General features: G+C 36.8%; 1 pseudogene; it reads left to right on the plus strand.

Annotated features, from left to right (window-relative positions):
• Positions 1-32,695: 32,695 nt before the first annotated feature.
• LOC134372788 (transforming protein RhoA-like) lies at positions 32,696-55,910 on the plus strand (annotated as a pseudogene).
• Positions 55,911-72,089: the final 16,179 nt, after the last annotated feature.

A 72,089-nucleotide genomic window follows, 5' to 3' on the forward strand; every position in this document is an offset into this window, starting at 1 on the left:
CAAACTGCTTATTAGTTGGATTGGGATTTTTCTTTCTCTTTTTCTTTTCTTTCTTTTTTTTTCAGATTGTGGCCTGGGGGCAAATATATAACGTTCCAAAACAGGTCCAAAGCCTTGCTCTACATTAAGGGTAGCAGAAGACAAGTTATCTTGATCGCTAAATTGATTGAAAATGTAATAGCTTTGTAAATGAAAACCAGAAACAGAGTCTGGGAATCAAGGGGATAAATCACAATAGCAAAATATCACAACCTAGAAGCCTGTGTATCTCTGACACATGGAACACAGTTCATAGCCTTTGAAAACAGCACTGTCCAGTAGAAGTATGTGAGTCAGAAATGCAAGCTATATATATCATTTTACATTTTCTAGCAGCCACAATTTTAAGAAGAATAGAAATCATCATGTTGAAGGGATTTCTGAACTCCCATGTTTATTGCGACTCTGTTTACGATAGCCAATATATGGAACAAACCTAATTGTCCATTGACAGATGACTGGATAAGGAAAATGTGGTATATATACACCATGGAATGCTACTCTGCCATAAAAAAAAAAGAATGAAATTCTGTCATTTGCAGTAACGTGGAGGAACTTAGAGAAAATTATGTTAAGTGAAATATTCCAGGCACAAAAAGAGAAATTCCGCATGTCTTCACTCATAAGTGAGGGCAGAAAGAAAGAAAGAAGGAAGGAAGGAAGGAAGGAAGGAAGGAAGGAAGGAAGGAAGGAAGGAAGGAAGGAAGGAAGGAAGGAAGGAAGGAAGGAAGGAAGGAAGGAAAGAAAGAAAGAAAGAAAGAAAGATTAAAAAATAAAATTCAAAACCAGTCCTTCTTGGGGCCTTCTTGATGCCAGATGTACAATCATTTCTTCCCCATGGATTTTTGCTGTGTGTTTATAACACCAAATAGTTAAATAGAATGTGTAAAATTGTCCCAGTAACCCAGACGTTTAGAAATATAATGCAACCTCATTTATCACCATGTGTTAGTATGATAAGACTGTATAGACTTTCTGTCTTAGATGAATTGTTTGATGCACTATGCACAATTATGTATAAAGGAATTGAATTGCTGAAAAAAATAAATAAAAAGTGAAAAGAAACATAGGAAATTAATTACAATAATAAATGTTGTTTAACCCAATATATTCAAAATGCTATCCTTTCAATGTATAGTCAATATAAAACAATTACTAACAAAATATTTATGTCTTATGTCATATCAGGTCTTTGAAATCCAGTGCATACTCTAGACTTATAGCATATGTCAATTCAGTCTAACTGATTCTGGGCACACTGGTCCAGCTGCCTGCCCCCTTTCAAAAACAAACCACTCAAAAGTCAAATGTTGGTGAAAATGGAAGGCAGCTTCTATTCAGGAATACAGGTGATCTGAGGAGAAATCTTAAGCTAACCCATCTCTCTGGTAAGCGTGAAGAAAAATGACCAGACTAAAGCCATTTCAAAGACTCAGATTTACTGAGGGGTTTTTAAAGAGGGGGCTGAGGGAATGGAATGTGGGAAATGAAAAGCAGGAGGGAAGGGAATGTGAGCAGTGAGGGCTTCATGCAAGGTCTCAGGTGCAAAGTTTCACCAAGACTCCATCTGGTTTTTGCTCCCCTCTTTGCTGTTATCTCAGCTTCTGAGAAGTACATGCAAGTCTGCAACTTCAGGTTGGCTGGAAAACAATGTTACATTTATATAAATAATGTCATCTTGCCTCATAACGAACGTTCAAAATATCAAAAATCACCATGGAAAAAGACAAAACTTAGGGAAATGCATGCCAAGAAAAAACTATGTTTTTTTAGAATTTGCCTACAGCCCATGCATCTTTAGGTACCAACAGGCTTTAGTCCTGCTCATTCCAGCACAGCCTTGTTTCAAGTTCTCAGTGACTACCCATGACTGGGGTCTACCATATTGCACAGTGTGCCTCTAGATATCCTGTTCAGTGTGGGTTGCCAAAATGCTAAAGTAGAGCAATATTTTGTTGGGATTTTTTAGTATTTTAGAAAGGTTTTCAAATAAACATATGTTGCTTCAGTAATAATAAAAAAAAAAGGTCAAGATATATTAGTTTCCTTCTAGCTTTAGTCAGATAGAGAAATTCATTCATTTTTACAGTCAATAAGCCATTGCCAGGCATTGAGCTAGGATGTCCTAAAGGATGTTATAGTCTGGTAAGGAGAACAGGAGACAAAGTGTGGTAAGTCAGAACATATAAGTCAGGTATGTTACTTCTTGCTCAGAACTAAGACCCAAAGTTCTTAATGTGGCCTTGCCCCTGTGCAACTCTCTGACTTCATCTTCCCCCACCCACACTTAAGCTTACTCTGATTTGTCACATTACTCCCTCACCTGGACATCATCCACCTAGAGAGCCAAATGGTGTTTTCCTTCAAGTGTCTGCTCAGATGCTATTTATTAAAGAGTCCACCCCATTTCCCCCTAGTTAAACTTGCAACTGTCATCAAGTCTCACTTTTTTACGCTGTCCAATGTTTCTCCATTGCACTCAAGACTACTGTGGTGCTTGATTTTATATATCAACTTGGTTGGGCCATGATATTTGGTCTAACATTATTCTAGATGTTTCTGTGAAGATGTTGTATGGATAAGATTAACATTTATATCAGTGGATTTTGAGTAAAGCAGAGAGCCCTCCCTGGTAGGAGTGGGCCTCATCCAATCAGTTGAAGGCTGTAATTGAACAAATGCTGAGCTTCCCCAAGCAAGAAGGAACTCTGCCAGCAATCTGCCTTTGGACTCAGACTGCACCTCTTTTCTGTGTCTCCAGCCTGCTGATGGGGTGCATATTCTGAACCTGCATCTTCACAATTGCATGAGCCCATTCCTTAAAATAAATCTCTCTCTCTCTCTCTCTCTCCCTCTCTCTCTCTCTGTATATGCACCACACACACACACACACACACACACACACTCACACACACACACACTCATATACAGACACATCCTGTTGGTTCTGTTCCTCCGGAGAACCTTGACTAATATGATCTAATACATTTTCTTTATTTATGTGTGTGCATATGTTTCTCCAATTAGAATGTAAACCTCCGAGGTGAGATATTGTGTTTTGTTCACTACTATATTCCCAGTGTGCAGGATCTGAAGGAGCTCAATAAATATATGAGTCATTTACTATATGAATGGATAAATTCTGCTCATGTTGACTGCTTTGAGTGGAATGATTCTGAGCAAGCAGCAATGGACAGGATTAGCTACACTGTAATGATAGATACTACAAAACCTGATGCCATGGGTCAAAGGTGTCCTCCAAAAGTTCACACATTAGAAGCTTGACCCCCATTGTAACAGTGCTAAGAGGGTAGAAAATCCAATTATGATATTTGAAAGGTGGGGCTGTTAAGAGGTGATTAGATTCCAAGGACCATGTCATACTGAATGGATTGATTCATTCTTGGAGCAATGGGTTGATGGTTTAATGAATAGTCATGGGCATGGTCGTGGGCATGACTTTAAAAAGAGAACAAGTGAGCATGTTAACTCTCTTGTTCAGCCCCTTCTTGTCATGTGGAATCCTGGTCACCATGGGACCCTGTAGATAGTCCCACCCACTAGAAGGACCTCACCAGATGTGTTCTCTGGACCTTGGACTTCCCAGCCTCGAAAACTGTATGAAACAAATTTTATTCCTCATAAATCACTCAGTTTCAGGTATACTGTTAAATGTGGTAACTTTACTTAATAACTAAATCTCTTAAATCAATGATAAGGTAATATGTACTAAGTACCATGTTCCAATGAAGAGATTCCAGAAACTCATGTCCAGACTTGGATGACCATGTCCCTCTGAAATCTCAAAGAGAGGTAGCATTTCAGTACATGCGTGCTCAGTCAATCTACTTAACAATCCCATAACCTGCTGGGCTAAGCAAGAAAGACAAGGCATCAGATCTTCTGATAACTTTGATACCAAAATTTATTTTGCTGATTTAATCCCAAAGAAATAAAACTTGACTAACGTGGAGTCTGTGTGAACCGTGCCCATATGAGAGGTTCAAAAAAGAGGCAGGGTTCAGGAAGGGACACACATGAAGATTCATTTGGTTGTTAATGTTATTTCTTTTTTCTTTTTTCTCTGTCACTGAGACCGAGTTATTACATCTCACACCTACTTCAAAAGCTGATGGCATAAACTTATCTCTCAATAGGCAAAAGGGCAAATAGACACATTCACACAGGGCTTTATAGTACAGTTGTTTTTGTTTGTTTGTTTGTTTACAGTCATTTGCATATGGCATCAGGAGATGTTAACACACACACACATGCACAGATCACTAAGGGTTAACATTCTCATTTCACTTGTCTAGTGCAGTAGACTGGATGCCCCCTCAATCTCTTTGAAGTTTAATCCTCACTGTAACTGTTGAGGGTGGGAAATCCTATTACAGTAATTGAAAGGTAGAGCCTTGAAGAGGTGAGTGGATTGTAGGTCCATGCTGTAGTGAATGGATTAATCATGGTGGTCAGGGGCGTGGTTCTGAGGGCTTTAAAAGGAGAGTGAATGAGGTTAGTCTTTCTATGCTTCCATCGTCTTGCAATGTGAGATACCTGGGTCACTGTCGCCACCACCAGATGGACTTTGGACTTCTCATCCTTAAAAACTGTAAGCAATAAATTTTGTTTTCTTTATAAATCTACCATTGCAGGTATTTTGTTACAAGCAACAGAAACGGACAAATACAAGTAGTCAGAATGAAGGGCATGAGGCTTGTTAAAAGAAAGATACAGATCATTAGTATCGGAGAGCCCTGAAGCTGCAATGAATAGGACCCAGTCTGAGGACCAATATAACCGCTCTAGGACTCAGTTTCCTCGAAAAGTAAATGAAAGATAGCCTTCCAGCTCTTTATTTTCCTGAAACAAATTATGCAAGTACGCTGTACCGAGGAGCTGCTCCTTTTTAAAGAACATCCTAAATATCAAAACCACAATGGTTCAAATATAAAGAAACCATCCAGAGCACTTTGCCCAAATCCTTCTTTTTGAAAAGGAGGAATTTCAAAAAAAGAAAAGTTTAGTATTTGTCCAAAATCACATATTGGCAGGAGAGCTAAAGTTCCTAGGGCCCTTGGCTTATAAACCAGAGCTTCTCACATATGTACTCTTTTTCTAGAAATAAATCTTCATCTACTTATTTCATTCTTCCTAAACTGTTTTTGAATAGCAAAAGCATTATTGCAAGACCTTCAAAATCTTTTTAGACAATTTATTTTACAGAGAATCTTGAATTTTAAACTCTTGGTTGTCAGACTGTGACAGCTGACATAGAACGCAGTTAAGAGTCACTTACCAAAGTGTCAAATCAAATCCAGGTAAAGACAAGGCTATCAATTCCCACTTGCATATGAACCTATATCCTAAAAATAGGTATGCAGGAAACATTGTTTTTATGTTGAGACTTCTTCTGTGCCATTTGCAACTTAAAAATCTATTAAGTTAGCCATTAGTTATCTAAAGTCCTTTAAAAAAATTAAACTTCAAAGGCCTGGCTTGAGGTTTAACCTAGCTAGTTCAGATACACTGAAGCACTTGAGAGGTTATTTTGTCCAATGGGATATAAAAAAAACATAATATAGAGTTCATATGTTTTACTCTTTAGTACAATAAAATCTCCTAAACTTGCTACTATTCATTTATTACAGACTTTTATTACAAGAGAAATATAATATCCCAGGATGTTAGATGGCCTTATCCATCTGTCTACCTTACAAGACTAGTTTGTCATGTTTTGTTGCCTGTGTCTTTGAATAATTACTGGAAGGCAACCAAATAAGAGTTTACATATTATAAGGAAGTGCTACGCAATAGAATCTAAACCCCACAGCAGCGCTCATGTACGCATTTAATTACTTGCCTGCTTTCCCCATTATATCTCCAAACACCATGACAGGAGGGTGATAACATGAAGAGAACCTGCAAAAATACTGTGTAGAAGGTAAAGTAAGAGACAGGATGAAAGACAGATACAGACACAGAAGCAAAACTTTACGGAAAGACTACAAGAGAAAGTTAAAAAGAACATATTCATTTATTTATCAAATATTTATTCACTAATAGAGGAAGAGTAGTACACAAAAATGAGAGCTCAGGAATTAAAAAATATAGCTCCTTCCTACAAGAAGGTATGATGGAAATAGAAAATTGGAGCTTAGTAGGAGAAAACATCCTAGTCACCTAGACAGGCTAGTGCAGACCTCTTGAAAGGGATTATATGTGGACACTGTTTGGGTGGCATACATCATTACTTGTTTAAGGATGAATGTCCAGCATTGGGACAAGAGGGACAAGGGTCACAGTCCGAGGCTGTGGAGAGTCCACAGCAGTAATTGAGCACAGAAATGACACGATCAGATTCATTTTTTTAGAGTGGAAGACCCAGTATGGGAAAGACAGGCAACGTAGAGACAAGACAAAAAGGTTTTGCAATCATTCAGTAAGGAGTTAGTGAAGATAGTGAAGATGTCGACAAAGCTATTGGTAGTGAAGATGGGGAGGAGGTAAAGATTTGGGCAGCAGAGTGCGCTCTCCCTCAAGTGTCATAGACTGCCACCATGCTGTCTTTATGCCACACTGTGCAGGTTGTGCCATAATTGACATTATGCATGGCTCACACTTCACTGAGGGCCATGGTTTATTTTTATGAAGTGTGGGGTCTGATATTATAGAACCAATGTCTGAGTCCCAGTACTTCCCTTAACTATCAGAATGATGCTAGCTCAGTCACCATTGTGTGGTTCAGTGTTTCTTTTCTTTTAATCTTTAAATATGCCTAATGCTTTGTGCTTAGCCTTCTTCACTTGGCCATTGTGAGTTTTAAATGAAATTCTGAAAGGAAAGTGTCTTAGGCCTCATTCCCTGTAAAATGTACTTCCTAACCTCTAGGATCCCCCGGCACAACAGGATTAACCCTCTGAGCTGTTATTACCCACAACACTTCTGACACAAAATGAGGATTTTTTGTTTGTTTTTCCAATAAACCAAATATGTAATGTCTTTTCCAGCTTCACTTTTCCAATTCTCTGACACCAACTGGGTGTCCTACAGTTTAATTCAATTCTGATACTAACTACCTGGAGTTAGTTGGATTAAAGGGCTTGGTCCCACATAGCTGTCCCCACTTCAGATGACAGTTGCAAGTCCCAGGTCTCCTATATTTTTGACCAACTGGCTATTAATCAGTGGTTCCCATAGCCTCCTCCTTGGGTTAAAAAATTTGCTAGAATGGCTCACAGGACTTAGGAAAACATGATACTTCCTATTAACAGTTTATTATAAAGAATATAACTCAGGAACAGCCAGATAAAAGATACATAGGGCAAGGCATGGGGGAAGGAGTCTGGATCGTCCATGCCCTCTCTGCGTGCACCACCTTGATGTGTTTCACCAACTTGGAAGCTCTCTGAACCCCATCATTAAGGAGTTTCTACGGAGGTTTTGTTTAGGCCTGATTGGTTAAACCACTGGCCGTTGGCATTTAACTCAAGCTCCAGCCTCTCCGGGAAGGTCAGGGAGGGTGGGGCTGAAAGTTCCAACTCTAATTTTGCTTTGGCCTTTCAGGCAACCAATCAGTGCCCTCCTGAAGATATCTAGGGGACCTCAGCCACCAGGTATTCATTAGCATACAAAAGACACTTATCAGTAAGAGAGTCCAAAGGTTTTAGGAGTTTTGTGCCAGGAACCAGAAACGAATACCAAATATTTTTTATAATAGCGTGCCCTCTCACAGCAGTTGTAACTCATTGTTTTAATTGCCTGTTTTCTTGTTTGCTTTTTTCTCTAGACAGTAATCCTGGCTGACAGGAATAGTATTGTATTCATCAACAATTAGTAAAATTCTGACTTTTTTTTTTTTTTTATGGTTGGCTGGTACAGGGATCAAACCCTGGACTTTGGTGTTATCAGCACCATGCTTTATTTAACCAGCTGAGCTAGCCAGCCAGCTCTCAATTCTGGTTCTTAATGGGAATAAATAACGATATGCTGAAGTTGTAACATATCTAAAATTGTGCCAGGTATTATAAACAATTTAGATGAGGTAGAATAAAATAATATCTGATCCTGAGTGGTTCAGAGTCTACCTGGAATTTTGGCCTTTCTTTTATATCATGAAAAGTACCAAATACTGAACTATTGAGAACTTTTCTTTTCTTTCTCTTTCCTTCCTTAACTGGGCTAAGGGATGTTCAGACAGCTGGTAAAACATTATTTTTGGTGTGTCTGTGACAGTGCCTCCAGAAGGGATCAGCATTTGATTCAGTAAACTGAGTGAAGATCCACCCTCACCCATCCGATTTTTGAAAGCCTGAATAAAACAAAAAGGTGAAAAGAGATCAAATTCTTTCTTCTTGAGCTGAGACATCATCTTATCCTACCCTAGGACATCAGGGATCTCCTTCAGACTCTGATTCTCGGGCCTTCAGACTCTGGGACTTACACTTTATACTCCTACGGACTCTCAGACCTTTTCCCTCAGACCAGTAGTTACAGAATTGGCTGCCCTAATTTCTAGAATTTTCAGACTGAGACTGAACTACATCACTGAGTTTCCTGGTTTTTCAGGTTGTAGACTGCATAGGACTTAGCCTTCATAATAATGGGAGTCAATTTCAATAATCTCTCTCTCTCTCTCTCTCTCTCTCTCTATATATATATATATATATGTATATATATATATAAATACACAGTCTATTAAATCTGTTTCTCTGGAAAACCCTGACTGAGACAATGCCTTCCCTTCCTTTCATTTTTCTTCCTGAAAATCTTTGTCCTAAAGTAATTTCATAGGTTAGAGTGAGTTAAGCACCCAGACTTACTGGGAGGGAGGTTGCTAGGGAGGCCCAGTGCTTGGGTATTGGAACCAGAGCCACTTGAGAAAGGATGAGGAAAGTGTTCATGTGGATGGTTGGTGACACAGTGTGGGGAGTCAGCACCAGTGCAAAGTGAAGAGGACACCCAACTGGGGGTGGAGGGTTAGCTGTATGCCCATTAAAAATTGTCAGAAAAAACAAACAAAAAAAAGAAATAGAGCAAAAAATAAATAAATGCAAGGTGCTATTTTTACCGAGTACTGGCTTCCTATCCTCCAGGCTACCCGAACCATGCTGCTTTCTGCCTGTCTATTAAACTCACCAACTTCACATCTAGGGAGCTTCTGTACTACTAGCAGAACTGTCTTCTCTTTATACTAACAAAGCTATCATTTCCACTGGCCACTGGAGGATTTAGCAAATTTTTAGAAGAAAAATATCTGATTGCTTTGAGTCAGCATCTTTTAAATGGTACAGTAGCACCATGCTGTACAACCCTCTCAGCACCTTTCACATTTTAAAAGAAGAGCGTGTTTGCTCCAACAAATGCCTGTCAAGTGAGATCCACCTCGAATAAAGGTGTTTCTGGCAAACTTTCAAATACAGTGGGAATTTTAGACATGACACCTAGTTCTAAAACACAATCTCTACTTAGATCTCAGGGTATCATACAGAAAAAAAAACTGTCTGATAGATCAATTGAGGGGCAGCAGAAAAGTGAAACACTTAAAAGAGACCATAGCAACAGGCAATGCCATCCACATGAATGCAAATTCAAAGGATGTCCTAGTAGAAGAGGGTTCCTTTTTCACCCCTCCCTCCGTCTCCCATCTTCCACTTCTTCCGAGTAGTTTTGTGTTGTTTATGTCAACACTTAGTCACTGAACTTCTGTCATGAGTTATTCACACCTTTATCTTGGGTTTGTATGGATGAGTATAGTTTGTATAAATATTTTCAATTTGTTTTTCCCTGGTAATGATAAACTTGATTCTAGAAACGAAAAATATTTTTTGTGTATTATTTATTTATTTATTTATTTATTTTTGTGACCGGTAAGGGGACTGTAACCCTTGGCTTGGTGTCGCCCGCACCGCGCTCCACTGGCCATCCCTATATAGGATCCGAATCCATGGCCTCGGTGCTCCCAGCACTGCACTCTCCCAAGTGAGCCATGGGGCCAGCCCAAATGAAAAATATTTTAAAAAGAGATATTCTGATTAATCAAAAATTTGTCCCAACTTCAGTAATACCAATCCCCAATTCACTCTTTTTGTTCAAATTACACTGTGGATTTAAAGGACTATTTTTCAGTAAATATAAGAATTTGTTTTATTTTGGGGATGTTCACCTTTACCAGAGTCCTATGACCGTGGAAACAGCAAGGGTTAAAGAAACTCTCATGCCCTCTTGCTTTCCAGGAAATGGTGTACCGCAAAGAACCACCCTTCCCCATATGACTTAGATAAGACTCAGGAATGCTCCCCATTGACCTATGACCAGACCAGATGTTGACCCTTTATATTCCACTCTTTGTCTCATAAATGATTAGCTGAGCTGTTTGGACCCACTGACCAATCTGAACAAAATACCTGACTTAACAATCTTTAGTTAAACTTCTTTCTTTCCCACAAGCACCTGACTTAAACCTATCCTCAGCCTGAGCCAGTAAGCAGTCCCTTATGAAAGTCCCCTCCTTGGAGTTGAGTGACATTAGGGAAAAACACCCACTGAGGTTCCATTTCCCTACAGTTGGTTCTCTCTGGCCTTGTTTCCCTTTTCCCATAAAAGAAAATCCTTCCTGCCTGACATTTGCAGATTTTATAGTCAGAGCATTCACCTTGTCGCTTCCCCACATCCCCAAACATCTTTCTCCCCCTCTTGCAATGATCCTTTCCAACAAAGTTCATACCTACCTTTGGATTTGTTTTAATTTGACAACTTGGTGATTCTTACTTGTTCAGATTTCAAATGTCTCTCTCCTGTCCATCCCCCCCCCAAATAGTTTCTCTTTGTACTATATATTATGCCTCTGGAATGTGGGCTTACTTTATGGAAAATATTTTCTTTACATCTATTTAAAATATCAATATTTTCAAATAGTATGTCTATGTCAAAGCAGAAGTTGCAAGGCGTAAATGAGGTGATACACAGAAAACACTCAGTCCAGGGTCTGGCACAGAGTAATCCCTAAATAAATGCTGGCTAGTAGATGTTCTTGTTACTATGGTAAATTATATCATATGATGCAAATCTTAGCTCACCATTTCTCTGGCAAAATTCTTTTGCTCTCAATGCCTAAGACAAATCTAAACATAATTCATCTGGCCTGTTATGGCCAGGATTCTATCTAGCTAGTATCTGTGGCTAATGGCAACCCATCAGCTATTCAATGGCTGGAATGAATGATTCATTTTGCTTTATTGAACTTCTAAGTTCTGCAAATATCAGGGCTTCCTACTGTTGCATATGGTATTTCAGCTGCCCGAAATGCCCCAACTTCTCATCCCCCAATTAACATATAAAATAATTATTGCATATTATTGATATTTTAAAACTATAATGAAGTGCCAAGAACAAATCTAAAATGATCCTTCCTAGAGATTCTTAACATCTTTTTTCAGTATGTAAGTAGCTGGGATTATTCTATCCCATTTCATTATAATATAATGCTATTGAATAAAGATTTCTATGTAATTAAAGCATTTTACAAACATACTCATCAATGGTTGCATGATAGTTTATTTTAGGCATAATCTGTAATTTATATGACTATTTTAACAGTGTTTAGCTTTTCATCTCTTATCTTTTTATTTGGCCATTACAAATGAGATTACGATGAGTATTTATGCACATGTACATTTATCAACATTTTAGATAATCATCCACAGTTCCATTAGGTTTATAAAATAATTTGCCAGAGTCCAGATTGCTAGGTCAAAGTATATAAATATTTTAAAAGTGCATGCTTCCAGAAGTGCGTGAGACTTCTGCTGGTACTACACAGTTGCCAAGATTGAATAGATTCTTTTAATCATTTGCTAATTTATTATTATTCTGTGTACTACTAAAAAAATAATAAAACCCTAATAATAATGATTTTTGAGCAAAAATTATATAACAGGTTCTATATAAAACATTGTATTTTTAAAATTATATCATATTCAATATGTTTGAAAAGCATTGTTTTAAATCAGTATTTAACAACTATATTGACTCTCTTTTTACAAATATCATTTCTTCATTCATCTAGTTGATCCTAGTGTTGTTTTTATCATTTTGTATGAGCTCTTTTTATAGTAAAATATCAATCTTTTGTTTCCCAATATATTGTTGGCATTTTAATGTATTTAGCGAACCTTGAAAGTTTTATTTGTTTACAATAAAAGCACTTAGTCCTTATTTTAAACAATTTATAGTAAATAAAATTATTAGTAAGATAATTAAAATACCCTATGTATATGTATAAAAAATTAATTGACTAATACTTAGGAAATATTATTTAATCATTTTTCTAAAATGAGAATTTGTTATATTGTCTAGATTTTCTTTGTAGGTATAATATATATATTTTTCACTTGTTTTTCAAAATACTACTTTGAAAAGCTAAATAAATAAGTATTTTATTTTTATTAGCTAAATTAACATGACTTCATTTTCTTTTGAAGACCGAAATAGATGTTTCATTTATATATTTAACAATTACCCCATTATTAGGCATTTGCATACTCCATCTGTTTTTATACTTTTACAATGATGTTATTATAAGCATCCTTGCATGCAAGCATTTGCGTTAGTTTCTGATTATTTCTTTAGGTGAAATTTCTCAAGATTGAATTACTGAATTTATATGAAGGGATTTGCTGCAGGGATCTGTCTGATGCAGTTGTGGGAGCTGTTTAAGTAGTCTCTGTAAGGCTGTTGTCCTTTGTCTAACTGAAGCTTCAGGTCTGAAGGACAGGCAGTCAAGAAGGGAAATTTATATAAAGAAGTAGGCAGAGCAAGAACAAGCTGGAACCCTTAAGCATAAACCGTGAAATGTGTATTTGAAATATAAATCTATATGTGTGTGTAGTGGTCCGTTTTTGTGTTTCTATAACAGAATACCCGAGACTGGGTAATTTATAGACAGGAGGTTTGTTTGGCTTATGATTCTGGGATGGCTGCACCTGGCACGGGCCTCAGGTTGCTTCAACTCAAGCTGGAAAGTGGCAGACAGGGGGTGCAAGATCACATGGCCAGAGGAAATGAAGGTGCAGGGGGAGGAGGTGTCAGTATCCTTGCAACAACCGTCTCTCAAGGGGGGAACTAATAGAGGGAGAATTAATGCACTAGAGCAAAAATTCATTCACTACCCTCCCGCACCCCAACCCCAGGCAGGGCACTAATCTATTCCTTAGGGATCTGTACCCACATGACCCAAGCAGCTCCTATCACTGCCATACTAAGGATCAAATTTCAACATGAGCTTTAGAGAGACAACTTATCTAAACTCTATCAGTGTGAAATATAATTATTAATATTCCTGATTTCCCTGAGTAAAACCTGACTAATACACAGCAGTCCCCCTTATCCATCGGGATACATTCCAAGACCCCCAGTGGATGCTTGAAACTGCAGATGGTATGGAACGGATTGCCATAGATAGGAACATGTTTCTATTCATGTCTTCCATCCATAAATTTAATGTCTTTCCCATCTTTAAGCACGTATGCACTGTAGTGGTAACTTTTGCAATCTGAGGTGCAACAGTAAAACTAGCATGAATTTCTTTTTCCTTCACAATTTCATGGATAGATTTGTTCTTACTGTAGATCTTAGCAACCTCAGCATATGATCTTTTTTCTTTCCCTAAGACAAGAAGTTTCACTTTTCACTTAAAGAAAGCACTTCACAGCTTCTCTGTGGCATATCCAGCATCACTAATTACTCTTGTGCTATGCAGCTATTATTAAGGAAAATAAGTTACTTAAACACCAGCACTGTGGTACCAAGACAGTCAATCTGATGACCCAAAAAGCTGCTAAGTGACTAACTGGCAGGCAGTGTAGACAGCATGTTGACAGTTTTCTTTTTTCATCACTTTAAAGATATCTGTTTTCTTCTTCCTTGCACAACTTCTGACAAGAATTCTGCTGTGATTTTTACCTATGCTCCTGTATAATGTGATCATTCTTCCTCTTGCCCCTTTATTTTTCTTATTATCTTTGATTTCCAGCATTTTTCCTATGCTAGTTCTAGGATTACTTTTTGTTCTTTTTGCATTTATTGCATCTATTGATTATTTTTTTTTTTTTTCCTAATGTTCTCTGAGCTTCTTGGATCTGAAGTTTGTTGTCTTTCATTAATTTTGTAAAGCTCTTGACTGTTACCTTTTCAAAAATTATTTTGGCCCCCGGAGTTTTTCTTCTCTTTTTGCAATATCATTTCCATGTACATTACATCACTGGATATTGTTTCATAGCTCTTGGATCTTTGTTCTATTTTTTGAATTAAAATTATTAAGATCATTGTAGATTAGGAGATTCCATGTACCCTTTATTGAACTTCCCCCAATGGTAATAGCTTGCGAAGTAATCATACAGTATTTCAGCCAGGATAGTGATATACAACCCCTGATCATATTCAGGTTTGTCCAGTTTTACTTGTACTTATTGTGGGTGTTTGTACACGTGTGTATGTATTTGTGTATATGTATTTGGTTTTACATGATTTTAGCACATGTGTAGGTTTGGTTTCCCATGACCTGTTAAAATACAGAAGAGCTCCTTTACCATAAGGACACCTAGTTGCCCTTTAATAACCCACCTCCCTTCCCCCTACCTTCATTGCTAATACCTGGCAACCACTAATATGTTCTCTATTTCTAAAATATTATCTTTTCAAAAGTGTTGTATAAATGAAAACATGTATTATGTAATCTTTTGGGATTGGCTTTTCTTACTCAACATAACTCCCTGGACATTCAACCAAGTTGTCGCATATATCAATAGTTCACTTATTTGTAATAAAGTGAACCGAGTAGAAGAAATACCGAATAGTATTTTATGGTTCACATGTATCACAATTTTTTTAATCATTCACCTGATAAAGGACATCTGGATTTTCTCTAGTTTTTGGCCATTGTGAATAAAGCTGCTATGAACATTTGTATACAGGTTCCTGTGTGAACGTTCAGTGTTCATTTTTCTAGGATAAAAGCCTAGGAGTGCAATTTCTGGGTCGTGTGGTATGGCATGACAAGGCCACCTGTCTTGCATCCATGAGTAGACTGGTTTTGTCTTGCATTCATAGCACAGCAGGAACACACAGAAGAAACCACAAGCACACGGATCTCCTGAGGCCTAGGTTTGGAAATAGCACACAGCTGCATACGGTAGGCCAGATTAAGTCATGTGGCCAGCCCAGAGCCAAGGATGCGCAAAGAGAAATGCCTCCTTATGGAAGGAGCTGCAAACTCACATTGAACAGAGTGCACATCCAGAGAGGGAGGTAACATTGGAACTATTTCTGCAGTCAATCTATGACATACCGCTGAGCAATTTTGCTTTCCCCTGGGATAAGTAAATAAAAGCCAATCTTAAAGAAGCAGTTTAACTCAGAAGATATTAAAGGCCATAAAGGAAACCCTAAAAATGAAGAAGAAATGAACATTTTGGGTTGCCTACTTTGTACAGTGTGTGCTCAACACATTACATTTATTAGGTCATAGATTCTAACTATAAAGCTCCACCAAAAGAAGATATTATCCCCATTATTTTTCAAGTAAAGAACCTAAAGTAAGAAAATTTTAACAACATTTCTTACTGTCACATTGCTAATAGGTGGTTGAACCACAATTCCAATCCAGTTCCAAAATCTATGTTCTTTCATTGAAAGAACTACAACTGCCTCTAAAGGGCTGCTCAATGTCTTCTTGGTTACTTACCTAATTCCCCAACAGTACAAAGAAGGCTTAGAAGACAGAGACTTTTTATCCCTTATAATCGTATATTACCTGTAGTAGAATAATGCTGTTGGTTTACAAGTATGTGTTCAAATGCCTTATTAAAAAGAAAACAAAACAAAAACCTCTCAATTAATTGGACTCTAAATAGAAAATAGGAAATTTGTCAATGGCCCTCAAAATTAAGTGTTCTTGAAATCAACAAGGACACAACAATTTTTTCCTTTATGTTTATAATGCCAAAGCCTGTTTATTCCCCTACAATTTCCATGAATAAAAAGCAAAGTTAGCAACCATGTGTGGTGGGATATGCATGCAGTCTTTCACGTTAGTCTGATACTGGATAATTCTGTAGTAAAGTAGCAAATAAAAAATATGTTTCCATCAAGTAATCCTCTCCACCAAAGACATCTTTTCAGTGTGGTCCCCAGGAGAATAAGGTAGCTGCAGGAATCTTGGCCATTCTTGCTTTATCCCCCTTTTGTTCAGGAGGTAGAAACAAATCTTCCCAAATGAACCCTTTAAATATGAAACTATCACCAGAGGCTAATTGAAACAACAGACAATTGAAACAAATCATGCATTCTTCCCTTAGATAAGGGACTTAAATTATAAATCCTCCAAGACTACAAAGTGTGAAATAAATTGAAATGCAATTAAGTGTCAGAATTAATGATATTTCCAAGTTATGTCTTGCATAATCTCTTCAAATGCGTTGGGGTCTGGGGAACTCTGTATTTATCTTAATCAAACTATCTCAAGTTGAGTTTAAAAATAAATAAATAAATAAAGCAAGCAGACCTTAAGATCAGCTCCTCAGAGTCTACCTGAAAGTGTAAGCCTTCCTTTCCCTCCGTTTTTCTACAACTCATCCCACTCTTTCTTAACTAGTGTTTGTGTTGGCAGTAGGCAGGACAGCATGACTTTCTTCAAATCATCAAGTCAGTTCTGTCTTCCTTGGTTAGTATTATGTGAACTTTTTTTTATTTTTATGTAAAATTTATTGAAACAATTATATTGAGTGTCATGCTGAAAGTTGTATAATGTTCACAATCATATGGGTGCAGCCACCTTCAAGAACTGAGGAATGGCTGCTGTTGAGGAATTGTTCAATCTCAAGGGATATGGACATGATTTGTTTGGTTGCCACTTTGGGTTACCAGACAAGTCTGTGAGTGGCTAAAATGATCTGTTCGTCTAAGGTTGGGGATCTGTGATAGGACCTCACAAAGTACCTTGCTCATTTGTCTCCAATGTCCTAGTCAGCAGGAATCCGTTGTTCCTTAACTATACATATACTGGATAAATAAGCTAATATTTCTACCACTTAAGGAAGAATCAGGGCTAATGAATGGTGGAAAGTGCCAGTGCCTTCCTACACAAATCAAACTTTATGTTTCTTTTATAAAATTTTGGTTTAGATGGGATATACACTGAGACAAAAGAAACTTAAGTAGGCAGTTGCCAAAAGCTCTGCAGAGCAAAATGAGTAATTATAAAAAGAAGAAATATCACCTTCAGAATCTAAACATCATTGCAATTATTTTAATGACAAAAAGTAACTATGTTAAAAAAAACTCCAAAACCCAATTTAGAAAAAGTGAGTGAGGTCAAGTACTCATCTTCCCAAATTTCAGGGAAATTAAATCAACTCGTTTCTTTGAGGAGGACTGAGATATACCATCTGGTTTGTTTGTTTTATGCATTACAAATTAAAGAGAGAGACTCTGATTCTAATGCTACTTAATAGAAATCTAATTATTGAAAAATACTAAAAAGAAATAAATAAGCTTGTTATATAAAAAAAGGAAAGAATTTAATTTAGGGCTAGAAACAAAGAATGCAGACTCCAAGATCTAGACCTAGGGAATTTCTATATTTCCATTCAAATATTCAGCAAGAGTTCTTTTGAGATAAAAGCTGTGACTTTATATGAACTAGTGTCATATCACTCTGTGTGTAAATCCACCAAGTTAATGTCATAATAAAGCTGTATAACTTCAAAGGAATTACATAAATAAACAGCATCACCCAGAAATGCACTTCCTACATGTTAGTCAAGATCAAGTCCTGTGCTTAGAAAAATCAACTATTTTCCACATTATAAAAACTTAGACTATTTTTTTTTTTTTTAAATACTAAATCTTACTATTAGGAAATGTCTGAAAGGACCTGTCTGGCTTGTTGTTCATATATTAAACCATCTTGACTGTTTCACACGTGCTGTCTAGACTAGATTATAAATTCCAAAAGAGTAGGGGGTCAGTATATCATTGTAAGTTTAAATTCTAGGCCCTCCTGCAAATATTAAAGAAAAGGGGACTTTTCTTAAGTATAAAGTAAGCAAATGTCCTATAGGCATATCTCATTTCATGCTCTTCACCTCTCTCACCACCATTGTGGACTCTGATGTAGGGATGCCTAAACAATAGTTTTAGCTATAGCCCCATGTCTGTCCTATGTTTTAACAAGTCACTCTTACTACTACAGAAAACTCAAAGGAAAAGAATGAATTAAAGCCTTTACATTATGTCTTCAGCTAACATTTCTTAAAAGTTTAGTGATGAGTGCATATAAAATCTTTCTGGTGATAGTCAAGTAACATGTATACATTAGTTAAGTCTTTTAATATTTTCAATTTTCTGGTTTTGAAAAAATAAGAGTTTATATTTGGCAAAACCTGGGTGAAAGGTATAGGAACGCTCTCTATACCACTTCTTGTGAGTCTTCCATTTTTTTAGAATAAAAAAACTAAACAGTCTGTTTGGATCCCGACACCAGCCAGCCACACGCGCGCGCGCACACACACACACACACACACACACACACACACACACACACCGTCTTACTGTTGACACACATGGTGTTAGGTGTGTCTGTGTACTATTAAATCATTGAATTAAATTTGGGAAAAACAAATTGTAACTATTTCTTTATTTAGACAAATTGATTTTTGCGAGTCACAAATTTCTAAATTTCTAAATATTCTAGTCAATAAGTGAAATGAGAAATCTATGGACCTATGTCCATTCTACCAACAATATAGATATATTCCAACAAAATATCATCAGTCAGTCCCCAAATGAGGCAACATATTTCCATTAAAATCCATCTTATCCTGCTCAAAATTGAACAGTTCTGTTCTACTTTGCCAACAATTCCTCTTGACTTCAATTCCTAAAATTGATCAGATCCATCCATTCTCCCACCTCTGCTGTGGTCTATGTTGCACTTTCCCTGAAGAATTGCCTTTGAACTGGCCTCCACGCTTTCTGTCTTCTCTCTCTTATAACCGCTGCCTCTTTCATGACATTGTAAACTCCTTGAGCATAGGAATCAAGATTATGTATTTATTTTAGGTTGGGCTGCCACAGATATCGTCCCCGAGATAAGAACTTGAGTTAGAAAGGATCCCAAGAAGTACCGGTAGGAGAATGGAAAGGTGAGATAAGGAAGGTTGGAAGCTGGATGAAGGGTACATAGCTCAGCCTCTCTGTGGAGGGAGCAGTGTAGAATACACCCTAGGGCTATGCACAGGGGGAAAAAACTCAGGTGTTTAGTTATTAAAGTCCATCCAGCGCTGGCTGAGGGCTGCTTCTAGGGAGGCAGAACTCCTGACATTCCCAGCCTTCTGCTCATGGGGCAGAAGGGAAGAAAGGTGTCAGGAAGAGCTGCACAAATTCGTGCATAGGCTGCTGCCAGCAAATATCTGACTAGTGAGGGCTGAGGGGAGAAAGGCATGACAACAGCGGTGTTTGCTGTAACATTATTTTTATTCACTGTCATCTAACACAACACATGACATAGTAAACAGGTGAAAAAAATGCTTATATAACTAGCTCAAGTAGTAATTCTTATATGAAAGTCTAGAACAGAATAGAAAAAAAGCCCCTTGGCATTCTAGGATAAAATAGACTTATTACAGTGGTCCTAATCATTAGTAGATATATTTCTTGTCTCTTGAAATAGCTAATGTTCATAAATTTCCCTCTCATTAGGAAGGTAAACATTTTCCAAGATGGATGAGCTTAAGCTCTTCTTCAGCACAGAGTCTGAAAAGGACATAAATAATATTTTAGTTAATATATCTCTTTTCAACCTCAAGCATCATTGCTTTTAATCATACCTGTTATTGCCTCCAGTTTTATAATGCAATGTGTTGTTGACAAAGAGCTATGACAATAGGTTATAACTTTCTCACATGTAGGGATTACATCTCGTTCCTGTTACATCTTCAATGTTTTGCACATACTAAGTGTTCAAATAAATGTGCTTCAAACTAAATGGTTGTTACATATGTTTAACTCTGTATGTTTGGCTTTAGTTGCCTTCAGTTAAATAGAAAGTAGTCATATCAGTAAAAAACACATAGAAGAAATAATAGTGGAGAACACCCCCATATTTCTCTTTCCACTCTTTTTACTCCATGATTGTCCTTTCCTCCAGTCAAATGCTTCTGGAATATATGGGTCTAACCTGACATTTCCATTTCTTCACAAAACCTCCTCTGTTCCTGACAGAAAAAGAGAGGGGCTTCAAGAATAGGAAAGTGACATGTAACTTGAAGTTCTAAGTCAACCTGTTTCCTGGGCAGTGTAACTGAGCCAATCTAACCAGGTCCCCAGGGCAAAATCTGCTCTGTCCCCTCCTCTGGTTTGAGAGTGGTTCACAGCATATCACGTGAGGGTCAGTGGGCAGGAAAGAATGGACGCAGACTTTGCAGTCAGATGGTTCTGTCTTTGACACCATCGCCAGATCTCTAAGTGACATCTCTTCATCTGTAAAACAGGCACATTAATATACATTTGAGTGGGAAAATATATATTATTATTCACCAAGCATCCAGCTGGGGCCTGGTACATAAGAGATACTTGATACATATTGACATTTCCCTTCTCTTAACTTTCTGAGGCTGTGACAGTCTATTTCCAAATAAGTGTCTTTCTATTTCTATGTCCTGTTTCTATTCACTTTGTCCTGCAATTTCCCCTTACGTCTTACAACTGTAGTCCTATAAACCTGTGACTCTCCTACTTACATCTCAGCCCAGCTTCTTTAAAACATGCTTTGAAGCTGATGCCATCTGCCCTCCCGTGGGCCTGCCAGAGGAGGCTGATCTTCCACTTTCATTCTTATCTTTCCACCTGTAGAAGAATCACAGATCCGCCTGGACTCATGTTGAACTTGAATCACTGCGCTTTTGAATCCAAGGTTTCTTTGGCTGGATAAAGAGCACGGGCAGCTGCTGGCGCCTCTCCATTTTGCTTTCTCTGACTCCGTGAATCCAGGTGACCCACAGTTCAGCTAAAGGCTGCACTTACACTGTTTTAAAACAGCCATTCTCATAGCTCACATGCTGTAGAAAAATGTTCTTTAGATTATTTCTGTCAAAGATTTCTGGCTATCAATGAATATACTTTCTCATGTAAAATCAGAAATCAACCCTCCTTTGCAAATTCTCACTGTTAAAAACTCCCTAGTCAAGGCAGTTTTGGGTCCTGCATTCTTTATTCAAGATTTGGGGTAACTGAAAGATTATACATTACCACTTGATGCTCTTCTCTCCCTCCAAATACTTTACACCCTTCATTTTTCAGGTAATCTACCTTTAGGCTTCCCAGGAAACACAATTCTCAGATCTTATTATGCAGATCAGTTTAGCTTTGTACCATCCATGGCCTCCGGCCTTTCTTGCATATCCAAAATTCATTGAGAAGCTCTGAAAAACCATGGATCACTTTCTCTCACTTGAGAGGTGAATGCAAGTTTTATGGAGCTTAAAGTGTATATGATTTTATAGGCCCTCTTTAAGAAAAAATAATTTAAGAAATACTACTTTTGCAAATTTTGCAAATTTTGCAAAAGTAGATCCATGAAAGATCCATGCAAGTGAGGCGCCTTGAAGCTTAAATTTCTTTAACTTTGTGATAAACCTTTCTCTGTCCAAGTCCCACCTTTAGTTGAATAGAGTAACTGGCAGAGGATTTGAACTTTCCAGCTGGTCTTTATTCTTCCTCTAATAGTCTTGGAGGTAAGGAGAGTTTACTAGCATATTTATTTCCCCTGGGATATGAATTGTTGCACATACTTTGGAAAGCAGAAGCCACTGTGGTCAGTATGATTTCTAAATTATTACTATTATGTTTAATTTTCCTTATACTTTCATTCAATGACTTTGACATCCACAAGCATGATGAAACAATCCCAAATCTCTCCTATTTCTTGGGCCAAGTCCTTGGAAATTCTCCTAAGCGTGGACATGTGTGTACCTCTGATATCTAAATCAATGCACACATTTGAAATGGCACAGCCTGTAAACTGGTGCCCTCTATGAGGAGTTCAAAATGGCTTTCTTGTAGGAATATTAACATCTTGTAGGTGTATGATCTTGACACACCAGTAGACCCCTTGCTTCTGGACTTTCAAGCAACTTTCACTTGTGTTCTTAAGTTCTTGGATAAGAATAAAATCTCCTGATGGATAAGAATCACGCTGCTTCTCCAGACCCGCTGAACTATCTTAATTTAGTGCAGATATTCTAATGGCCTCCTCTTTTGTGGGAAGAGTTAATAGTGAATCCCTTAGCTCTTGATTAAATGCCTTTGATTTCACTTCTCACCATTGCTCTGCCACTCTCTTGGTTTACAGAGTTCTAAATTCAGAGGTATTCCTTCCTTCTATTATTTGGCCCAGGGCTCATGAGGGAGCCTCTTGTAATGTAACTAACACCACACTGAGTGTCAGACACCTTCTGGTTCTGGTTCTGCTATGTTCTCCCTATGAGACCTTGACTGCATGCTCCAGTTTTAATTAGGTCAAATGTAATTAAGAACTTTAAGTCTATAGACCTAAAAGAATTATTGTGAGAATCAAACTAGATAATTTATAAGAATAATTTTAAATTATTTAAAATTATTTAAATTTCACATGGAGAATCTTTTTTATTCTCATTAATTAATTGTCGAATACTTGATGCCAGTGGTTATAACAAATTAAAAATAAATAAAAGGATATATTTTATAACATATCTCACCTTATCTGTTCTCTGTTTTTCAGTCTAGCTCTCACCCATATGTATTAGGGTTCTCCAGAAACAGAACCAATAAGATTATATGTACAATATACAGAGAGAGATTTGTTTTATTTTATTTTAAGGAATTGGCTCACACAATTGCGGGGACTGGCAAGTGTGAAATCTGCAGGGCTGGCCAGCAGGCTGGAAATTCCAGCAAGAGTTAATGTTTCAATCCCAACATCGAATCACAGGCGGTCTGAAGGCAGAGTTCCTTTTTCTTCTGGGGGCCTCAGTCACTTCAGTGAAGGCCTTCAACTGACTGGATGAGGCCCACCCACATTATGGAGGGTAATATGCTTTACTCAAAGTTTGCTGATTTAAATGTTAATCATACCTGAAAAAATATCTTTATATAACAACGTCTGGAATGGTATTTGGCCAAACAATAGGCACCCTAGCCTAGTCAGAGTTGACACAAAATTGTCACACCATAGATAACTATTTTTTTAAATAAACTTTTTTTTTTTTTAGAATACTTTTAGATTTACAAAAAATAAACAAATAAATAAAATAAAGGAAAAAGTAAAGACAGTACATATAACTCCCATATACTCCACATTCAATTTCTTCTATTATTAATATCTTAAATTTGTGCGGTGAATTTGTCACAATTAACAAGCCAATATTGACACATTCAACAAAGTTTATACTTTATTGAGATTTCCTTAGTTTTACCTATGTCCCTTTTTTGTTCTCAGATTCTATCCAAGATGCCACATTATATTTCATCACTGTATCTCCTTAGGCTCCTTTTGGTTGTGACAGTTTCTGAGACTTTCCTTGCTGTTTGTAATCTTGACAGTTTTGAGAAGTATTGGTCAGGTAATTTATAGAATGTACTCAGTTTGAATTTGTTTGATGTTTTGCACATGATTACACTGGACTTACTGGATTTTGGAGTAAAATCACAGAGGTAAAGTATCATTCTCATTCTATCATACTGAGGATATATATTTATTACACAACTTATCAATGTCAATATTAATCTTGGTCACCTGGCTGAAATAGTACATAAATGTTTTTGACTTTTTTCTTGTATCTTCGGAGAGCTGGACCATACATATAAATGTTTCTTTTAGCCCATTTCTGTTGCTTATAACATAATACCTGGAACTGAGTGATTTATAAGAAAATGAAATTTACTGCTTACAGTTTCGGAGGCTGGGAAGTCCAAAGTCCAGGGAGCACATTTGGTGAATGCCTTGGTGGTGGCAACAGTGACCCAGGGGTCTCACATGGCAGAAAATGATGAAGCAGAGAGATGGACAAACTCTTTACTCTTCATGCTCTCCTTTTAAAGCCCTCAGAACTAGCCATGACCACCATCATTAATCTATTCACTAAGGAATAGTCTTACAATCTAATCACCTCTTCAAGGCCCCACTTTTCAATTACCATAATAGAATTTCTACCCTCTTAACACTATCATGGTGGGAGTTAAGTTTTGGGGGAGCACTCAATCCAAGGCAATGTTAATCTTTATATGCATATGGGTGCTTAAATACATATACATATGTATGTTTATATGTATATATGCATGTATGTATTTTGCTTAATACATAATGGAGGTCATGCTATACAAGCATATATGGAAAGGTGACATCATTCTCAAGAGCTGCATAATATTCTGTTATATAGATGCACTATTTTTTAAAACTAATCCTATTGAGACATTTAGCTTGTTTGGAGTTGTTGATTCTTACAAAAGATGCTGCAATTTGTACTTTTGTATATATTGAGCACATAGCAGAGAAAATCTATAAGATAAATTTTGAGACATAAGATTCTGGGACACTTTGTGTGCATTTTTAATTTGCCAAATATGGCAAAACTCCCTAATGGTTATAACAATTTAGATTCAGTGTGCCTATTTTTTTCATAAATTTGCCAACACAGTGTATTATTGGATCTTTTGATCATTTCCAATATTACAGGTGAAAACAATATTTCATTGTAGTTAAAATTCACAGTTTAAATGAAAGCAGGCATCTTTTCATGTGTTTAAAAGATACATTTGCTTTTTCTTTACTAAGAAATGTCCTGGTCTTTTGCTCATTTTTCAGTTGAATAGTTGATAATTTTCTTATTAATTGAACATAAGAAATCAGCTCATTATAACCTAATTTGCAAATATTCCCTAATGTGTCAAATGCCTTACTTTTTAAGGTCTATTTTTAAATAATATGGAGTTTTGGGTTTTTTTAAATATATTTGAACTTTTTAATTTTTTCTTTTATATTTTCTACATTTTGCAATTTATTTTGAATGGCCTTTCAAAGTGTTTTCTTAGATTTTTTTTTAATAGTTAAAATTTTCATATGATCAGAATTTATTTTGGAATAAAGAATGGGGAAAGGATACATTTCCCAGCATGAATGTCTGCATACTTGTTGTCTTTTTATTGACAACTCTATCATTTCCCGACTGATGTGCAATGTAAATTTTGTTATATAATTTTTGATTCTGTATTCTACTCCATAGTGTTTGTACCAGGCAGTTTTAATTACTATAGTTATGTAATATGTTTTGTCATCTTTTAGGACTAGTTCCCACATAGTTTTGAATTCTTTAGAATGTTCTAGAAAAATCTCAATTTTTCAAAATGTGCTTTAGAATCCTACAGTGTAGTTCTAAAAAATAAAATCATGACAATGTTTCTTACAAACGCATATTAAATTTATAGATTCATTTAGGAAATTGACAGATTTATATTATTGAGTCTTTCTATCTAAAAACAGTAGCCTTTCATTTATACAAGTTTTTTTAGTGTGTTATTTCTTCATGCAATCTATATTTTTGTTGCTATGTAAATGAAATCTTTCCCTCCATGGGACTTTTCAGCTGTTTGCTGTTTGTAAATTAAAAAAAAAAAATCAAATTCTACATAAAATATAGAACCCAGCCAGATAAATTATTGGATTTACTTTCAATTATAGTGTTTTGACAGAGAATCACTTAGTGTTTTTTTTCCCATTTTCCTAAATGACTTTTCCTATTACTCATTCTCCTCAAGCTACTAACCCACTTCTTTCTAGATCACCTTTAGTTTTCTCTCCCATATGTTATTCCTACTCAAAAGTGCTCCATTTTGTTTCAATTTCCCATTCTTTCTTTGCAAATTCCTCAATTAACTTTAAAGTTCTGTCTTCTCTTTTCCCTCCCCTTCAAATATCTGATCCCTTGAGATCCCCCCATTCCTCATATCATCTTGTAAATTCCTACTCACCTTTGAAGAACAACTTAAATTTAGTTTCATCTTTGTTCCCTCTTCTGATCTCCTATCCATGCTGAGTTACAGTGCATTTGTCATTGCTCCAGGCTTAGTATATATCATGATGTATTTGGTTGCCTGTCTAGTGAGATTTATATACAGCAACAACTTAGTGATTTGTTTATAATAGATGCTGAACAAACATCAGCTAAGTTAACATTTAATATTAATTCAACAAATATGAAAATATCTTTGTAATACTTAAATAATGTCATAGGTATTAAATATTTATTGATTGATTGATAGATTTGTAACTCTACAGATTTTAAAAAGTGCTATTAGGTTTAAAAGAAGTCAACAGCTGATTACCAACAACTATAGAATATCCAGAAACTAACCTTGTCTTTAAAAAGAGGGATTCTTAATCTTAAATAATATCCACTGTGGAAGCAATAGACTTTTGTGGTTAAATGCATTTTCTTTTCACAGAAAAAATAATGTCACTTAGCATGGCTTAAAACAAAATCAAAGCTAGGATTTGTTTTTACTGGTTTTGCCTCAAACCTTAATAAAAAGAAAAAATAGTTTTTGTTTTATAATTTTGGGGAGAGGGTGTGTGACAAAATCAAATTACTTTAATCATTCCATTTGGTTACACTGAATGCAAGAGATCTTTTGATGTTTAGCACACAAGCTAATAGATTTGACAGTCATGGAAAGAAGGGTTCTGATAAGAGCTAAAGCATCAAATAGAATTTTAAATTTATTTTTTAAATTGGTATCACTTTAATCTACATTCCTAAAAATACACATGATGCCTTTGTTGGTGATTTAGTCTTTTCCCCAAACATATTCAGCTATGTAACATATTACTAATAAATAGGTTTATTTTATTTTCAGACTATCTCCCAAATATGAATCACCTGTGGCCTTTTTAAAATGCAGATTTGGGTGCTTCACTTGAAATCTACTTATGGATCATACTTTCCAAGAGAGTGTCTCTACTCCATACCTTGTAAAAAGTATACAGCTGATATTTTATGTTGAAAGTTTGGGACACAATGCTCTAGAGACATCCCATCAGAAATGCCAAACATTTGGTAAACAGTTAAGCATTTGTTGATCACAATTGACCTTTGATATGCTGTTTTTGTCACTGTATTTTATGTGAGGCTAATCTTACCCAGGAAGCCCTGGTTGTGGAATCTGTACTTTGTTGAGACCAGAGTGAGGAAACATGAATGTCAAAGGAGGCATCTCAGCCGCCTGGAGGTCAGGGAACTCATGTTAATAATAAAAACACCTAACATTTCTTGAGCTCTTACTAAAAGCCACATTTACATGTTTCAATGACCTGTTAGTGGTGGCTAGTATTATCTCAATTTTTAAGGCAATAAAATGATGAGGCAACTAATGTCATACAGCTAGTAAGAGGCTGTGCTGGGATTTGAACCCAGATTTTCAAGCTCCAGAACCCAAATTCTTAATCACAAACTGCCTCGTATTAAATCCAGCTCCAGTGAGGTTATAATTGGGGACATGTGAGGATTTTATTTTTCTTTTTGGGTTGATATTGACTCAGGGCTTTTTGGTCATGGTGTTCTGTGTGTATTCATGAAGGTGATGATAACAATAATAACAAACACATCCTGATTATACAGATACTTAAGGAAAAAAAACAGAAAGACGTTTATGCTAGATCATCCAGGTAATTATATTTATATGGTTTCTATCAGAGATGGCTACAGAGAAAGGGGAAGCCCTGTATATATACAAAAGTAAACAAATGGTGAAAACTTCCAGGTCTGATAGAGCAATCAGAAATCACCATTATTATTTTTGTTGTACTATGCTATTTAGCTCATATGTTTCTCTGTTTCTGGACTGAAAAAAAATTGTCTGAATGGAATTTTTGAGCTTTTCCTCATGAGTGTAGTAGATGCAGTGGAATTTTCTCTCTTGGATACTATAAATAGAAAGATGAAATGATTGCACATCTGTGCCCAAAATCAGTCACTGGCTTCACTTAAAATGGAATCATTTTATTCTCTTTTCATAAGAGAGATAGTACTATTTTCACAGTTTATTTTATGCAAAAAAAAAAAAAAAAAAAAAATGCCCCAAATAATTTCTAAACGGTCAAACTCATGTATTCTGTAGATAAAATCGGAACATTTTCTTTGTTCTGTTGATTATCCTGTCAGAACCAAGTGGTTACCTGTAAAGGTAAGAGACCTCCTCTGCAGCAGGGAGAGGAACACGTTGAATAGCTTATGTGATTCTTTACAAAATGCCCCAGGTTGCCTACATCACAGTAAGAAATTTTTTATTTCAGCTTCTTATAAATATTCTAAATGGCCAGTGCTTGATTTTTTTTTTTTTTTAGGGAGCCCAATTATTCTTGAATAACAGCTGTGCAAGCTGTGAAGTAAGTAAATTAATCTTTTGAGCTTTTGGTAAAAGTTTAAGATCTTACAATCAGCACGGAATATATATGGTTCTTTTCGTTGCTATAACATCCACGTGCTGTGGTCCATTTTAAGCAATGTCAGAAGTGTGGTTATAGCCCAAATTGGCTTTATGTCTCTTTCCTTCCAACATCCATATAAAATGAACCCCTTATTTAGCAGATATCTTCTTATATTCTGTATTTTAGCTCAAGAAAAATAAAGGGCTTATCTATCATTAGAACTTTAGGGCATTGAGGGTAGATGAAAGGCTGACTGGCTCCAATTTTACCACATTCATCATTAAAATATTTGCCAGCTACAGAGATTTTCCAGTAATTCCCTACTACTGCTTCACATACTGATCTGATATGTTAAACCCATTCATGGCCAGGACTGCCAAAGCCTTCCACAGACATATGCAATGTACACTAAGGATTACATCACCCACCACTGAAGGGCAGCCCCCTCCCTGATGAGACACAACTATGCGTATACTGGGGCATGACAAGTACATGCAATACGTATGATTTTTAGCCTGAGAGTATGGGAAAATAACAAAGTTTAGAATAAATTTAGGCAATAGAATGAAATTGTTAGGATTCTTGGAGAAAAAGTTTAATATATTTTTGTGGTAGTGGTGTTTTCTATATCATAGAGTAGTCAGTCCTTTTTTCAAACTGATGTTTAATCAGTTTAAGAGTAAGGAAAACATTCAAACTTTCACAGAACAGTGGATGCAGGAGCAAAGAGAGAGTAAGAGGGAAAAAAGGAGGCTGGAAATTTTATCTCATGCATTAATTTCAACACACACTTGTTGATACCTCTTCCACTAGGTGCAGTAAACTTTTTCTGGTATCACAGCAAGGCAAAGACGAGAATTATCCAGATATCCCATTGGAAAGTTGAGAATGAGTTCAGATGGCGATCACAACTTTATATTGCTGATCATGAATAAGTCTTTTTTTCGTCGGAGATACTTTCTACCTTATCAGTGAATCATCTTACCTTTTTTGTTTTAGAATTTTTCCTCAGCTTTATGGAAGCATAATTGACAAATATTGTGGGTATATATGGTGTGTGATGCCATGCATTGATGTATGTATGTACTGTAAAATGATTATCACAATCAAGTTAATTAACATATCTATCACCTCTCATAGTTATCCTTTTTACTCTCATCAATTTCAATGCATACAACACATTATTATTAACTATAGTCACCATGCTGTACAATGAATCTTTGGAATTAATTAAGCCTATCTAACTGAAATTTTGTACCCTTTGGCCAATATCATCTCATTCCATCCCTTACCCCACCCCAGCTCCTGGCAACCACCGTTCTGACCTTTACTTCTAAAAGTTCAACATTTTTGGATTCCACATATAAGTAAGATCATGCAGTATTCTTCTTTCTATGCTTGGCTTATTTTATTTCACAAAGCATACTGTCTTTCGGGTTCATCCACGTGGTCGTGAATGCAGGATTTTCTTCTTTTTAAGGCTACCCAGTATTCCATTGTATATATGTATACTTTACATTTCCTTAATCCCTTCATCTGTTGATGGACACTTAGGTTGATTCCATACTGTGGTTACTATGAATAATGCTGCAATAAGCATGGGAGTGCAGATATCTCTTTGACGTATTGATTTAATTTCCTTTAGATATATGTCTAGTAATGGGATTGCTGGATCATATGGTAGTTCCATTTTTAATTTTTTGAGAAACCTCCATACTGTTTTCCATAACGGTTGTACTAATTTATATCCCCACAAACTGTATGTAAGGGTTCTCTTTTCTCCACATCCTCACCAATACTTGTATTTCATCTTTTTGATAATAGCCATTCTAACAGGTATGAGGTGATATCTCACTGCAGTTTTAATTTGTATTTCCCTGATGACTAGTAATGTTGAACATTTTTTCATATACCTGTTGGCCATTTACATCTCTTCTTTTGGGAAATTTCTATTTAGCTCCTTTGCACATTTTTAAATTGAATTGTTTGTTCTTTTGCTATTGAGCTGTTTGAATTCCTTTTATGTTTTGGATATTAACCCCTTATCAGACATTTGGTATGGAAATATTTTCTCTCATTCTGCAGGTTGTTGTGTACTGTTTCTGTTTTTGTTTTTGCTGTGCAGAATTTTTTTTTTAGTTTGATGCAAACCCACTTGTTTATTTTTGCTTTTGTTCCCATAGGAAGGTATCCAAAAGGAAGCAGTTGCTTCAAGCAAATATCTGGGTCCATCTTCTTGAGGAACTGGGAGGAGACAAAGAACAGGAAACTGTGTCAAAGGTAACTAAGTCTTGCTTTTGGTATGAGAAAGTCCAATTTGTATTAAAAATGGATTCCAAGGCAACATAAAATTATAAGAATTCACTACAATGTGGATTTCCAATTTTTCCAACACTATTTGTTGAAGGAACTGTCCTTTCCATATTTTACCTGTTGTGTATTCTTGGCACCTTTGTCTAAGGTCAGTTGACCATATATGCATGGATTCATTTCTGGGTTCTCTATCCTGTTCCATTGGTCAATATATCTGTTTTTTATGCCAGTTCCATACTCTTTTTATTACTATAGCTTTGTAGTATATTTTGAAGTCAGATAGTTTGATGCCTCCAGCTTTGTTTTTCTTGCTCAAGATTGCTTTGGATATTTGGGGTCTTTTGTGGTTTCATACGAATTTTAAAATTTTTTTTTCCTATTTCTGTAAAAAATGTCTTCAGAATTTTGGTAGTGATTGCATTGGATCTGTAGATCACTTTGGGAGGAATGGACATTTTGACAATATTGATTCTTTTGATCCATGAACACAGGATATCTTTCTGTTTGTTTGTGTCTTTTTCAATTTCTTTCATCCCTGTTTTATAGTTTTGAATGTACAGATTCTCCATCTCCTTGGTTAAATTTATTCCTGCACATTTTATTCTTTTTGATGCTATTGTAAATGGGATTGTTTTGTTAATTTCTCTTGATTGTTTTATTAATTTCTCTTTTGGATGGCTTGTTTGTGTGCAGAAACACAACTGATTTTTTCATTGTTGATTTTGTATACTGCAACTTCACTTAATTTGTTTATTAGTTCTGACAGTTTTTGTTGGAGTCTTTATGTTTTTCTATATATAAAATTATGTCATTTGAGCTAGTTGATAATAGGAGCTCAGTTTCCAATAAAACAAAAAGGTAATGCAAACTGGTTTTTTAGCTCACTTGGGAGAGTGTGGTGCTGATGACACCAAGATCAAGGGTTTGGATACCCACACTGGCTAGCTGCCAAAATGAAAAAAATAAATAAATAAAAGTGCTTTCATAGCAGTATCCATAGAAGAGTTTTGTTATTCCAACAATAGGCACACTTCTTATCAACAATGAAACAATGTTTTGAGGGGATCTTTAAGTCAAGACTATTGCCTACTTTGAACCTGGAGGGCACAATTTTTCTTTGCTATTGTAAAATGAGAAGTAGATTTGCATTTAAGCTTTGAGCAGGTTTTTTCACCTCGTTGAATCTCACTTTTCTCACTTGCAAAGTAAGAAAAAGAAAAACTTCTTTGAAAGACTACTGTAAAGATTAATGCTAATGCATGTAACCTGTGAAATACAGCTTTTGGTACACTGTGATCTCTCACTAAGGGAGATATGCTTATTATCATTATCAGGATTTATCCTCAATGTTCATTCTCTGTTTACTTTCAGTGACCTTCATCCAAGATATAATGGTTAATTTATGGGATGACTTTTTGACTTTCCCAAAATGTACTGAGATGATCAATTGATTAGACAGAGACCCTCAAATTACATTTTCCTCTGAAGTAAATTTTTTCCAATTTGCTGAATGTTAGGAAAATAATAATAGGCATAACAATTCTATAATATAGGTAGTGGAATGATATGTTTTGGAATATATATCTATGCAATAAAATTTTGTATGATTGAGAGTGATTTCTCAAAGAATTTTACGTTTTACAGTTGGAGATAAATTCTGACATCAAAAAAAAAAAAAGCCTGATGTTCAATTTCAACCACATTCTTCACTGATCTATCACAGGCATGTTCCTCAAGTTTCCCCTGGAGAAACAAAGCACAGACCATTGTGATCATCAGCCAAAGAGAATGAATAATGATTTTTAAGAACAGAATCTTGCAAGCACAATGATAGGTCTTATACGTGAAAAAGAACAGTTCATTCTTTGCTCCTCTGTTTTGGAGGAGTGTGGATTCCTCAATGATTACCGTTATGATGATGCAGAAAAAAACAAATCTGAAAGTTGCCTTTTCTTGGTATGACCAGTTTCTCCACATTTGGGATATATATATATATTTTTGTTGTTTAACATCATGTTCTTCTATCTTATTCATGTTCATTAATCTTATTTAATTAAGCTTATTTTAAAAATTATTCTCCTATTTCTTATTGAATAATATATGCATATAGGTTGGGCTCTTACAGCAACATTGCTAACATTAACGAAGCCACTCCAGCTTCATTAAAGGTAAGTGTGACACTTACCTTTGCCATTTTCTTTGTCTTGTCATTTGTCCCTTTTCTCATAAGGATCAAAATTTTCCCCTATTTACTAAAACTATTTACTCTTATCTGTTTTCCCTGTTGACTCTTTGGAGAAAGACGATTCTTTTCAAATTTTATTCATTCATAGATCACTGAAACTCATTTAACTCTCACCTTGGAACATGAGACTATTTTTAATATTATAAGAATAAAAATAAGTAAAGTTATCTTGATTAGTGGGTAAGGAAAGATCAAAAGACAGAACAGAATCCAACCAAACATGTAGCATTTTGGTTCAGGAAATAGTCAATTGCCCCGTTCTTCATTCCTGTCTTTACTAGTCCATGCCTTAGAGACCCAACAATTAATTCTGAAGAGATGTTGAAATTTCACCTAATTGTGGTTTCTTTGTCCATCAGTCTTTCTTTTCTTTCTGTCCAGGGATCATTGCACACTCTTCCTTTCATCGGTCTCTGCCATGACCCAGGGCCCAGTGACTGATTACATCTTAGCAAGCTGGTCGCTGCGTTTCTGGAGCCACTAAATACTCCATTTAAGTGGCAAATCCTAGTTCCATTTTTTATCTTTATTTTGCTGATGTGGGGGCCCTGTAAGTGTATCTTATGAATAGTTTAGCGTCCTCAGGAGTAAGCCATATTTCTGTAATGCTTCATATGTCATCTGCTCCTTTGTCACACACATGGCTCCAATTTTAGTACTTTATTTCTAGTTGGCCCAACAATTTCGTTTATTTTTCCCTGATTGTATCAATTTATTTTAAGTCTCCTATTTCTGTGTTTGGATTTCTACCCCTGTCATTCCCACACCCTTTGGGTTTGTAATTTTGTTTTTCTATCAAAATATTTGATCTGATTCCTCCCTGTTCTTTTTATCCTCATCTGGGTTTCATCTTAATATTTCTTTTTTTTATCCCTACAAAGTATTTTCAATGCCCCATAAACATCAACCGACTCTTTTTGAACTAGCCGTTTTGAAGCAGACTTTCAGGTTTTCACATCACAGTAACTCCTTGTAAAAATTTACAGCCTTTGTGGTGAAGACTTGGACTGGGGAGGAGGGCTCTGGTCAGTTTGAGTCAGAGATCATCTCAAGCAATGACCACTCTTACATTCTGCCATACTAAAGATCACCCTTCCCTACATGAGCCTGGCTTAAGATGTTCACAAAACAGAGAATGGAGGAAAAAAAGGCAAGAGAAAGGATAACAAAGAGACGAAGAACAGCTTTATCTCTCTTTAATCATCTTTGGATACTGCCATTCAAATCGTGGTTCAGGAATGTCTTTGACCCAAAGAAGATTAAAAAAAAAAAAAAAAAGGCATAATCCATTCTGGCTTCAAATGTAACTTAGTTTAAGTTATATAAAAAAGGGAATAGCGATATTTTGTTTGCTTAAATATATTAAGTGTAATAGCATTCTATTAGCTTCTGCTGATGACGATACTTATTAAGTTCTCAACATGTGTAAGATTTAGGATGGAAACCGTCATCATATGAACAGAAAAAGGATCAAATTTGGACTATTTATTTTGTTCCACTCCCAACTCCATTCACAAATTCTTCTCAGCTAGAGCATTTATGGACATAAACTATTTTTTCTATAAATTTTTTTTAAGCACTCTGCTATCCTTATTTTCATGTTATGGTATCTGTCAAATATCTTTGTTAGATATATCATGAATTCTTTTTTTATTTTATAACAGCTTGCCGGTATGGGGATCCAAATCCTTGACCTTGGTGTTTCCATCGCCATACCCTCCCAAGTAAGCTAGCTGGACAACACTGTCATAAATTCTTAATTTTAAATATTTTGTTCCATTTTGGAACAACAGAGCTATAATATATTTTTATGCAATTGAGCTTATGAAATAAATACATAGCTTCTCTCTCTCTCTCTTTTTCACATGCGCATACACACACACAGAGACATACAGTTAAAACTAGTTAGTTGGTTATACACAAAGTCAAAGGTTCTGATACATTGTATTCTCTCAGTTAGACTCAACCACAAAAAAGACCCAACGTGCACTTGGTGCTTACTAAATATCAGACTCTATGCTCTATATTCATGATACCAAAACAATAAGACAACTAGTTCTCACTAATAGTGAACTTTCAGTCCAACTTGGGAGGTAAACTGGTGCATTAAAATTATCTGCTAATGTTTCTAAATACTATAGTATTACAAAGGGTCAAATGTCTTGTGAGCAGAGAGTAGAGGATGGGCCATTCTATTTGGAGAATTCAGGTAAAGAACAAACAAGAGCGTGTAATTCTGTAAAGAACTTGGGCATATAATCAAATTGACCTGGATTTTAGTCCAGTCTTTCAATGTAACATTTGTGTGACCTGACCTCTACCTTAATTAATGTTCTTAACTGCAAAATACAGCAATAATTACTGTCTCCAAGGAATGAGTTGCTTTGAAGAGAAGTGATATGATGTATAATAACTTTCTAGGAAAGTTTTGAAACACAATAGGTGTTCTCTCTCTCTCTCCTGTAAAAAGACTAGGGAGATGGAAAGCATGTGGTTGTAGAACAATAGTTTTCTTATGGCTGGAACAAGAAGGAGCAAGCCAGGGAGGGTCTGCACACAATGATCAAAGTTTGGACAGGGCTAGATTGTCATATCAGATGGTCGGTCTTGAGAACTGAAAGCATCTATAACCACTCAGTTTATGGCTCGCTGCGTAAACATGACTTTACTATTTCAGAAAATCCTGCCCAGGGAGAAGGAATTATAAATAACATTATCACTTGCTTTAGGAAAAATCTACTCATCTGGACAACTTGCATCTATCAGTATAAATGTCACCTTCTCAGAGTACTGGACTCATCCAACAATTGTCTACACTTGTAAAAATGACTAAAATATTTGTCTCCAGGATCTATCAGTCCTAAAGTACTGTATCGAGGCTCTTGCTTGATCTCAGCTAGATTCTGACATTGATGGTCCACCTTAACCATCCCCCTGCCTGCTAAACCCTATAAATAATCTACCTTTGGCCTTCCCATTTTGAGATGCTATTGAGACTACCAAAGCAGTGATTTTCCTTACTGTAGTAAGCAACAAACTTGACTTGCTTTATTATAAAATTAATTTATATTTTTTTCTGGGATTTGGCTGTCAATAGATTATAATTTCTTTAAAAACCAGTTTTTTTTTTGTTTGAAATTTGTATTGTTCCATGAATTTTGAATTATTAAGAGTGTAGGTTTGGCAGCAGGGGAATAATAAATGAAAGAAAAAAGAGAAGAGAGGCAGAAAAATCAGGACAAAGCCCATTCAAAGCATCTAGGAAAAAGCCAGTAAATTGAACTGCAGTCGTGGTAATGCAGGTGAAAAGAGGTGAGCAGATTAGAGTGACACATCTAATGGAGGATCATCAGCAGGGCTTTCAGGGATAAGATTTAGAAGGAAGAAAGAAGTAGTGTTATGTGACTCCCAGGTTTTGAATCTTTAAAACTTGGTGAATTAGTGAACTCATTTACTAATTAATAGAGACTAAAGATGTAAGAATCATGGGGTGAGGTAGGAACATGAGATTGGTGCTTAATTGCTAAACTTGAAGAGTCTATAGAGGTGGATCTCAATCAAGAGCAATATTGCCATTTCTCCCCAGAAAAGGGACATTTGGCAATGTCGGGAGACATTTTTGGCTGTAAGAACTCAGGGTATAGTGGAACTCATATCTAGTGAGTCACTGCATAGTGGTACCAGGAATGCTGCTAAACATTTTACAATGCACAGGACAGCTCCCACAACAAAAAATTATCCTGCCCAAAATATCAATAATGCCAAGATTAAGAAACACTACTCTATAGGGACAAATATTTAACAAAAATTATTTGTTAAGATACTCATTGAATTAATTGCATTAATATCTAAGCATAAATCTAAGACAGTTTGTTATGTTAAATAAAATTCATAGGAAGCCACTGATTTTGACTAAGTACAACAAACCACACCGATATGTTTAGTCACAGTAGCTGAGCTTCAGTTAATTACAAGAGGCTCTGTAACCAATGAACCAATTAAGCTATAACTAATCAAATTGTCCCTATACCTCACTTCCATTTTCTGTAAATGCCACCTGATCACGTCGTTGGCTGGAGTTCTTAAACCCTGTTCTGGTTCTAAGGGCTGCCCGATTCATGGATAGTTTTTGTTTCTGTTGTTTTTGCTCAAATAAATGTGTATAAATTTAACTTTGCTTAAGGTTTTTCCTTTTTAACAATGACAAGCAATAGAAAAGTGGTGTCAGAGACAAGAACATTTTATCATAATAAAGAACAGATTAGTCGTTCTCTCTGAGCATACATACACTGGTCCTCTCTGGGCCTTGCCCTTAATTGTTTCCCTCACCAGCGTGACCCCTTTCTCTAATTGCCATATTCTGCAATCCTACACACCTTCCAAGACTTGTATCCAAGGCCATATTGTCCAATAAGCCTGTCCAGATAGCTCAGCTTTACCCCCTTGTGAAGGTCTTCTCTTCTCTGTCTTCTTACAGTGCTGTGTATACATGACAGTCCTGTGTCATCAAGTCCTTTTTGCTAATATTACTACCAGCACTTCATTCTCTCTAGTTTATTATGTTTTTCGTTTCTCATGAGGCGCATTCGTAACTCAAATTTTTATTTCTTTACTTTCTAGGAGGGCACTTCCATGCACAGAGTAGGTCTGCAGCACGTGCATTCAGGATCGAATGCCTCTTCCCCACAGTGATAAAGCCACATTATTCTGCAAGTGTCTGCGAATGTAATGTTAAAGGAAAATTATTGAAAACAGATAAAATCATGATTCTCATATGGATACGAAATGAGCACAGGTTAAAGATTTTTATTTAACTCATTAATTAATGGAGGGGCTGGGCCGATGTTACAATTGGTTCAAAGGAGAAGTCCAAAAGTGTAAATCTATCTGGAGAAAAGGCTGTTGAAAGGAATTTACAAATAGATGAAAAGTGGCCTTTCTATGGGGGAGGAAGAAGGCAAGGCAAGTGAACCTCCTCCAAACAGAGCATATTTGCACGTGTATGGACAGTACTTATTTTGTTCTGCTCTCAGTTACCCACAACTTACAGAGTTGCAAAGATGCTCCCAGAGAATTGAGTCAGAAAAGCCTGAAGGGTTTGCTCTAGACAATTCATAGATGTCTCTTGAAGCACACATTTCCATTACAGTTATAATTACTTACCCCGAATAGAAGTCTAAATCTTTCAGATTAAAAAAGTTTGCAGAAGAGAATGGTCATTAGGTTTGTTCTAATCTATTATATTTTTTCTCCCTCTAACTCTCTCTTTTAATTCCATTGCAATTTTGTGTAATAGAATGACTTTAAAACCTATAAAATACTACTTCAAATTTGGTTTTTATGTAATAGATTGTGCAATTTTGTGGCATTTAAATATCACGATTGAGTGATGTGACTTCCATTTATTTGACAAAAAAATTATTTTATGGTAAATGAAGATTAAGTTGCTACTCATTTCTTCAGAAAAAAATATTGAACTGGTATTGGAAAGGCATTGAAATGTTCATGTACATATGTTTGATTGTACCAACATCAATTTATACCTATACTTCCCATTACATTAGTAATAACTTTAAAATGGCTAAAAATTAGTGAACTAATCTTTAAAATCATTTACAATAAAAAGTATTTTCTATATAGTTTCTTAAAACACTGTAAATTTAAGATTAGGCCTTAACATATTTCTCCTCCATAATGTTTCCAATTATTTTTTGGCCTGACCATTTCATCTATTGCTTATATTAATTTATAATTTTTCAGATTGTGTCAGACAAAGCTCAGATCCCACTGTTTACTCCAGTAGTAATATCCTCCAGATTTTGTGTTCAAAGCCAGGGACCACACAAACACTTTATTTAAGATGTTTTTAAAGCTCTGACACTTGCAAATTTTAGTTTCAAAATTCCCTTTCAAGCTTGGTATTATATCTCCCTGAACAGTAATCCTTTTCCTTTTCTACATTCTATTTTTCTTCTTGAGGATAAACCAAAAGCACCAGAGAGATTATATTCAGACATTAAAAAATGTCTCTCCTTTATTTCAAGAGGTGCCAAAACCTTTTAGGTGATTATACTAGTTTATGATCAAAGCTCCTAGGATAAGTAAGTTTAAAAATAAAATAAAATAAAAAGAGAGAGAAAGAAAAAGAAAAAAACATTAAAACAGACTTACTGAAAGCTATTTAACTAAAATCCCCAATGACTGAAAAAATTTTCAAAGATGATGATAATGATCATGATAATAATAAAACTTAAGTTTATTGGGCACCTCTTACATACCAGAACTTTTCTAAGTGCTTGACACACTTACTTCATTAAAACTTTTTTAAATTTATTTTTTATTAGCATATTCATTATTACAAATCATACTTATTCTTTATGCCCCTTATCCAATCTCTCCCCTACCCCCTCATTAAAACTTCACGTGATAGAAAGTATTTAAAATATTAACCTCTGCTTTTTGTTTTGTTTGTTAATAACCCATTACTCATTCTTTCGTGTAACTGGGATGGAATTTTATACTTTCTTCTCTCCAGTTAGGGTAGTAATAACAGACATGCAGGAAAGAAGACTCAATGCTTTATTTCTGAGTTTTAAGTAAACATTTGAATTCTTGGCACAGATTTTGCATGAAAGAAAGGATTTTGAGGTTTGGTATGGTTTTGTTTCTCAGAATCAAAATCTAGGGCTTGGAATGACTAAAAGTGCAAAATTTATGTTATAAACAGTAGGCACTGATGAATGTGTGATCAGCAATAGTCAATTTTCCTCTATACTCAGTGAGAAGAATGAAATGCATTAGACAATTGAGAAGATGACTTTATTCAGGCTGTTGCAATAAGGAGGAAGTTCATTAATGAGGAACATCTTAAAGACAAACAGGGAGACTTGGGATTTTATAAAGACAGGTAAAGAGGGGAGTCACAGGCAAAGGTGGAGGCTGGTCTACTTGGGAACATGTGAGGGGAGCATGGTCCTTTGCTATTAGCCTTTTATTTTTTTTTTATTATTTTTTTTTTTTAAATTTTATTTTGTCGATATACATTGTAGCTGATTAATGCTCCCCATCACCAAAACCTCCCTCCCTTCTCCCTCCCCCCCTCCCCCCCAACCATGTCCTTTCTGTTTGTTTGTTGTATCAACTTCAAATAATTGTGGTTGTTATATCTTCTTCCCCCACCCCCCGGTTTCTGTGTGTATGTGTGTATGTGTGTATGAATTTATATATTAATTTTTAGCTCCCTCCAATAAGTGAGAACATGTGGTATTTCTCTTTCTGTGCCTGACTTGTTTCACTTAATATAATTCTCTCAAGGTCCATCCATGTTGTTGCAAATGGCAGTATTTCATTCGATTTTATAGCTGAGTAGTATTCCATTGTGTAGATGTACCACATTTTCCGTATCCACTCATCTGATGATGGGCATTTGGGCTGGTTCCAACTCTTGGCTATTGTAAAGAGTGCTGCGATGAACATTGGGGAACAGGTATACCTTCGACTTGATGATTTCCATTCCTCTGGGTATATTCCCAACAGTGGGATGGCTGGGTCATATGGTAGATCTATTTGCAATTGTTTAAGGAACCTCCATACCATTTTCCATAGAGGCTGCACCATTTTGCAGTCCCACCAACAATGTATGCGAGTTCCTTTTTCTCCGCAGCCTCGCCAGCATTTATCGTTCATAGTCTTTTGGATTTTAGCCATCCTAACTGGGGTTAGATGGTATCTCAATGTGGTTTTGATTTGCATTTCCCGGATGCTGAGTGATGTTGAGCATTTTTTCATATGTCTGTTGGCCATTTGGATATCTTCCTTAGAGAAATGCCTACTTAGCTCTTTTGCCCATTTTTTAATTGGGTTGCTTGTTTTCTTCTTGTAAAGTTGTTTGAGTTCCTTATATATTCTGGATATTAATCCTTTGTCAGATGTATATTTTGCAAATATTTTCTCCCACTCTGTTGGTTGTCTTTTAACTCTTTTAATTGTTTCTTTTGCTGTGCAGAAGCTTTTTAGTTTGATATAATCCCATTTGTTTATTTTTCCTTTGGTTGCCCGTGCTTTTGGGGTCGTATTCATGAAGTCTGTGCCCAGTCCTATTTCCTGAAGTGTTTCCCCTATGTTTTCTTTAAGAAGTTTTATTGTCTCAGGGTGTATATTTAAATCCTTAATCCATTTTGAGTTGATTTTAGTATACGGTGAGAGGTATGGATCTAGTTTCATTCTCCTGCATATCGATATCCAGTTATCCCAGCACCACTTGCTGAAGAGGCAGTCCCTTCCCCAGTGAATAGGCTTGGTGCCTTTGTCAAAGATCAGATGGCAGTAAGTGTGTGGGTTGATTTCTGGATTCTCTATTCTATTCCATTGGTCAGTGTGTCTGTTTTTATGCCAGTACCATACCTTTTTGGTTATTATAGCTTTGTAGTATAGCTTAAAGTCAGGTAGTGTTATGCCTCCAGCTTTATTTTTTTTGCTGAGCATTGCTTTGGCTATCCGTGGTCTTTTATTGTTCCATATAAATGTCTGAATAGTTTTTTCCATTTCTGAGAAAAATGTCTTTGGAATTTTGATGGGGATTGCATTGAATTTGTATATCACTTTGGGTAGTATGGACATTTTCACTATGTTGATTCTTCCAATCCAAGAGCATGGAATATCTTTCCATCTTCTTGTATCCTCTCTAATTTCTCTCAGCAGTGGTTTGTAGTTCTCATTATAGAGATTTTTCACCTCCTTGGTTAACTCAATTCCTAAGTATTTTATTTTTTTGGTGGCTATTGTAAATGGGCAGGCTTTCTTGATTTCTCCTTCTGCATGTTCACTATTGGAGAAAAGAAATGCTACTGATTTTTGTGTGTTGATTTTGTATCCTGCTACTGTGCTGAAATCATTTATCAATTCCAAGAGTTTTTTTGTAGAGGTTTTAGGCTGTTCGATATATAGGATCATGTCATCTGCAAACAGGGACAGTTTGACTTCATCTTTTCCAATCTGGATGCCCTTTATTTCCTTCTCTTCTCTGATTGCTCTGGCTAGTACTTCCAACACTATGTTGAATAGGAGTGGTGAGAGTGGGCATCCTTGTCTAGTGCCTGTTCTTAAAGGAAAAGCTTTCAGCTTTTCCCCATTCAGGATGATATTGGCAGTGGGTTTGGCATATATGGCTTTAATTATGTTGAGATACTTTCCCTCTATACCTAACTTATAGAGGGTCTTTGTCATGAATGAGTGCTGAACTTTATCAAATGCTTTTTCAGCATCTATAGAGATGATCATATGGTCCTTGTGTTTGAGTTTATTAATATGGTGTATCACATTTATTGATTTGTGTATGTTGAACCAACCTTGCATCCCTGGGATGAATCCCACTTGATCGTGATGAATAATTTTTCGTATGTGTTGCTGTATTCTGTTTGCTAGTATTTTAGTGAGGATTTTTGCATCTATATTCATCAAGGATATCGGCCTGTAGTTTTCTTTTTTGGTTATATCTTTACCTGGTTTTGGTATCAGGATGATGTTTGCTTCATAGAATGAGTTTGGTAGATTTGCGTCCATTTCAATCTTTTGGAATAGTTTGTAAAGAATCGGTGTCAATTCCTCTGTGAATGTTTGGTAAAATTCTGCTGTGAATCCATCTGGTCCTGGGCTTTTCTTTGTTGGGAGCCTTCTGATAACAGCTTCAATCTCCTTTATTGTTTTTGGTCTGTTCAAATTTTCTACGTCTTCACGGTTCAGTTTTGGGAGCTTGTGTGTGTCCAGAAATTTATCCATTTCCTCCAGATTTTCAAATTTGTTGGCGTATAGTTGTTTATAGTAGTCTCGAATGATTCCTTGTATTTCAGATGAATCAGTTGTAATATCGCCTTTTTCATTTCTAATTTTTGTTATTTGAGTCTTCTCTCTTCTTTTTTTTGTTAGCCATGCTAATGGTTTGTCAATTTTATTTATCTTTTCAAAAAACCAACTTTTTGATTCGTTGATCTTTTGAATTGTTTTTTGGTTTTCAATTTCATTCAGTTCTGCTCTGATCTTAATGATTTCTTTCCGTCTGCTAACTTTAGGATTGGATTGTTCTTGTTTTTCTAGTTCTTTAAGGTGAAGTGTTAGGTTGTTCACTTGCCATCTTTCCATTCTTCTGAAGTGAGCATTTAATGCAATAAATTTTCCCCTCAATACTGCTTTTGCAGTATCCCACAGGTTTTGGTATGATGTATCATTGTTTTCATTAGTTTCAATAAACTTTTTGATTTCCTGCTTGATTTCTTCTTGGACCCATATGTCATTAAGTGGAATGCTGTTTAATTTCCATGTGTTTGTATAGTTTCCAGAGTTTTGTTTGTTATTAATTTCTAGTTTTAATCCATTGTGGTCTGAGAAGATACATGGGATAATTCCAATTTTTTTGAATTTATTGAGACTTGATTTGTGACCTAATATGTGATCTATCCTGGAGAATGATCCATGTGCTGATGAGAAGAATGAATATTCTGAGGTTGTTGGGTGGAGTGTTCTGTAGATATCTGCCAATTCCAATTGGTCTAGAGTCTTGTTTAGATCTTGTGTTTCTCTACTGATTCTTTGCCTAGATGATCTGTCTAATATTGACAGTGGAGTGTTCAGGTCCCCTGCTATTATGGTATTAGTGTCTATTTCCTTCTTTAGGTCTAATAGAGTTTGTTTTATAAATCTGGGTGCTCCAACATTGGGTGCGTACATATTTATGATTGTTATGTCTTCTTGATGGATCAGTCCTTTTATCATTAAGTAGTGTCCCTCATTGTCTCTTTTTATGGTTTTTAGTTTAAAGTCTATTTTGTCAGATATAAGAATAGCCACTCCAGCTCGTTTTTCTTTTCTGTTTGCATGGTAAATCTTTTTCCATCCTTTCACTCTTAGTCTGTGTGAATCTTTATGGGTGAGGTGGGTCTCTTGTAGGCAGCATATAGTTGGGTCCTGCTTTTTGATCCAGTCAGCCAGTCTGTGTCTTTTAATTGGGGAATTTAAGCCTTTAACATTAAGAGTTGTTATTGAAAGGTGTTGATTTATTCCTAGCATTTTATTGGTTGTTTGGTTGTCTTAGGTGTCTTTTGTTCCTTGCTTTCTGATTTACTGTTTGGTTTCTTTGTTTGTTGGTTCCTTAGGTTGTAGATAGTGTTTTTGTTAGCTTGTTTTCTCTTCATGAATGCCATTTTTATTGTACTAGCGGGTTTAGATTTTTCTTAGGTTTTTATGGCAGTGGTAGTTATTTTTCAGGAACCAAACCCAGTACTCCCTTGAGGATTTCTTGTAAGGGTGGTCTTGTGGTAGTGAACTCCCGCAGTTTTTGTTTGTCTGAGAAATATACTATTTGCCCCTCATTTCGGAAGGATAGCCTTGCAGGGTAGAGTATTCTTGGCTGGCAATCTTTGTCTTTTAGTATTTTGAAAATATCATCCCATTCCTTTCTAGCTTTTAGGGTTTATGATGAAAAGTCTGATGTTAACCTGATTGGGGCTCCCTTATAGGTGATTTGACGCTTCTCTCTTGCAGCTTTTAAGATTCTCTCTTTGTCTCTGAGTTTTGCCAATTTGACTATGACATGTCTTGGAGAAGGCCTTTTTGGGTTGAATACGTTTGGAGATCGTTGAGCTTCCTGGATCTGAAGATCTGTGATTTTTCCTATACCTGGGAAGTTTTCTGCCACTATTTTGTTGAATATGTTTTCAATGGAATCTCCATTTTCCTCCCCTTCTGGAATACCCATGACTCGGATATTTGAGCGCTTGAGGTTGTCTGATATCTCTCTCAGATTTTCTTCCATGTCCTTGATTCTTTTGTCTTTCTTTTTGTCTGCTTGTGTTATTTCAAACAGCCCATCTTCAAGTTCAGAGGTTCTCTCTTCAATTTCGACAAGCCTGCTGGTTAAACTCTCCGTTGTGTTTTTTATTTTGCTGAATAACTTCTTCAGTTCAGCAAGTTCTGCTACATTTTTTTTCAGGACATTGATTTCCTTGTATATTTCCTCTTTCAGATCCTGTATACTTTTCCTCATTTCATCATGATGTCTAGCTGAGTTTTCTTGTATCTCATTCAGTTTCCTTAGAATTATCACTCGAAATTCCTTGTCAGTTATTTCAAGGGCTTCTTGTTCTATAGGATCTAGAGTATGAGATTTATTAACTTTTGGTGGTGTACTTTCTTGATTTTTTGTATTTCTGGTGTCTTTTTTTTGGTGTTTATTCATTGTGGCAGGGGGTTTCACAGTCCACCGGTTTAAGACTAATGACTAACTAGGATGTTGCTGTGGTTGCCAATTTGGTATGGCTCCCGCCGTGACTGCTCAGTTGGCCTCTAGTGTCTTGTGTGTGTGGTTGCCTCGGGTCTTGGGCTTCTCCGGGGATCCACCTTTCTAGTCAGCTTGTACTCTGCTGGGCTGGTGGATCACGTACCACAGGGTGTGTGATCTCTGTTGAGCTTTCACTTTCTGTACAGGACTTCTCCCTGTTCCGTGTGCTCTGGCCCAGGCTGTTAGATCGTGCAGTGGCGACCCCACCGGGTGTGTGGTTTCTGTCGAGTCTCCGCCTCCCTGGCCGCACGTCTCCCCTCTCTGTGCACACTGTGCTGGGCTGGGGCGTGTCTTCTGCACCCCTCGTCTATCAGCTGGGCCTTCAAGACCCTGTTCAGCACCGCCTCGCCCAGGAAGTCTACCAGGTTTCTGCTAGGCACAGACAACCGGTCTCTCTGGGTGCCTTTGTAGCACTGTGTAGATCTTTCTGGGGTCTTGTTCACCTTTGTATCCCCCCGGTATAAACCGAGTCTAGTGCCCGCCTGCAGCCTGCTCTCTGGCAGGTTCAAGCGGACCTGGGAACTCTCCTACCACACTATTCCCAACCAGAAATTCGTTAGGCTTTTTTCCAAACTGGTGGTCGCAGAGATGGTATCTGCCTCCCAGTAACAGGAAGTTTACCGGGCCGGAGTCCAGGGTGTGGTGGAGTGACAATCGGCCCGCCCGTACTTCCTAGCCCTCCCAAAACTGGTCGGGACGCCCCACACCCCCAGCCCTGCCAGAGAACCGCGGAGGGAGTGGGAGAGGAGGTCGGCCCGCAGGGTCCGGAAAGCCCCGCGCCAGGCCAAGCAAATGGGCTCAGTGATGGCCGAGCAGGGCGGAGCTGCCCGCACCTGGGAAAATGGAGGCAGCACCGTGGCAGTGAGTGGCCTGGTGGTGCAGGCGGGAGCCGCGTGGGCATCCACCCCCCGAACAGAGCTGTGCCAGGGATCACTCACAGTGCTGTGCCAGGTCGGGCGCTCGCTCTGTCTCTGGTTTGTTGCCTTCCGTGTTCTCGGCGCTGCCGCCTCGGGCTGTTCAGTCGCGGCGCCGCTCGGGCGCTCCCAGGAATCTTCTTTAATGCCGGCCTGAAACCTCGAATCCTGAATAGGGCAGCTGGCCGCCTTCAGTGTGGCCCCAGCCTCCGGGATCCTGGCTGCATCCACAGCAGCCCTGGCGCCGTGTTCCCTGTTTCAAGACTCACTTTTGCAGCTAAGAATCAGTTCTTTTCCTGCTCCACACTTCAAAGCTGTTGCCTGTAAATGAGGCAGCCTCTCCTGCCGGGGGCAAAGTGGCGTTGAGCCCCCACGACTGGCCAGCAGCAGCAGTCCTCCCTTAAGAGATGGCCAGAGGAAGGTCCACAAGTTTCCCGGCTGCCTGAGGCCCAGTGGCCACCTTTTCCACCTCAGCTACTCCGCGCTAGCCGCCGCAGCCGCCGCCATCTTGAAACTCCTCCTCCCTATTAGCCTTTTAAAGACAAGAAAGGGAGGGAGGGATTTCTTAACCTTCACTGCTTCCCTGTAACACAGATAAAGCTTAACATTGTCACACATTTGAAAAATGCCTTATGGGCTGGGATTAAGAGGTAGAATCACAGAAGAGAGCAAAAGAGATAAATGATTCTGTGGCCATTGTGAAGACACCTTGTGCCTGAGTCTCTCACACACGCATCAGTGCCATTAGGTCAAAATCCAAATTTGAAATGTGGGAAGGATAGAACACTGAGATGAGTGTGAGGATCTGAGAGCAGGGGAGATGTGTGTTATTGGTAAGTGCAGCACCATGTCTCAAATGCACTCTCCCAGCCTCCCACGCCCCTTCTCCCTTCCTGCTCTCATCCCCAACTGCTGTAGAGCTAGCTGGGCATCAACAGAATGGACACACAGCAGAGTGTGTCTGTCTAGAACAAATAGACACAACCTCAGCAGCCCCAGCATGCTTACACAGAGATGCAGAGGGATGCAATTTTCTGGCAAACGCAAGGTAGGAATCTGGTCTCAGTTTAACAATTCACACTGGGTATCTTGCACTTTCTTGTTGTGCTAAGAGACTCCTTTGAAGCTGCTAGCTCCCTCAGCATCTTCCACACACCTCTTAAGGAACACAGGAATTGCATTCATCTTTGTCTGTCTATCATTAATGTCCAATTAATTTGAAAAAAAAAAACAAAACTTAAAAGATCTATGAGAATATTGATGATTCACTTAGATCACAGTTTCTCAACTTTAGCACAATTGACATTTTGGGCAGGATGATTTTTTGTTGTGGGGGACTGATGGTTATCCTGTTTATTATAGGATATTTCACAATCAATATCTCTGACCTATACCTACAAGATGCCAATCCCAGTCATCACAATCAAAAACAACTTTTCCAGCCATGGTCAAAATGTCTTTTGGTTGAGAACTTAAACCACTGGTTTAAATTATGGATTGTCTTTGAAAGTGATTTATTTAAAAATTGGAAGGTGAAACTCTTTTGGCCAATGAAAATTATAGCGAATTTTCTCTGGGACTTCCATCTTATCTTCATATACTCTGGCTGCTGTAATAAAATGCCATAGACTGGGGAGCTTAAACAACAGAAATTTACTTTCTGGTAGTTCAGGAGGCTGGGAATTTGTGATAGTTAATTTTAAGCATTGATATGACTGAATTATGGGGTACCTAGATAGATGGCAAAGCATTGTTTCTGCATGTGTGAGTGAGGGTGTTTCTAGAGGAGACTGGTGTATGGGTCAGTGAATTGAGTGGGGAAGATCTGCTCTCTATGTGGGAAGCACCACCCAACTGGTTGGTAGGCATGACTAGAACACACTTATTATCGTGCCCTTGGATGTCAGAATTCCAGCTTCTCTGGCTTTTGGACTCTGGAACTCACACAATTGACTCCCGGGGTTCTCAGGCCTTTGGGCTCAGATTGAAATTTATGCCATTGGCTTTTCAGGTTCTGAGGCTTTGGGACTTGGACTGAGCCATGCTACTGGCTTCCCTGGTTCTTCACCTTGCAGATGGCCTGTCATGGGACTTCTCAGCCTTCATAATCTTATGGGACAATTCCTCTAATAAATTCCCTCTTATTTATCTATATCTAATATATATCTAACCTATTGGTTCTGTCTCTCTGGAGAACCTTACCTAACACAGAAGCTCAAGATCAAGGTGCCAGCTTATTTAGTTCCTTGTGAAGCTTGGCTTTCTGGCTTTCAATGGCCACCTTCTTGTGGTGCCTTCATGTATGTGGAGGGGGGCGGAGAGAGAGACAGAGAGAGAGAGAGAGAGAGTGCTCTTTCCCTCTTTCCCTCTTTTTATAATGACTTTAATTCCATCAGATTAGGGCCCCACCTTTATGACCTGACCCTATCTCCACATAAGGTCACATTGGGAATCAGGGCTTCAACACATGAATTGGGGGAGGGAAAGAGGACAGAATTCAGTCCATAGCACCATCTGAGAAAGTATTTTTTTCCCTCCACTCCTAATAGGGACTACAAAAATGGTGGCTGGTTCTCTGTTTCTGCCTTTTATTATGGACATATGAGGAGGTGATTCATGGATCTACTCTACTTATGCCACCCCGAAGGGAGTATCTAGCCCACTAATGATGAAGATTGAGGAGTAGAAACAATTTTTAGTATCTCTCCCTAGAATAAATGTATTCCAGCGCACTACCACTTGCACATTTTTCAAGCCTCAGTTCTAACCTGCAGCTCCCTAAGCAGTAATTAAATCCATAAGCTGCCAATGTACATTACTGGACAAGAGATCAAACCAACACAGCTGAGACTGATTTTCTTCCAAGACTTGGTTCTAGGGTTACCTGTAGGAAACTCAATTGATGGTTTGTTCTGTTTCACTGCAGAAAGAAGTCTTCAGTCTATATTTATCCAGTAGTGAGGAGAGAAAAGGGCCTTCATCAGGTAGGGATGCAAGATGTTACCTGTCTACTTCAAGGAGAGACCCAGAATAGATTTCCCTTATGAAGGGCCGACATATCTTATTTTGCCATAAAAGGGAGAGATTGAAAGAAAATCCACATGAAGGAGTAGTAACACTTTAGAAGCTCCAGGTTTTCTATATAGAAAGAGCATAGGGGTGAAGATTTTCTGGGAAAAATGTCAAGAAAGAGTATGGACGCATCTTGAAGCTGCAGGTATTTTTGGCCCATGACTGAGGACAGGCTGTAGTAGGACAGGGCCACCACAGTCGATCCTACACGAAGACTCAGAAGGAGGACTGTAAGACAAGACAAAAGGTCCAACTCCAGCACAACAACTTGAGAATGGCTCTGCTGACCCAACAATTTAATGAGGATATCTCACTGCCTGAGCTTCAAGACCTCACAGGCTCACTTGTGTTATCCCCACCTGAAGATGACTTCCAGCCTAGCCCCAGGATGGTCCTGAGGTTAGGTCACTGTAAAGCTAGCTTGATGCATATATACCTTTGTGTCATGTTGGCTCAGGTTTGTAAATCGTTAATATTGGACTGAGCAGAGTGTGTCTCTCTTTTCATAAGATTGTGACTTCCTTGAGGAAAAGAATTCTGTCTTTTCTTCTTGAGTCCTCTATACTTAGAAGAGTAGATAAACAACTAAATCCTTCTGGTGGCAAAATGAAAAATTGTTTAGGTGTATTAGTGACTCTCTGTCAAGTTGCTAGATAAAAAGCACAAAATTCAGTTCAAAGGAGTAATTTTTTATTTGGAAGAATGAGAATAAAAGTTCCATAAAATATCATACTCGTCTTGGTCACAATTGTATTTCTGGTGATGTGACTAGTGCCTGGCAGGTATGCAGGTGTCACCCAATAAATATATGTTAAGTGAATTAAAGATTTTATTCCTTAGCCTATGACTAGTAGATGTGAGATCTCTCTATATATTTTTAACTTTTATCAAATAAGTTTTTTCAAGGACGTTTTTTATGATTTAATTAGACATGCCCATGGATTTAATTCTGCTTCTTCTCAGTCTCCTTATTTTCCAATCAACAAAAAATCTTTGAAAATTTTCTGTAAGGAAAACTCCATGGAAGGAAGGCAAAGCCCTGAGAGGTTCTGGATTCTGGATCAAAGGAAAATTTAAAAGAAAACTTAGTCTTCTGATCCCAAACTGAACCCTAAGGTAAAATATATAACTCTCTGCCTATTTTAATTGGCAAAGTGAGCAGATAGTCAATATGATGGATTGTCAAGAGCAGGGCATTCATTTCAGTGCTGATCAATACCAGACCTGCCTCAGGGGAGAGAGACTGCCACTAAAGCTATGCCACCTGCTCCTAAAACCACTTCAAAAGGAAAAAAGGAGGAGGGAGGTTTTCTTCACACAATGTAAAGCTGGCTTCTGAAAAGGTAAATATGTATAAATTGGGGGGAAAAAAACCCCACCAGTATCTTCCCCTAAGAATGCTAATTGATGAAACTCACTGCATTTTATCTAGAGGTTTTCTAGAAAGCTACATGTATAAAAAAAAGATAGAAAATATTGTCCTCAATTTAATTCATAAAATTAAAAATTTTTATTTAGGCAGTTTAGTGCTATAAGAAATGCTCAAATAAAAGTATACCATATGCCTGTTTAACCATTAATAGTGTTCAATCTTTCTTCCCATATATTATCACAACTTGACTCTTGAGCATTTGGTCAGGCAAATTTGGTGAGTTTAATCAGACAAAGATTGTTATTCCCACTTGGCAAATATGGAAATAGAAACTCAAAGAAGTTAAATGATTTTATAGAGCGCACAGAGCTAAAATTTTAAGAGTTAAGACAGAAAAGTAATGACTTTTTGCCTATATTAGAAAAGAAGAAAAATCACACACAATGATATCTACTCAACCAAAATAAATTAGAAAGAAAAGCAAATGAATACAGAAAGTGGAAGAAATAAATAGTAAAAAGTCATAGCAGAAATTACTGAAAAGAAAACAAAAATAACAGAGAAAATCAACAGACTGAAAAGATGAATCTGTGAGATGACCGATAAAATTTATAATTTATGAGGAAAAAAAAGGGAGAGTACTGAAATCAAGAATGAGAGAGGTGGCATCACTACAGACTCTACAGATATTAAGGGGTTAATATGATGTAAACACTATGAACAACGTTATGTCAATAAATCTGACAAATTATATTGAATGGAAAATTCCTTGAAAGGCAGAAATTACTAAAGCTTACTTAGCCAGAACTAGATAACCTAAAAGTTGACTATGTATTAAAAGACTTGCAATTGTAGTTAAAAATCTTCCCACAAAAAGTTTCGGTCCTAGATGGTTTTACTGGTCAATTCCACCAAACACCCCAAAACATTTAAGAGAAGCATATATTTCCAAATGCTTACTGAGGCAATTATTACTGATACTAAGACCAAACAACACTATTATAATGGCCATTAAGTTCCAACACCTGAATTTGGGAGGGGACACATTCAAACCACAGTACTATATACATGAAAAGATACTATTATGACCAAGTGAGGTGTATCCAAGAAATGCAAGGTAGGTTTAATATTTTTAAATGAATCAATGCAATTTACCAAATTAACAACTGAAAAAGAAAACAAAATCAAAAACAAAACAGAAACAAATGAATACCTCAACAGACACATAAAAAGCATTTGATAGACAATATTCTTTTCTTTTAAAATCTCTCAGCAACCTAGGAATAGGAGACTTCTCCAATCTGACAGAAAGCATCCACTAGAAACATACAGCAAGTACCATACTTAACAGTGAAAGACAGTATTTTTCCCCTATGATCATGAAAAACAAAAAGGTGTCCACTCTCACCATTTCTATTCAACATGATACTAGAAGTTCTTGATGGAAATCAAGCAAGAAAAAGAAATAAAAATATCTAGACTTGAAAGGAAGAAATTAAATTGTTTTTATTCTCAAAAAACATGATTATCTATTTAGAGAATTTGACAGAACCAGCAAAAAAAAGAAAAAAAAAGCTACCAGAACTAATAAGTGAGTTGTACAAGATGGCATGATGTAGAGAAATAGAGTTGGGTGTGGTAAGTCTATCCCAATAGAATACTGGCCCAAACTGTTAACACCTTCTAGGACAGTAACTCCTAGAGGCTCCAGATTCACTTAATTATGTTATACCCAGTAAGTCATATGAAAGGCAATATATCCCTTTCATCTTTTCCCTCGCCTCATTTCTGCTAGAAATGATTCTAGCCTTGGCATCACTTAAAAATCTTGCTGGTAGGATACATAGATGAATATGTATTATCTGTCTGTACCTAGGCACCCACTTCTCTATGTCTCTCTGTCTCTTCACCTGGACAAAGAGAGCCTTCTTGCACCTGCTCTGCATCTTTGCACACAGACTCCACTTGCTTTGCTTTACTTCAGAGCAATGCTGAAGGTTAATTTGCTTACATAAGCAGTACTGAAGGTTACTTTGCTTACGTAAGCAATACACGTTAAAACTACCTGTAAAAACTGTGGGACTTCCTTTGCTTGCTTAAATAAGCAATAAACCTTAGGACTACCTGTGAAAATGGGCACCAGTGGGATGTGTTTGAACTTGTGATACCTGGAAGCAGGAGGACTAGAACCAAAACATTATATATAAGATAAATACACATAAATCAAATATATTTTTATATAGTAACAACTAACAGATGAAAATTAAAATTTGAAAAGAAAAATGCCACTTTCAACAGCAATATGAAAAACTCAGAGATAAATCTGACAACATATTTGAAATGCATATAAATTGAAAATTATAAAATATTGCTAAGGGAATTTAAAGAAGACAGAAATAAGTAGAAAGATATATTTTGATTCACTGCAATTGCAATAAAAATCCCCTAGGCCTTTTAATTGTAGAAATCGACAAATTGTAAAATTCATATAGAAATATGAAGGACCTAGAATGCCCAAAACAGCTTTTAGAAAGAAGAACAGAATTAGAGGACTTATATTTTCTGATTTCAAGACTTACTGTAAGCTGCAATAATTAAGACAGCATGGTAAAATTGATTTTTTTACCAAGTTGCAAAGGTACTATAGTAAAGATTATTTTTCAACAAATAATTCTGAAACAATTTGATATACATATGCAAAAGTATGAACCTCAATCTACAACTCACATCATATACAAAAATAAATCAAAACATATCATAGATCATAATATAAAGGTGTAAAATGATAAAACTTCAAGAAAAACATAGAGCATCTTCATGAACCTGGGATTTGACAAATATTTCTTAGATATAACACCAAAAATATGATCAACAGTAGAACAAACTGATAAATTTCATCAATATTAATAATTTCTGGTCTTTAAAGGACACTGATAAGAGAAAGAAAAGACAAGTTACGAAGGGACAAAATACTTGCAGATAATGAGTACTTGATCTTCATAATTTACAAAGTCCATATTACAAATTTGCCTACTTACTAAATTTTTAACTCCCAAATCAATATTTGTGGCACTTTCTTGGTCAGTCATGGATATTCATAGAGCAGTGAAAAATCTTAGTTTTCCCAAGCACATATTTTCAGCTGAGGTCAATCAAAGCAACTCTTTGCCTTTTTGTTTCAGTTCTAATACTGTAAAAGTGTCCTTTTTTTCATGGTATACTTAGTGCCATGTTTTTCACAATTTTGTGTTCTTTGTTGGTGGTTTTTGCTGCTTAAAATGGCCCCCAAGAGTAGTACTGATGGTCTGTCTAGTGTTCCTAAGCATAAAAGTCATATGCCTTGGGGGGGCGGGGGAGAGTATATGACTTTGTTAAGCTTCATTAAAGCATGAATTATAGTGCTATTGACCATGAGTTCAATGTTATTGAATCAACCATATGTATTACATAAGGTGTCTTTAAATTGAAATGCACATAAAATAAGTTTATACCCTGATTGGTTGATAAAAATATTGTGACCACTGGCTTGTAGGAACCTAACTAACACTGTATTTACCCTAGAAGGAAAGGTGCAATATTTGCTAATTCAGTGTTTGTGGCGACTTTATAGAACCCAACTACCACAGATAATGAGAATCGATTTTATCTGTTAAAATATTTGTATATACAATATTAAAAAATTTTTTTAAAAAACTCAAAACAGTAACAGTAACACAAAAAACAATAAATATGGGCAAATGATTTGAACGGACATGTCAACAAAAGGGATAAAAGCAAATAAGCATATGAAAGATGATCAACATTTTCAGTCATTATGGAAATGGAAATTAAAACCAAAATAAGACATCAATGCACACCTCCTAGATTAGCTAAAGTTAAAAGCATGTGGAGGAACTGGAACTCTCATACACTGGTGGTGGAAATGTAAAATAGTACAACAAAATAGTTTGGCATTTTTCTTAAAAATTAAACGTAAACCTTCTGTATGATCCAGTCATTCCACTCCTAGGTATTTGCCCAAGTGTAATGAAAACATATATCCATACAAAGACTCGTACACGAATGTTCACAGAAGCTGTACTTATAACAGCCCCAAACAGGAAACAATTCATCAACAGATAAATGAAAAACAAAACAAAACAAAAAAAACCTGTGGAATACGCTAAAATGGAATATCTCAGAACTCAGAAGGAACAAACTATTGATACACAGCACAACATTGATAAAATTCACAGTGCAGAGTGAAAAGAAACCAGATTAAAAAAGAGTGCAGGTCACTTCTCCCCTCCCGCCCTTGCTCCAAGCTCCCTGCCCACGGTCCTCTCTTTAGTCCTCAGCTGCCACCTCCTCAGCCACCCACCCTCATCTCCGAGCTTGGAGTCAACACCTGAGCCTTACGTCTGAGAAGTTCAGGGTACTTCGTACAACTTCTGCCACTCGGGCCGTGAGTCTTGCAGCACATTTGTAGGCAGTGGGTACCATCCGGAAGAAACTGGTGATTGCTGGTGATGGACCCTGTGGCAAGAGGTGCTTGCTTATAGCAATGATCAGTTCCCAGGGGTGTATGTGCCCACGGTGTTTGAGAACTATGTGGCAGATATAGAAGTGGATGGAAAACAGGTAGAGTTGGCTTTGTGGGACACAGCGAGGCAGGAGGATTATGATCACCTGAGGCCCTTCTCCTACCCAGACACTGATGTTATATTGATGTGGTTCTCCATTGACAGTTTAGAAAACATCCCAGAAAAATAGACCCCAGAAGTCAACCATTTCTGTCCCAACAGGCCCATCATCCTGGTTGGGAACAAGGATCTTTGGAAGGATGAGCACACAAGGTGGGATCTAGCCAAGACGAAGCAGGAGCTGGTACAACCTGAAGAAGATGGCAGAGAGGTATGGCAGAGAGGATTGGCACTTTTGGGTACATGGAGTTTTCAGCAAAGACCAAAGATGGAGTGGGGGAGGTTTTTGAAATGGCCACAAGAACTGCTCTGCAAGCCAGACGTGGGAAGAAAAAATCTGGGTGCTTTGTTTTGTTGAAACCTTGCTGCAAGCACAGCCCTCACGCGGTTAAGTTTGAAGTGCTGTTTATTAATCTTAGTGTATGATTACTGGCCTTTTTCATTTATCTATAATTTACATCACAAATCGTATAATTTAAGAATACAAATCAGAAGTCATCTTGCTGCCAGTATTTAGAAGCCAACCATGATTATTAACGATGTTCAACCCATCAGACCCACCAGTGTCCTTTGGACACTGCTCTAACAACCCTCCTCTGCACTCCCACCAGACACACCAGGTGCTAATTCAAGGAATTTCTTAACTTCTTGCTTCTTTCTAGAAAGAGAAACAGTTGGTAACTTTTGTGAATTACACTGTAACTACTTTATAACTAACCTGTCCTGGCTATTATCTGTCAGCTGCAAGGTAGTCTTGTGAGTCACAACTTCAGAGCTTTACTCCTTAACAGATTTCATTGGCATAGCTCTGGAGTGAGCACACAGTCTTTTTTAAAAAAAAAAAAAAAATGTGCTCAGCCAGAAAGGCCCAAGTCCATGCAGCTAAGGCAGAGTTACAGTTCTGTGGTTTCATGTTAGTTACCTTATAGTTACTGTGTAATTAGTGCCACTTAATGTATGTTACCAAAAATAAATATATCTACTCCAGACTAGAGGTAGTATTTTTTGTGTAACTGGATTTCCTAATACTGATATGTGTCATCCCTGCAAAAAGTGTATTGTTTTCTTAAAAAAGAAAGTGTATTTGGAAATAAAGTCAGATAGAAAAGTCAAAAAAACAATAGCGCATACTGTGAAATTCTATTTATATAAAACCATAGAAAATAGAATAGTGAATTAGCTACTGGTAACACACAAACACATAGTCCCTACATCGTTTGTTCCTCCCATGAGGTGTTTGGGAGGGGTGTGTTGTAGTGTTGTAAAAAAATAATATTTGTAGAGCAACTATTGTGAGCCAGCAACAATGCTGAGTTCTTCATATATGTTATTTAATTTACTTCTTACAGAGAATATAAAAAGTTTCTCGTTTTGTAATTGATAAAGCTGAGGCGCAGAGAAGTTAAGTAATTTTCTCAACATCACATTAAGAGGTTGTGCTGTAATTCAACCCCGTTTTGATGACTCCAGAGCTTATATTTTTCTATCTTACCAGATAATAGTATATGATTTTATGTTGTTATTTATATGTTTTACTGTATATGATAGACAATGTGACTGTCATATTCGTCTGCTCATAGCTTTGAAATGATTGATCTGAAGACCTTTCAAATCTAAGCCCTTCTGTGCCATGATTCTACATGTACTTCATCTACTCTTTCATTTAGAGCATTAACATTTTCTATGCCATGTAACAAACATAATGTTTATGAAATAAATACACGTTTTTTCAATACAAAATATATCTCCAGGGAAATGTGCACATTTCACATTTACCAAACTCCAGCTGTCTGCAACAGTGAAGAACATGCTTATGCTCCAATTGTTAAAATTAATTATTTAAGCAGGACATTCTGCCTTTATTAATGTACATGATTAAATAGAAATGCTTCAGAACACAATAATTATTAACCTCACTTCACTAAATGGATCCTTGCACTCAGTCATGAGTCTTATATGTGCAAATACAATAATGAAAAAGGATCTTTCTTAAACTAATTCAATATTCGCCTGAAAAATAAAATTGTTACTTCTGTTGATGTACATTCTCAGTGTTCTTTATTTGTATGGGTTTCAGTCAATGTACTGCCTTCATTTTAAAAAGGTGTATATATGCATGTACGTATACATATATGTTCATATATACATATGAAAACCAAAACAAAATCATATTTTAATTTAAAGCAGAATAAGATTCTTGCCTCTGAGGCTTGAGCTATGAGTCGCTTTAATCATTCTCTGCAGAAGAAAACTCAACTAATTGATAAACAATACAAATATGGTTTTATCCAATGAGGCTAACTTATCCATCTTTACTTGAAATGCTACACATTGTTAAGACCTGAGTGAACAAATCACTTAAAAAAAAAAAAAGTCTCAATCTTACTAGTAAGCTGATATGCAAGTAATTAAATTAAACTTGGCTTTTCGAATAGAAAAGTACTCATGCAACATGGAAAAGCACAAAAGGAAAGATGTAGCAACTATTTAATTTCCAATCTACAGGTGATTCGAAACTTTGTTTATTGCTAAGAATACCAATAGAGTGGAATATATAAATAGAATTTATACTAACTTTGAAGAAAGAATAGACTATGTACAAACCTACTGAAAGGTGTTTTGTTTTTTTTTATTCTACTTCTAGTGCTAATTATATCACCATGTTCACCCAAGAATTTAGTTAAATATATAGAGCTTATTTAATGAATATTAAACTTATTTTTGCCTGAACAAATTGGTAGAGAAAAAAATGGAGAGATCGTTGCCAATCATTAACTCAGAGCAATAATTCCCAATGTCCAATTTTTGGTCTATCCTCCCAATGGATTGATCCAAAAATAACAGCCCTTTATGTTATTCTTACTGGTCTATAACACTCAATTCCATAAACTTTGGTTTTTATAAACAACTAAGAGGTACTTCTTGATGACTGATAAAGTAAGTTATTAAATATTTTTAAATATTTTTAAGATTTGAAATGTATAAGCTAAAAGAGTTTTTGAGGAAAGTTAACATTTTGCAAAAAAGTTTTGCTGCTGTATAAATATGGAAAATGCTCTAAAATCTTTTTCTGGGCTTGTGCACAGATGATTTTTTAGAAACATCAGTTGTCTTGAGCTGGCCATTTTTAATTGCTGCTCTTCTTGCTTTTTAATAATTACTTGCTGCAAGTGTATACTTTAGTTTGCTACGAAGTCTACTCAAAGATACTTCATTAAGAACAGGTGTGGTAGATATAGGCTTTGGGCTAAATTGTCCTCCGACTAAATATGTTTGTTAAAAAAAAAAAAAAAAGTGGAGAAGCCCTGGAGAAGAAGGTTGTAAAACAACACGTAGCCTGAGTTCTATTTAGTTTCATATTATGCTCTTCCTGTATATACTTTGTTGTGGATGTGGTATGTGTATATGAGACAAAGACAAAGACAGAGTATAGGATAATTACACCTCTTCAGTCCCTACCTATCTGTTCACCTAGCCACAGAATACTAACAGAGGTTATCTCTAGATAGGGAGATTATAAGTAACTTTACTTTCTTATACTTTTCAAATTTTCTGCCTCTTTTATATATTGTTATTTTATAAATTCAATATGAATAATTTTATCATTGATTAAATATACTCAAATTCCTACTCTGAGCAGAAAGCTAGGGGAATAAAGGGCAGAGAAAGGTGTGAATACACACACACACACACACACACACACACACACACACACACACACACACACACACACTCTTATACACTAATACCTGAGCACTTCCTGGATGGGGTTTCAATAAGACACATGAAATACAACTGAGAATAACTAAGTCCACATTTCAAAGTGAGGATGTTCTACTCTTTAACATAAAGCACTGTTATATTCTATGTAGTGGGATTCAGATATTAAATTCTGCTGGCTCCTAATAACTTACGCAAACATTCTGGTCTATTTTCAGACTGGGCTCTTCTTTTTTAAGGACTTTTGCATCATCCTCCGCAATTCCCATGGCATCTTATGCATATGAACTGGTTCTTGATTTAGTACTCATACTGATGATTAAAATCTCCTCGTTTTGTTGACACTTGCTGTATTCACTGTTTTTTAATTGCTTTCTGAGGAATAATATCCGTTTCCTCAAGAGCTCTTCAGAATTCTGCTTTAGAGATATGCCTTCTCTTTCTCACTAAAAGGATTTCTGAGTATTTGTGTTTTCTCTCTCAGTGACTGCTCCTTGTCATGATCACTTTCCAAACCAGTGGTACATGGTGCAGTGAGAAACACATTTTAATCTTTTCAGGGCAGGAAGAGTCACCTCTTGCTTGGTGTCTGAGCTGAAATAGATCCTCTAAGAGGCACCTCTATGACATTTTCCTTGTAGCGCCATTGAAAGGTCTACAATAGCAATCATTTCGGAAGAACTCAGGGATATTTGTATTTTACTATTTCAAGCCCATTTTTTGATGTAGCTGGACAGGGTCCAGGAGTTCATGTTTTTCATATGGCTCTATAACTTTTACTGCATGTAGTATGTTTGCAATCCCTGTTGTTGAACAAGTGACAGTTTTATAAATGTTAGATATTTGGAGAGTGCTTTGGAACTAGTGTGGACCAACTTAACATATATGAAATGGACACCAAAGTTCGTAGAAACTTACCCACTTGTGAACTGCAGCTCTTTTAGAGTGCATTTTTAAAATGGCACAATTTAATAATTCTGTCAACTTCATACTTTAAACCTTTCAACAGTTTTCTAGCATTTTCAAGGATAAAAACCAAAATCCTGAACACAATTTTCTAGGCCATGTGAGATCTGGCCCTACCTCCCTAACATCAACTCACACTCTTTCCCCCCTCATATTTCTTCAAATCATGCCAGCTTTCTTTCTATTTCATGAAAGACATATTCTGTGTCTTATCTCAGGAGCCTTAAACATTGCTGAATCTTGTACCTGGGATGATCTTATCTCCCTCATTTTTTTAAACCAATATCTACTCGTTTCTCAGAGTTTAGAATAAATTTCAAATCAACAGTGACTCTCCTTGATTTTCTAGTATGAAGTTAAGGTTTCACCTACTTTCTCAAATCACCCTCCACTTTGTTATTTTTTAAAATAATAATTATTTTTAAAAATAGATGGAATAAAATATAACTTTTAGTTTTGAAGAATGTATCAGTATTGGTTCATTTGTTTTAATAAAAATATGCTACCGATGTAAGATGCTCTAGTGGAGGAAACTGGATGGGTGAATTGGGACTCTCTATACTATCTTTGCAATTTTTCTGTAAGTCTAAAACTATTTTTAAAATGAAGTTTATTTAAAAATAAATAAATAGTTGTATAGTTAGTTTTTGAATGTCTTGCTTCCCCTGCCAGTCTGTGAGTTTAACAGGTGAAAGGCTCCATGTAGGTTTCATTTTCCTTCGTATCGCCAGTGCCTAAACAGTACCTCGCATGTATTTTTTTTTTGTATGAGTAAATAACAAACATATAAGCATACTGAAATCTACCAGACTGTATCAGGTAATCTTAGCATTTCCCAAATATCAATTAGTATCATCATTTTGCGTGCATTCATGCCCATCTCCTCAGATGGTTCCTCTAAGTCATAAACTATGCTTTATTTATCTTTGTATCTCTAATACTAACCATTACGTGGCACACAGAAGTTTTCAAAAACAGCTTGTTTATTGATTAAGTTAATTGACCTTAATGAGAGCGATAGGTAGATATTCTGTTCCTCAATGAAGTGCTCATGGTTTTGTGTGAAGTTTTTAGCTACCCTTAAATATAGGTTTCTACATACTCCTGTTTCACATATGGATACCAAAATGTTCATGAGGAATTTGAAATCAAATAAACACAAAGAGTTCTAGAAGTAAGTAATATTTTAATTTATTACATATTTCCAAAATAAATGACCATCACAATTTCTAGTTATATCACATTTGTGTGAACTAAATGGATTTTCAAAATAGTACTTAAATGCACCCAAAGAACTTCAAGAAAATATCTTTGAGAAATTAGTCTTAATAACTGATAAAATTATGAAAACTTAGAAGAAACATTTTTATATGAAAGTTGAAGTTTAAAATAAGATGTGAAAATTCCTTAGAGGAACTTCTTAGGTTTCACGGCAAATAACTTATCGGTCCGATGCAAATTAAGCAAAAAGCATCCAAATGCACTGAATCCCCAGAATCTGGTCTTTGTAATATGAATTCTTCTTAGATTTTTTTTTTTACTAATAACCTGTCTAATTAAGTGGGACCATTTCTAATGTCCCACTATTTTGTACCCATTTCTCATCTTTCTTCAGGCCAGGCATTGCTCAGTCAACTAAGGCAATCACACTGACCTCTGTGGACTCTGGGTTTTGGTCAAGTCCCCAAGGTATAGCGCAAAATGAGAAATAGTCCCTCTTGGCTTCAAGGTCACAGTAGAGAACAAAAGTGTCCAGCAAAACAGTGAGAAATTGTCTCCCTAGTGTCAGAAAGCAAAAAGTAGGATGTATTTTTAATTGCTTTTTAGATTGATGGTGCGAAAAAGGCTGGGCAGGGTAAAATAAATACACTAACAATTTTTTTTCTAATATCTATTTATGAATTTTTATCTTGTCCATAAGGAAGGTGTCAGAGTCATTAGGTTTTAGACTGGGACAAAATATTCAGAAAGGGATTTTTAATCTTTAATAGGGTTGACATTATAAGCAGGAACAATAGTAGTTTGTCATTTTCATATCTAATATTTTGAAAGAGGAGTTAGGAGCACTACAAAACACATTTTTAGAAGTTGGTGTATTGTAGGGATCTTCCTCATAAAATATGCCATCACGTTTTGTTATAATCATCCCCAGTATACCACGTACACCTTCTAATATACCTTTTTCATGTCTGAACCTTCTGCCACACTGAGTTCCTTGAAAGCTATTACTTAATCTTCATATTGCTAGTTCTTGGCACAAGACATGTAAATCAAATAAAGGCTTCCACAATAAAATAAAATATCAACAATGAAGCCACCCTTTGCTTCTCTTGATTGGAATCAACTACGGTTGTGTCCACTTTCAACAGCCATCTAATGAGCTACTGATTTTATTGGAGTTTTCAGAACATAGAAGCTCAGAGAAGGAACCCTGCAAAACCAGCCCAGGCCTCTGAGGAACAGGAACCACCTTTGCAGATGTTACCTTGAGGGAACACAGTGAGTTGCTATGTGTGTGTGCCTGAGGAAACTGGAGGCTGGCACCAACTGGGGAGTCAATGGGGACGTGCTATGCTGGGGCAGTATAGCTAGAAAAAGAAGCAACTTGGAAGAGAGAAGTTTCATCTTTCCCCCTTCATCTTGCCTTCTACTTTCTCTAATAACCCCTTTGGGCAAAGCAAACCAGAAAGCCAGGTGGCAAAAAGACATTTATTTTGTAAAGTCCTATTCCCAACATCACAAAGCAAGAAGTAGAAGAGTGAATAAGACAGGACACAATAACATACTACTGTATTAGATCACACGCCAATTGCAAATTCCTTGAAAGCTAAGGCCTTCCCTAGAGCCTATCAAAATGAGTGGAAAATTAAAGGTGCTTGAAACCCCTTCCTGAATTGAGATAATTTATTCATTTTTAAATTAATTCTACAAATATTTATTACAGGCTCTGCTGGATATATTTCAAATAAAACATGAATAAGACACCATGTCTACTTTCAGATAATTTACAGCCTAATGAGGAAAATAGATAGTAAACAAAAGCAATAAATAGATTTTAGTAGTTAACATGGTATTTGCAGCATGGGGACCAAGATTTCAGGAAGGAGGGAGAAAAAGGGCTCAACTACTGGAAAGATAACACATACTTGTTCCATTTGGTCAATAAAAAAACATCATTCCAACTACTGCTCCAGGCTTGAGGGTGCAATGGTGACCCTGAGGGACAAAATCCCTGCCCCGAACTGTGCTTACAGATTAGTGGATACTACAGACAAGTAAAGAAGACCTTAGCCTCATCTGAAGCATTGTTGATCCTAAGGGTGTATCCTACAGGTCAGTCTAACTGAGTAGGTAATCTTAATGCCCTTCTGTCCCATGTATTTTACTTCTAAAGTTCACTGTACATTTGAAGGAGAAGGCATTACTGATACCATCCATGCTTTCGATCTAGCCTCAAACATAGCATAAAGATTCGATGACTCTGTGGTGACCCCAATGGGCAGCAAAATTAGATCACACCAAAGAATAATACCCTGTGATGCAGTTGATCCATCAACAGTGTCACCACCTCCACACATGGTAAGGAAACCAGAGATCTGCTGCACAGGCAGATTAAATAGCACAGTACTGTTAAACCTACAGCAATTCTAATGCTAGCATATGGTGGGGGAAGGGGCCAGGATCCTGAATTCAGACAGACCCTGGTCTGATATGTGAATCTCTCATTTACTCACTGATATACTACAAGCAAGTTATTTAAATTTCCTGGGCCTTACTTTCTGATTATCAATATGAGACTAATAGGCACCCACATGGTGTAGGTATTTTGGTAATAAACACCTTTACAGTCCCTCATACTCTGTCTGGGCTGTTGTAAATCCAGACACCATAGCCCCCAACCATCTTACCCTTTACATTTTTCAGATTGCTTTAATGTTAAATTCCACTGTATGGACAATTCTAAGAGGTGTGTGGTTGTGGGGACTAGTTACTAATCCCGCTGTGTATAGTTGCAGGAAAGAAATAGCAAAATGCTTTTTTTAATCTTTTTATTTTTATTCATTTATTTTTTGCCCAAGTCCTATTATAAATTGGTGGCAAAGCCTAGCCTACATAATCTCTAGATTTCTAGAAGCATTAATTGCAGCTGGAAAAGGGGAAAAGCACACACGTTTTAGAATAAATGTGTGAACAGAGAAATAAATAAAATAAATGAGTCAATAAACAAATGAATATGTTAATAAGCTGGTATGCTTTTATTAGAGAAAGGCTTCTTTATCACTTTGCTTAACATCATGGAATTATTCAGACCTTAACATTATGCTCATCCAATAAGAATTTGTATATATTTGTTATTAACCACTGTACACCAACATGTGAAAATTGAATATTCAGAGTGTAGAACAGACACTAAGATTTTTAGGACTGTCTCTGGAGACTAACGTACATACCTGCACTCACACACACAAAGTGAGCATCTTGCAACACTAAAGCAGTCATTATGCACATTTTCTCAGAGAAACAAATGGTGACCAAATCAAAGAGACGTATAATGTCAGGGAAAGCTGGTCCTCCAACTCAGGTTGCCTACAATTATGAATAGAAAGATTTGAGCCTCCAGGGGTTACGTTGTTTAACTTTTTTTTTAAAGAAAGGAATAAGAATGCAATAAACTCTAATAGAAACCATGTTTCTCTTCTGGTTCCAGAAGAGATTGTAATATTATTCATAATTCTATGTGCCTCTCTCTATGAAAATGGAGTATGAATAGGAAAAAGAAAAGAAAACAACTATAGATTTCTTTCAACATTTCAGAGCAGAAAATGGTAACAAAGAAATCCCCATTTGAAAGGAAAAACACATTTTTCTCCCAATAGCTAAGGAAAACCACATTATTGAACTGTATAGTCATAGAATGCAGTTGGAGAAGAATCACTCAGTGGAAATGTTTTAACTTGCAACTAGTGGGGGTCCTGACAATTCCAGAGAATGAGTAGGTGCCGTGATAACTTAAAAAGAGAATAACAGTGGAAATCCAGTGGAGGTTGGTGACCTAGGGTAAGAACAATTACACAAAATAATGAGGAAACATTACATATTGACAAAGTTGCTAAGCTTTGTAAAGGAATCAAACATTTACTTTGATGAGGCAGGTCTTAATTTTTGAGAGGACTGCTGGGCAAAGCTACTTGTTAAAAAGGACAAGAAATAAAGGTATGCAGCTATCCTCTGAGATGTCACCTTCATTCACTGTCTCATTCTATTGAACAGTGGCAGAAGCCACCTAGGTAAAAGAAGTACAAGCTGCATGTCATAGCCCTCTCTACCAGAGGAAAAATAGTATTTATTTAGGATTTAATTTTTTTCCTTAAAGACTGCATCTAAGAAATCTAAGATTTTTGTGTTTTTTGCTCTGTTTCTTCAGACACAGTGGTGGAAGGACTACGCTGAGCTAGGTGTCTGATCACAGCACCCACTGAAATCTAAGTCCCTCTTATTCCTACTAAGATTGACTTCCTCTTAGACATACATACCTAGTGTGCCCTTTTGCTTGTGGACAAACCTGCCTGTGTGACTCTTATGCAGATGTCTCAAAAATCAACATTTCCAAAATTTTACCTGTGCTTTTCCCCTTCTTACCTGTTCTTCTTCCTCTGTACATTCTAGATCAGTCAATATGATCAATAATCTATAGGATTACCCAAGCCACAAAGCTGGGCAGTTGTCATTCACAATCTCTCTAATTCAACCCCATCTCAACTGTTCAAGCATCTGCTTATCATGATTTACCTCCTAAAAATCTCTGAATGCATACCCTCTCTGAATTCTTGCTACCAATACCCTTGTTCAGGCCACCATCATTCCATGTCTGTTCTATCAAAACAGTGTCCTATCTGGTCACCCCATCTGCTATCCTAATCCCCTCCTATCTGGTCTGCACAGAGATTCCGGGTCAAAATTTTAAGTGCCCATCTGATCGTGTCAATCTCCTGCTTAAAACCCACTTATTCTTGTCTGTTGACTTTTGGGTAAGTCCAAGCTCTTTAATGTAGTTTATTAGAGCTCCATGTCTCACTATTATTCCTTCTCAGTATCCTATAGAAACCTGTGTCCAGCATTCTTGGGCAGAAGCTATCATGAACATCCACTTCAGGATTTCTGAGTGTGGCATAAAGAGTGAGGGGAAGGAGAGTGAGGCCAGAAAAGAGAAAGGGAACTTAGATTTTCTATTAAAAGCCTGTTATTCCCAGGTATCATGCTGGGTGCATTCTCCATATTACCTCTTAATCCAATAAAATCTCAGCAAAGACACTATTGCTCCTATTTCACAGTTGCAGAAAGTGAAGGTCTAAAAAGGAAAGAAAAGGTCTAAAATCCCCCAGAGCTCATTGTTGCCTGAACCAGGGTTGAAATACAGGATGGTCTGCACCCGTCCCCATGTTCTCTTCGGTCCTCCAGGCCACAGCAAGAGTGAGTCAGAGCAATGGTTTGCATACATTCCTGTATGTTGCCAATAGGATTCCTGCTCCATTTGTTCCAGAGTCCTTTCTCTACTTTTTATCTCTGGAGGACAAGGGCTAAAAAGCTCAGAAGATAGACCCAATGATTATCCCACCGTAGAGACAGAAAAAAATGAAGCCTGAATTATTCCCTCTTCCTTCCCTCCATAAGGATGAGCCTCCTAGGACTGCAGCTGAGATCTTATCCAGGAGTGACAGAACTATAAAGTCCAGGAAATGGCTATGTCTTTATGGGGGACTCTAGGGAAGGCTTTGGGCCACGTTTGGGGTAGAGAGTGGAGTTTTGGAAACTGAAGAATTTCTGATGACTTCTGGAACTTCCCTGAACCTTAAGTGGGTAGAGAGGGCCAGGCTATAGCCAGGGAGAGTGCTCTGTGGCCTCTGGCTTATGGAGACGTGTCCATGGTGACCTGAGGTTTCTAGGATTCTACTACAATATTTTCCACTTATTGGGCACTCATCACATGCCAGGCACTATACTATAAATGTCACATATATCACCTCATTCGATTCTCGTAAGCCACAAATTAAATATATATAGACATCAGTACTATGCTCTAACTCTGCTTGGACCCAAGCAGAACATTGACAATTATATTTTCTCCCAATATCAAGTTGTTTGTAGGGGTGACACATTTTTACTAAATTGATGCCCCAAAGCCTTTGAAATGCAGGAGAGCTCTCATGAGAAATGCATTAGGCTTCTCTCCCCTACAAGCACAATTCCGATCTCCTTTGCTCCTTTGCAGCTGGTCAGTGCTGCCTGTGCCGGGTCCTTCCTATTCAGTGCTTCTTGGATGAGTAAATTCTCTAGTCCTGGGTCCCCACCTTTGCCCATTTGTGTTACAGACTTTGAGCTATGTCACTTTAGCACCTGCTTCTTTCTCTCACAAAGCATACAGCTTCAAAGTGCCTCCACTGTTCCAATATTCTTAATGAGTATCTTCATTCCCAGTGTCCTTAAGCTGTCCCTTCTGCCTCACCTCCTATTACTGGCAGCTCCATTACAAACACACTTCTTGTGGTAGACTTAAAAATGGTTTCCAAAGATGTTCATGTACTGATCCTTAGAAACTGAACATGTCCCTTATATGGCAAAAAGGACTTTCCAGATATAGCCAAGGATCTTAAGATGGAGAGATTACCCTGGATGATCCAAATGGATCCAATGTAATCACAAGGGTCCTGATAAGAAGGAGGCAATAGGATCAGAGTTAGAAATAGGAGATATGATGATGCAAGCAAAAGGTTAGAAAGACAAGAGATAAGAGCCAGGAGCTAAAGAATGAGGACTACTTCTAGCAGCTGGAAAAGGCAAGGAAATGTCTTCTCCCTCAGAGTCTCTAAAAGGAACCAGCCCAGCTGACACCTTGACTTTAGTCCAATGGGACTGATTTTGGACTTCTGACCTCCAGAAGCTTCAGATAATAATTTGTTTTGTTTCCAGCCACTAAGTCTGTAGTAATTTGTTCCAGCAGCAATAGGAAACTAATACACTTATTCTTCTTAGATCATGCTTGGAGCAGCCTCCACTAGTAAAGAAGACCAAAGGAGACTGACTTAACCTGGACTAAATTAAACAACAATGTGAAATAACTTGACCTCCTTTTATATCAATGATTCCTATATGTTGTTTTAACATGTATTTATGTAGTGAGGTGAAATTGATTCTCTGATAAGATATCTTGTGTTTTTTTCTCACAAATGGTCCTCGATGCCTAGCGTTCAATGCCATGCATGTGCATGTCCGCAATATCAGTTTTTTGAATGACTGAATGTGATCTTCTGAACTAGAGAGCTTATTTACAGTTAAGACTGTAAATCTGGATAATGAAATTGCCGTGCATTCCCAGAAGCCAGTATGGGCCTCATTTGGTTTGAGAATTTCAACTAGTTCTTACTACCTGATTGATCTCAGGGTTGGGTATAGATCTGTACTGTACAACTAGTGTGGGAACACCAAAAAATCTCAGTACAGAAAAATTTGCTCCAGAACTTTTTAAAAAATTTGCATTTAAAGATGATAGCTAACCAGTTAAAATGGAACCAATTTATGTTTCATCAATTATAAGGAATTACATGCAAAAACCTAAGTTAACTGGATTTATGTTTCTGATTTACATCAGTAATATTTCATTGCTCCCTATAAACTAGTTATCAGTGGGATATCTGGCTACCTGCCCTGAATATGTCTCTGGTCCCAAAATACCACTAAATAAAAGAGTCTAATCTTCCCATTTGAGTCAGAAAAGAAAGGCTTCATGAGAAGCACTTAATTAGTAAGAATTAATGAGATGATGCTTGTAAAGTTCTAGCACGGTAACTGACACCTAGTAGGTACTTAGTGTTAATTATTTCACATAATTGAGAAATAGAATGACTTTCTTTTTAGTCATTCAAAACTCCTTAATTCAAAATGCCCACTTTTATTCTAGCTTTCTCCTATTCTCCAGGTTATTTAAATCAATGAGGTTTTGTAAAATTTATATTATATGAAAGTAGGAAATATCTTTGTTTGGAGAGCTAAGAGACAAGGTTTCTCTGGTAAGCGACTTGGTCATACGAGGCAAGATACAAAGGAAAATGTGCTGAAGGGTGTTAATGTATGTGGCTGCTAGTCTAAACATTGTCACTAAACATCATAAACATTAGGTAAACTCTTTATGGTTCAGAAAATCATTCCTGGAATCAGAGGGACATGAGTTTAATTCCAGGCTAACTCACTAAGTAAAACTGAGTAAGTTATTTAACCTCTCTAAGTCTCAATTTTTCATTTATACACTGAATTGTAGAAAACATACTAATGGAAAGTATTTATTCATGCATTGAAACATTGATTGAGCACCTGCTGTAGGTTGTAAACACTGTGCTAAACTTTCCACATAGAGGGGGGTTTCCACCCAGTCTCTTGGGATTATCGTAAGAATTATGAGATAATGCTTGGAAAGTTCTAGCATGGTAACTGACGCCTAGTAGGTACTTAATGTATATTAAATATCGTTGGTATTTACCTAGTAGTGGTAAAATAAGGGGCATTTTTAACAACTTCCCCTATTCTATGTTCAGTATCTTTCTTAGGCCTAATGAGTGATATGGCAGTGATAATTATAAAAAAATTTTAGAAATCAAAATGTTATGTAAGGAAAGGTGTCAATATTCACAAATGCTACAATTGGCCGTACCCCAAATGGTAAGGAGACTCAAAATCACTCTCAGTCCCCACATCTGACACCTCCTTGGCAGCCAGTAAACAAAGACGCATTTCCAATTTATATGAGGACTTCCACTTCGAACCACACCAGCTCTAACATGTCGTAAAAGAGGAAAGTTCATTTTCCCTTTAGGATATGCATCTTACCTCGTGTGAAAAGATTCTGTTTGCTTTCTAAAGAAACTGTTACTGACTTGGATTGATGTTAAAAAAGGACCTTTGTACCTGGCATTGTGCTGGATACTATCCAGACAAACTCTACGGGATGCTGAACTTCTGACATGTTAGAGATTGAAACAGAAATGAATCCAGCAAACCAGTGTAACTGAATATAGATAACATGTTCCTGCATGAGAACAAATGACTTGAAAAATGGCCATAATCTATGGAGGGAGGGGGGAACCTTGGTGATAGGAAACGTGGTTGCGTCTTAAGTCCATGTCTCTCAGGAATCTGCATCAAAGAAAGAATTCACTGTCCTAATCCTTTTTGCCCAGGCCATAGGCAATGATAGTGTGCTGGTTGCATTGAGTTCAAGCTTGGAAAAAAGGTCTCTTCTTAGAGACTAAGAATGAATAAATAATTATGTTCATAGCAACACATTTTCCTTTTTGGTTTCTTTCTGTTTCTTGTCTTTCCACCAATGTCCAATCACAATTTGTATTGTTTTACATTTTCCTCTTGTCACTGATCTCTGCAGCATTATGAACTCAAATCTCCTATACAAAATTCATTTTTTCCCTGGTTAATAACTCCTCCCACCCTATCCTAAACTAGTAAATTTAAAATCTGTTTTTCAGTATGAAATGAGGGAAAGAACGCTTTTAGGAAACTATTAACGTGATTTGTGCATCACTTGATGTATTTTTATCCATTTTCTAAATCCGCTTTTCTGATTTTCACTCTCCCTTGGTGGGGAAGAGGGGAGGGTATTAATTTTATTTAATAGCAACAAATAAGAATATTAAGAACAAACATACCAATATACCAAGACCATGGCCTGGTTCTTTTCCTAAGCCTTATCACATTGCTTTCTGCCTTGTCTGTCTCTAGTTTTCTTCTCCCTAATCTCCTGTACTCTGTCTCCCTTTCCCTTTTCCCATGATGGGAACTCTAACTGTCACAGTGAAGCTCTAAGCAGTTTTACAGAACAGACTACATGTATATCTTTATAAATCTTTGCCATCAATAAAAGCAATCAGGAAAGAAGTAAAAAAAAAAAAATCAAATGTCACTTATTTATCAACTGTAAAGTGACCTTATTCAATAAATCTAACTTAAATTTTTGGAGAAAAAGTTGAAACTTTGCATTTATGACAATGTTTAAGTTTTATTTAAGGGATTTTAAATCTCAGTCATCTGAAAGGCCCAGTCTAAAAGCTAATTTCATTCAATTCTTCAAGGCACTCTTCTGCTGATTTTCAGAAAGGAGTAATATTGGAAATATTGGACAAACAGAAGAGTTTTGAAGGAGAAACACAATCACTCCCACAGAATAAATGAGCTTATTATCATGCCTGTAATAGAACGTCCTTCCAAATAAAAATTAGCATACCACAAATGTGCAATTAGCACCCAATAAATCACACTAAGAAGAGTGTCAATACAATAAGATATATCCAGTCATCACAATTAAAGCCTGTGTCCTGTATTGGTGAAGGCAAGCTGTTTTCATGTTACAGTCATTAGGGATGAGATCGTTTCTGCAACTGAATTGTTACAAGCAGTTAAGTATCTAATAGAGATGCTGCACTTTTAACAAGAGCCATTGCTTTTAAATTCTGCAAACTACAGGAGTTGCTAAGCCATTTTAAAGAAAAGAATAATAATAGTTGCTATTTTATCTGGAACAGAGTGGCTTTGCAAGAGCATTTAATTAAAACAAAAATAAGTGGTTTAGATGAGAGTGATTTTACTTCTCTTCCTATTTCTTAATTTCCTAACCAGAGTTAGGGATACCAAAATCAAACCTAGCATATTCAGCAAAAGACATTCAAAACAAATAGATGCATAATTTGCCAATGAATTCCAAAGAAAACACAAACTGAGGAGGTGATGTTTGCCTTCCTAGGATTCTGGAGTTCTCAGCAGTGAACTGAAAGATGGGTGGTTTAAAATGGAAACAGTGAGGTGAGGTGGGAATTAGAGAATGTGTGTTGTCATGTAGAATCTGCTACAAATTATCTG

This window comes from Cynocephalus volans, chromosome 3 (assembly GCF_027409185.1).
Source record: "Cynocephalus volans isolate mCynVol1 chromosome 3, mCynVol1.pri, whole genome shotgun sequence".
NCBI classification, from domain to species: Eukaryota; Metazoa; Chordata; class Mammalia; order Dermoptera; family Cynocephalidae; genus Cynocephalus; species Cynocephalus volans.